The sequence below is a fragment of the Vanessa cardui genome, chromosome W (assembly GCF_905220365.1).
Source record: "Vanessa cardui chromosome W, ilVanCard2.1, whole genome shotgun sequence".
In the NCBI taxonomy this organism is placed as follows: domain Eukaryota; kingdom Metazoa; phylum Arthropoda; class Insecta; order Lepidoptera; family Nymphalidae; genus Vanessa; species Vanessa cardui.
Window position 1 is genome coordinate 11,696,621 of NC_061153.1, and position 72,089 is coordinate 11,768,709.

Sequence of the window (72,089 nt, forward strand, 5' to 3'; positions counted from 1 at the left end):
CTGTAAATCTTTATTTAACCTAGATCTGTATTTGTAACAAGAAATAAAAGGCTTTTTATTTTATTTATTTATTATTATTATAGACTAATAAATAATTATAACTAAACTAATAAATAAGCACTAATATAAATCGTCTCTATGCAGATTCAAGATAAAACTTCTTTAGGGAATTTTTGAAAATTAATAGTGTTTTGGATTTTTTTTTTATTTAATGGTAAATTATTACACAACGGTAAAAGAGTCACTGTAGAATTTTGTTTTATGTACCGGTATTTTGAGTGTAAGACTCCGGGAAGATCTCAAAAGAGATCGCCTAGAAATTCAAATTTCTCCTTTAAATAAGAAGGAGCCCTTAGATTAAATAACCCACAGTACAGAAGAGACAAAATATGCAAGTTCCGGCGAAAACGAATAGGGAGCCACTTGAGCTTCGAACGAAATACAGAAATGAGGTCATATTTGCGAAGGCAGAATATGAACCGGATGGCGAGATTTTGAAGTCGCTCAAGCCTATTGAGTTGGTCCTCGGTCAGATTCGTATAGCTTGCATCGGCATAATCAAGAATAGGTAGAAGGAGAGAATTTGCTAACATAATTTTGGTAGGAATTGGTAGAAGGGATCTAAGCCGTCGTAGCGAGTTCAGTGAATATCATCTGCATACATATGGTAGGAGTAAGAAATATATTGAGAAATGGAATTAATGAAAATAGCAAAAAGCAAGGGAGATAAGACGCCACCTTGAGGTACCCCTGCCTGGACATTACACCATGAGGAAAACGTCTCATTAAGGCGTATACGTTGTCGACGGCCTTTGAGGTAACTCAGAAACCACTCAATCACTGATGGAGATATGTTAAAGGAGCTTAACAAACTCAGTAAAACATCGTGATCAACGCAGTTGAACGCGTTGCTAAAATCTAAAAGTGTTAAAATAGTGAGTTGTTTGTTGTCCATGGCTAACCGAATATCGTCAGTAACTTTAATGAGAGCAGAGACCGTACTATGACCTGCACGGAAGCCGGATTGTAAAGGATTAAGAAGTGAGTGTTGGTTAAGGAAGAGGTTTAATTGGTGGAATACTTTTCAAGGACTTTAGATAGGAATGGTAGGATGGAAATCGGTCGGAAATCACAATAGTTAGTTGCATTCGACTTCTTCGGCATTAGGATGATAAGAGCATTTTTCCATGTGTCCGGGAATTTATTACAGATGATGGAATAATTAAGTATATGGACTAAGATATGGATTATAATATCTAGGATGGGTATGATCATGTTACGGCTTATGCAGTCAGTACCAACGGCATTCGAGGACACAGACAGTATGTTCCTTTTAACATCACATTCAGTGAAAGAGGAGAAGGTAAACGGAGGGAAGTTAGAAGTTGGTAATGATGAAAGAAAATTCAGCGTCGAATCTTTATCAAAATTTGCTGTTGTAGAAGAGGAAGAGAAATGTTTAATCAAGAGTTCAGTATCTATATTTATCGGGGTATTACGAGATTTACCTTTAATTGTTAATTGACGATTCAAAAGTGCTTGAATAAAGTTTATTTCGATTTTGATTTTGTTATGGGGTGCAGCAGATATTGAAGTTATTTTTGTTCTACAGAAAAGAGCTATCCGATCTATTTACAATATTAGCTCTAGAAAATCATTACGCGAGAAATTTAAAGAAATAGGTATATTAATGGCTGCTTCACAATATATTTATGATAATATAATGTTTATACAAAGGAATATAAAAAAATATTTTATTAATGCTGATAAAATGCACTAAATTTCAACATTTAAAGGAATTCTGAATTGTATAAATTGAATTAAATTTTATATTTGATCACCTGTGTTTCGGTTTCGGCCGAAACTGAAGCTACGCCCGAACATTCGGTTTCGGAAAACCAGTTTCGGTCGGACTCTAATTTATACCCATGATCTCGAATTATCTGTGTATAACTTCTGTAACATAGTCCAACATGCTGTTGACACTGTTTTATATTTTAAATCTTCATCTGTTCAAAATTTAACTTTGCGATTAAACTCTGCTTTACATTATCTTGACCTATGGCTCTCTGACCATGGCCTGTCTTTGTCTATTGATAAGACTCAGGCAGTTGTTTTCACTAGAAAAAGACAATTTCCTGTCTTCGACTTGTTTTGTGAGGATCAACGCATTAACTTTGCCAACAAAACAAAATTTCTAGGCATTATAGGATTTTAAATTAACATGGTTATTTTTATTATTAAAGTTATTAATTTCGGGATATTTACCATGTTTTTTATTTTTGTTCGGTGGAGCTCGATATTTCGACATTGTCTACGAATGTCTTCTTCACGAGACTGAAGTGTGCGGGTAGATGCTGATAATGTTAGAGGTGTCCGTATCGAACTACCTCCTTTCTTGTACGTTTGCTACGTAAACACCGGTCACCACTACTATTGTCACCCCTACCATTGTCACTAGTTGAATTTATTTTATGTACACTCGACACTCGATCCCGTGTTTTGCAGACGAAACTCACCGTATCAATTCGCGAATTTTTTATTTTATTTTTATTTTGCGGGGGTTTGCATAATTTTATTATTGGATTCCATACTCTCGACAGTTGAAACCCATCCTCTCTATTGAAATTACTAAATTTAGTTATTTCAATGGCTTCTCGTACCAGTCGGGGTATGTAGTGGCGTTCTGTCGAGAGTATCTGAGTATTATGAAACTCGATCCAATGGTTCGACCCGGCTTCCAGGAGATGTTTCGCGATGGCTGATTTCTTGGTATCGTTGTTTTTTACCACCTTGATGTGTTCGTTAATGCGACAAGATACCGTACGCTTCGTCTGTCCAACATAGGATTTACCACAACTACAGTCGATTTTATAAACTCCGGGTTTTTCCAGGGGAAAGCTATCTTTAGGCGAACGCAACATTTGCCCTATCTTCTTGAAAGGAGTGAAGATAGTCTTCACCGCATATCTACTCAGGGTTCTAGCTATCTTATCTGTCACTCCTTTAACATATGGCATAAACGCTGGTTGTCTTTCAACCCTGTACTGTCGCAGTAGCTTATTATTCCGTGCAGCTGTGTTTCTCGTTTTATATCCATTCCGCTGTAGGACCTCTTTAACGTGTGCTAGCTCAGATTGTATATGGTCTTTATCACAAAGGTCGTATGCGCGATTGGTCAATGATGTTACTACAGCGTTTAAGTGTCGAGGATGGTGGTGTGAAGTAGCATGGAGATATCGGTCGGTATGCGTTGCTTTCCTGTAGACAGTATGGCTCAACGACCCATCCGTACGTACTCCAATTTTAACATCAAGGAATGCTATTGATCTATTCTTCTCCATTTCACAGGTGAATTTAATTTTGCTGTGGATGCTATTTAAATGATTTAAGCAATTCATTACACTATCGTTGTCTCCCTTTATGATAGCAAATACATCATCTACATACCTCTTCCACAGTTTAATTGTAGTTACAGCCTTCGCCGTTGACATGGCTATCTCCTCGAAATGTTCCATCCAGATGTTTGCGACTAGAGGAGCGACTGGACTACCCATTGCCACACCATCTATCTGCAAGTAGTACTCGCCTTGGTAAATAAAGTAACTCGTCTCTAGACAATGATGTAGCAATTTCATATATTCAGTCGGTATGTTATTTTGCTGTAATTTCACCTTTATGACATCCATACACTCAACGATAGGCACATTCGTGAACAATGACTCGACGTCAAAACTGACCATCAAGTCATCAGGCTCAACCGTAGTCGAACGCAAGATGTCAACAAATTGTCTGGAGTCCTTGACATGAGATTTTGTCTGGCCTGCTAACGGTTGTAGTACTTTACATACATGTTTTGCCAATTCATAGGTGGGCGAGCCAATCTGACTTACTATCGGCCTCAGCGGGACATTTGGCTTATGTATTTTCGGTAGTCCGTATAATTTAGGCGGTTGTATGTTTCTCGGCCGGAGTAAATATTTTGATGTCTCATGTCCAATAGCATCCCTACAGGTTTCAATTAGAGTGGTCGTAGCTCGGTTTGTTCTTGCCGTAGGGTTATAGGTGACTTTTCGATAAGTATTTTCATCACTCAGTAGGTGTTGTATTTTTCTGTCATAGTCTGTGACATCCATAACCACAGTAGCATTCCCTTTATCCGCTCTAAGTACGATAAGGTCTTCGTCTTTCCGTAGTTCTCGTAAAGCGAATAATCCAATAATAAAATTATGCAAACCCCCGCAAAATAAAAATAAAATAAAAAATTCGCGAATTGATACGGTGAGTTTCGTCTGCAAAACACGGGATCGAGTGTCGAGTGTACATAAAATAAATTCAACTAGTGACAATGGTAGGGGTGACAATAGTAGTGGTGACCGGTGTTTACGTAGCAAACGTACAAGAAAGGAGGTAGTTCGATACGGACACCTCTAACATTATCAGCATCTACCCGCACACTTCAGTCTCGTGAACAAGACATTCGTAGACAATGTCGAAATATCGAGCTCCACCGAACAAAAATAAAAAACATGGTAAATATCCCGAAATTAATAACTTTAATAAATTCTAGGCATTATTCTCGATAACAAACTGAATGGAATTTGTCACTCTGATGCATGTTTTTTTTTATGGTATAGGTTGGCGGACGAGCATATGGGCCACCTGATGGTAAGTGGTCACCATCGCTCATAGACAATGACTACAGCGTCATAAGTATAACTATTCCCCACATCGTCAATGTGCCACCAACCTTGGGAACCAAGATGTTATGTCCCTTGTGCCCGCGGTTATACTGACTAACTCGCCCTTCAGACTGGAACACAACAATACTGAGTACTGTTATTTAGCGGTAGAATAATTGATGAGTGGGTGGTACCTACCCAGACGGGCTTGCATAGCCCTACCACCAAGTATAAAAAAATGTGAAAAGGGTATTAACGTCCTTAGAGCAGTCTCAGGAGTCTGGTGGGAAGCTCACCCCTATTCTCTTAAACCACTGTACAATGCAATAGTTTGTAGTCATTTAGACTGTTTGTCTTAGAACCACTTAGTAAATCCGTCTCTGAAAAACTCAATACAATCCAATACAAATACCTCAGAATAATCATAGAAGCTATGAAAACTACTCCCATTAACGCTCTCCAAGTTGAATGTGTTGATCCTCCGCTTAAACTGAGAAATTTTATGCGACCGTTTTGTAGTAAAGTTTTTACAGTTATCTTTTCATCCTCTTTGGTCCCGTCTAAGCAAACTGTCCAAACTCTGCGTTCGCTCTAGAAGTCCATCCTTATTATTAGACAGTTTTTTAAAATTTACAACACTCCCACACCCTATCTTAAGGTTCTAGTCAAATCCTCTTTTTTCCACTCCATTTAGATCTCTAGTCTATAATCCACCAATTATTACAGATCTTGGTCTTATTAAAGGGGCCCCTGATACAAACTCTAATGTTCAAAGATTTCTTCATCAATGGGTCATATCATTTACTTATATTTACTAATGCCTCGAAACTATCCCCTGACAGCTGCGTCGGCTCAGCCTGTTGGATCCCCAAATTCAAAATTGTCCTTCAATTTAAATCGCCTCCTGAATCATCCATCTTTACTGGTGAAGCGATTGCAATTTTAGAAGCCATCCTTTTTCCACTCCCATTACCTCAGACACTCGATAATTTCGACAGACTCTTTGAGTTGTCTGTTGGCAATTAAGGAAAATCCGTTTCGTAGTAGAAGAAAGTTTTTCATCGTCCTTAAGATCAGGGAAGCATTGTTTTCCTGTCATCAAAAAGGGTTGGATTTATCGCTTGTCTGGATACCAAGACATTCTGGTATTTCCGACAACGATGCAGCAGATTCGTTTGCTAAAGCTGCTATATTAACTGGCTCTCTTAATCATTTTAAAAACTCAATTCAGGACTTGTGTGCTCTACCGAAAACTCATCTTGTTAAATCCTGGAACTCTGTTTTGGGAAATTTCATCAAAATGTAAAGGTAGATTTTACGCAACTCTACAACCAGTTATTCCAAGGCGACCTTGGTTTTCTCATCGCAGGCAAGCTAACGTTGGGTCACCACAATTATCTGCCGTTTACGCCTTGGACATGCATGTACGCCCGTTCTTTTTTGTAAAATTAGAGTTAGAGTTATCACTTTTTGTGTGAATGTGGCCTTGACGAAGGTTCCTTATCCCATATACTGTTTCTTGCCCCAAACTCCTCTATCCCCTATACGACGTTCTCCCTCCCAAAATTCCTCGCCCTATTAATGTTGAATGTTTGTTAATGTGTGTGTTTAGTCCACTCTGTAAATTTTTATGTAAATATATTGAGCGTAATAAAATTAAGTTGTAAATATTTTTGTGATCGTTCTTATTTGTTGTCTTATTAATAATGTTATATGTTTATCTTATTATTTATGTATTATCGTATTGTCTTAGGTTATGGGTTAACAGTTAAAGAGTCTACTATTATTGTGCCCTTAAAATTAAATTAAGCCTGCAATCTCGACTTCACCGTTCAATCTCCATCGTGTCTTCTCCATCGCACGTGACATTGACGAAATAATCTGTGCCCTCTTGGCACAAATAAAAGCCATATATATATATATATATATATAAAACAATAACATATCAAGTAAATCTAGTAAATTGCTATTAAACAAAAAGTTCCTAGTTATGAAGTAGTACAATACAATCCCGATATTCCGAAGATCCGATTATCCGGACTCATTCTCTCGGTCTCGGCTCTAATTATTAATTAAAAATGTTTTGACGGCGCAACGAGACATGTTTACAACAAGTTTATTCCCGCCTCCGACGGTGTACTCCTGCTCTCATTTCTTTGCGTTAAAGTGTTTGTTATTGTTTCATTTTCTTTGATAGCGTTCAACGGAAAGGTTGTCTTTTATTTTTGTTTACGTTTTGTGTTGAAAATTTAAAATGTCCATTCGAAAAAGAGTAGCGTTGTCTCTTAAAGACAAAATTAAGATAATTGAGAGTATAAAAAATGGTGAATCTGGCTCTAAGTTGGCACAAACTCGGAACTTCTACGATGTCAGACATTAAGAATAATTCTGATTCCATAATGAAGTTCACCTGCGCGCTTGAGCAAGAAGATGGAAGTTCGCAACGGAGAATGCAGTTTTTACTTGGTTCTTACAAAAGAGAGCATGCGGTCAGCCCATATCACCTCTGTTATGTGAAAAAGCATTAGATTTTAATCAAAAACTTGGTGGTGATACTTCTTTCAAGGCGAGCTGTGGATGGCTAGCAAGATTCAAATCCAGACATGGAATTCGAGAACTGGAGATTCAAGGAGATAAACTGTCTGCTTACGTTGCATCAGCCGACTCTTTTGTAGACGTGTTAAAAGAACTTCTAGATGAAAACAAAAACGATTTAGATTTTGTATACAATGCGGACGAAAAGGTCTTAATTGGAAAGCTCTACCAAGCAGATCATTAGCATCGCGACGTGAAAATGCAGCACCGGGGCACAAAGTGAGTAAGGACAGAGTTACAGTTATGGTTTGCGCAAACGCTAAAGGAACACATCGATTGCCACTGCTACTTATTGGTAAATCAAAAGATGCGCACTGTTTCAAAAATGTTAAAATACTCTTAATTTACGCTAACCAACAAAAAGAGTTGAACACACGTTTTTTTTCTTACTTGGTAAGAAAATACGTTTATTCCTGAGGTGAGGAAATTTCAATAGGACGTAGGAAAGGAGGGCGATGTATTGTTGTTATTAGATAATGCGCCAACGCACCCTTCCGCTGAAATACTAAATCGAGAAAATGGGAAGTTCACGGTTAACTTTTTGCCCCATATCGTAACATCGATATTGCAAACTATGGACCAAAGTGTCATTGAAACTTTAAAAAGTTTATAATACAGAAAGCAGCTACTACATCTTTTATCAGCAGACGACAGTGAAATAGAAACGTTTTTAAAGTTTTTTAAGGAAAGTAATTTAAAAGATTGTTGTTTTATGCTGATAGAAGCGTGGAATTCTGTGGAATTGCAAACATTAAAAAGGGCATGGAATAAATTATTAAAATGAACTCTATCTGATCCTTCAATTAAACCGCACGACTATTTTAAAGAAATAACCGTTGCAATGAAAATTCTTAGCATTGGTGAAGGGTGCAATAAAGAGAATATTATGGAGTGGCTGAGCTGCGATAGTGAAAACCCTGGATTCCAAATATTAACTGATGAGGAAATCATTGAGGATTTAAACAGTAACGAGAGAGAAGATAAAGAAGAGACTGAAACTGGGGATGTATGTCAAGTACCATCTCACGCAGAAGCTTTTGAACCTCTAGATGTTGCTGTAGATAAGTGGTTTGAAAGACAGGACGAATCGGATCGCATACAGTTGTTACAACTAAAGCGCATTAGGGACTTGGATGCGAAAAAAAGATGTGATTCATTACGTCAAAAATCTATAACAAGTTATTTCCAACCAAAATTGTAAATTACTTAGGTATTATGTAATTCATTATCTATCGTTATAGCTCGTTTTTTATATATCGTATTATCTATGTAAAACCCATTACATAATAAAAAAATATTAAAACTTAAATATTATTTGATTTGCTTTGAAATCGGTTAACCGGATTTTCGATTATACGGAATACCCCTGGTTTTAATTGATCCGGATAATCGAGATTCTACTGTATATACAAGCACCTACATACCTATTTTTTTATATTTATTTTTTATGCTCGGAATTCAATAATTCCAAAAATATAATTTTGTAATTTTTACGTTATATACGCTGGTTATTAAATAAATGCCTATGTAAATATATTAACTGTATTATTAAATTCTCAACTTATTTAGAAAGTATCCTGAAGGTGCTACTCTTACAAGTTGTACTATATAATATACAAACAATATAACATACAACTACTAATTTGAGTTATTATTCAATTCTAAATTGGTTGATTCAGATCAACGTTCAGGCATTCAGTATATAATGTATATAGTAATAGTAGTATGTAATACAATTCACATATGTGTGTTATTTTTCTGCTTCTTTTATAATATGGTTAATGTGTATTTAATTTATTTTAGTGATATAATTGATGCTCACAGTATACCAGCGCGGCAGAAAAATATGTGATAATACAGGAACGGCATCTATATATTCTAATATTTTTAAACAAAATGGTCTATATTTCAACGAGGGAGGAAAACATATTTGGGACTTGAATATGAAACATTAAAAAAATATACACATTTTGTTGTTTTATTATTTATGCAATACAGTTTTTGTACATATAGATATACAAATTATTATCATTAAAGTATCTGTTTATTACATTGGTCTTCAAAGAAACAATATATTACAATTAGATTAGTAAAGTAACTGATTTAATCATTCAAAATCAAATCAAATCAAAATACTCTTTATTGTACACCAGTAAATAAATCACATATACACGGTTAGATGAAAGATGTACAAGAGGCGGCCTTATCGCTAACACAGCGATCTCTTCCAGGCAACCTTAAGGTAGAGGAAAACATATATAGAAAAAGATAGGTGTGTACAGAGCAGAAATAAACATAATGAATAAATACAGTGTAATATTAATATGGCCCATGGAGCATGGAGCAGAGATGGCCCAGTGGTTAGAACGCGTGCATCTTAACCGATGATTGCGGGTTCAAACCCAGGCAAGCACCGCTGATTCATGTGCTTAATTTGTCTTTATAATTCATCTCGTGCTCAGCGGTGAAGGAAAACATCGTGAGGAAACCTGCATGTGACAAATTTCATAGAAATTCTGCCACATGTGTATTCCACCAACCCGCATTGGAACAGCGTGGTGGAATATGTTCCAAACCTTCTCCTTAAAGGGAGAGGAGGCCTTTAGCCCAGCAGTGGGAATTTACAGGCTGTTACTTTTAATATTAATATATTCAAAATAAATAAATAAAGAAAATAATGTACAGTACCTGATATCTAAAATGCATACATATATGTATGTATCTATCAAATTAAATTCAAATTATAATATACAAAAATTAAATTAATGTCTCGCGAAAAAAAAAAAACAATAAAATAAGTAAATAATTCTATTAAATACAGCAATTAAAGTGCAAGATAGTATTGTCTTAAGGAATTTTTAAATGAAGCAAGTGATTGTGCACGTCTTACTTCAACAGGAAGAGAGTTCTGCAGACGAATAGCCTGAACAGTAAAGGAGTTTGTATAGAATGAGGTCGAATGAGGAGGGATCTTTAAAAGTAAATTATCTTCTGAACGAAGAGAACGATTGTGACTTGAACCTAAAAATTTGAAATTCTCTTTTAAATAGAGCGGAGTTGAAGGATGAAAGAGTATTGAGAAAAGTAGATGGAGTATACGAGTATTCCTGCGATAGCGAATTGGGACCCACTTGAGCTTTTTGCGAAAGTCGGAGATGTGATCATATTTACGGAGATCAAATATGAAACGAATGCAAAGATTTTGAAGGTGTTCAAGCTTGTTAAGTTGCTCCTCTTTTAAGTCTACAAAGCATGTGTCAGCATAATCGAGAATTGGTAATAGGAGGCTCTGTGCAAGCGAAATTTTGGTGGGAATAGGTAGAAAGTTACGCAACCTTCGGAGCGACCCTTCAGTTGAAAACATTTTTCTGCTTATGTTACTCACCTGTGGTTGCCACGATAAATGTTGATCAAAAATAACCCCTAAATTTTTGCATTCGGTACTAAACGGTAAATCAACACCATCCAAGCGCACAGTAGGTGAGTTCGAAAAAGAAATGCGCGATATTAATTTGGAACTTCCGATGATAACAACTTGACTTTTTGTAGGGTTTACCTTCAATCCAAAAGATTTTGACCATTTAGTAATTTTAACTAAATTTTCATTTACTGTTACTGAATAGTTTTAGTTAGATCGGTAACTTTACTCAGTGAGTATATTTGAAGATCGTCTGCATACAAATGGTAGAGAGATGTAATATGAGAGGAGATAGAATTAATAAATATTGAAAACAAGAGAGGAGATAACACGTCACCCTGCGGCACGCCAGCAGTAATAGGAGACCAGTTGGAGAAATAACCGTTAACTCCTACACGCTGCCGACGCACACGCAGGTAAGAATGAATCCAATCAATTACTTGTGGAGGTATGTTAAGAGAACCGAGAATAGCAGGAAGGATATCAAAGTCCACGGTGTTGAAGACATTACTAAAATCTAGTAATGTCAGCACCGTAACTTGTTGATTATCCATTCCTAGCCTAATATCATCAGAAACCTTGATCAAAGCAGTAGTCGTACTGTGACCAGGTCGGAAGCTAGATTGTAAAGGATTCAGAAGGATATTTTTCAGAATCAGAAGGAAATAATTTAATTGAGTATGGATGAGACGTTCAAGGACTTTCGAGAGAAAGGGAAGGATAGAAATGGTAATCAGAAAAAGAAGAAGGATTTGCTTTTTTTGGAAGTGATATAATTTGCGCGTCCTTCCAGGAATCAGGATATTCACCAGTATTAACGGAAAGGTTAATTTTAAATAATTGATTAAAGACAAAAGCAGGAAAGTCGGGAGTAGATTTAGCTGAAAATTCTTTTAAAGTGTTACATTTAATAGTAACATCGAAAGTTTCGGAATGAGAGAAATGTTCATTAAACTTATTTAAATTGAAATTGGAATAATTTACACTTTGAGTAACTTTTCCAACTCCTAAAGACTTGAGAAATTTCCAGACTTTAACTGGTTCTTCCTCTTGGGAAACAGATTTATGAATGTGGCGTCGTTGATTGTCTCTACACATCATGTTGCATCGATTTCTCACCTTTATATATTTTAAACGGTAGTATTCAGTAGGATTAGATTTATATTTTAATTTGGCCCGATTTTTTTTTCTTGTATTTGCCTTATTTCTTGGGTGAGCCAAGGCGCTGGAAGGTGTTTTATTCGAACTGGTCGAATTGGTGCGTGGACATCATACAAGTTTGATAGAAAGGAATTAAAAATCGTAACCTGATCGTTGACGGATTTGTAACTTGCAACTTCAGCCCAGTCAAGCTTAAGAGCATCTTTCCGTAGAGCATTCAAGTCCATTCCATCAAAATTACGCTGCAGAAGAATTCTCGATTTAGCTTTGGGTGGCTGTGATTTATAGGATAGATAGAGTAAATCGTGATAGGAAAAAGCAAGAGAAGAGCACTGACCATATTTTATAACATGGTCAATAGAAGAGACAATAATAAGGTCAAGTAAAGAAGGAGTGCAGTAAGAAAAGTGTGAGTAGCATCCAATGGTAAAATTTGCAAATCAGCTCCATTTACGAGAGACTTCAAACGTGAGGCACGATGATCATCCTTTATCAGACAAGTATTGAAATCACCCATAATAAGAGTATGATTATACAAAGGCTAAATAAGGGAAAGTAGTCAACGTTGAGGCAGGGGCTTTAAAAAACTCCCAATAAGGAGATCGACGGTAAACAAGGCTTTAGCCATGCCTCAGATACAAGGATAGCATGTAAATTTTTACAGTCAAAGGAAGACAACATATCAGGATAATGTGCAGGAATACTCTGTGCGTTAATATGAATTACATTAAAGTTTTAATCATCGGGTAGGAGTAAAAAAACAAGCAACACCACTTTTAAAAGCTCTTAAAGATTTTTTTATTTTTATAGTATAAATATTTATTTAAAACAAGTTAATTTATGATATATTATGTGTATGTGACCTACTCTACCCACCAGATAGTGAATCCTCTTTAAAATTACTTATCACTTGAACTATTTATCACTTTAAAACTACACAACAACAATGGAATCTATCAAGGAGTCTCTGGCTGCAATGACCGACTTATTCAACAGCCGTATGAATGAATTCCAGCAAGACTTGCAGAGGACAACAACACTTGTGACTGTGCCTTCTCTTTCATCGGAGTTCAATTCTTTTAAGTCTTTTGTTCTCACTGCACTAAGTGGACTTCAGCGACAAATTAAGTTTCTCGCCAGGGAAATGGATTGGACTGAAATGCAGAGACGTCGAAAAGTGCTTCTTTTCCATGGTGTTAGCGAAGAAAGATCCGAGGATGTCACCCACAGCAGGCCTAGCGACAGTGGAGGCGATCCGTCCCCACTTGAGTCGCTGGGTTGAAAGGAAGCACGGCACACTGTCGTACAGAATGACGCAGGTACTTACCGGGCACGGATGCTTCGGTAAGTACCTGCACGCGATAGCGCGGCGGGAGGAAACACCCTCCTGCCACGAGTGTGGTGCGCCAGTGGACACGGCGTACCACACCCTGTACGAGTGTGCTGCGTGGGGACCCCAGAGGCACATCCTTGCGGCGACTATGGGTGGAGACCTCTCGCTACCGGGCGTTATCAACGCCATGCTCAGTAGCGAGATGTGCTGGTCAGAGATGCGCTCCTTCTGCGAAAGTGTCATGTCGCAGAAGGAAGCCGCGGAGCGGGAGCGGGAAAATAATGCCGCCGCCGACTCGCTCCGCAGGAGACGACAAGGGAGGAGGAAAAGGCGCTACGCGCACCTTCTCCCACCGCCTCAATAGGCGCCGCAGGGACTAGGGTCCCAGTACCCCGGGAATTCCCCGTAGGAGTTGGAGGCCCGCATAGGCGGGCCGACCGTCAGGGCGTCACGGTAGCATGCGTAAGCGATCCCGTGGCGTCCGCCGAAAGACGGAGAGGGTACCGCGGGTTTTTTAGTGGGTAAACCCGGCGTACTTGGGCGCACGAGGCGTCCAGGGCTCCGGGGAGTCCCACACACCCCCCCACTTTCCATCACGTGGGGGAAGCGCGTAAAGCGTTTTTCCAGCGAGAAAAAAAAAAAAAAAAAAAGATATTTAACATCTTCTATTTGGTACAGGGTGTTAGCTAATTGCAAAAGGGTTGAAAACATTTTGGCTTATAATTTCTAAGACAAAAAATACAATTTTTTGTGCGTGCTGCAACATTTTCCAGTAATCGTCTTCTACCGCCACATCTGCGTTGCGTCCTACAAGGTTCATTAATTTGAAAAAACTTTCAGAGAGATTAACCGAACACGAGGCAACTCAAATGCACAAAGAGTGTATGATCAAGTGGAAAACACGGGTACAACAAATTAAATAATGCCAGGGTATTGATCGAGACATTGAGAGAGTAGTAATTCACTCAGAGAAAGCAAAATGGAGACAGATCCTGCGTATTGTTGGTATGCGTATGGATGCTGTATCGTATCTATCCACAAACCGCCTTTCTTTTTGTGGATATCACGAAACTCCTAGCAATCTCATCACACTATCCTCAGACTAGTCAAGCTAAATTCCTGAACTTAATTTCCCTGCTCGCCAAACATAATTCAACTCTTTAAGTTTCAATTAGAACACTTAATAAAGGGACAAGTATCATATTTATAAAAGACAATTCGGAATGAAATAAATGACATAATTATATTATTTATTTTTGCTTTATTAAGGCACAAACAGTTCACAATACACTTAAATTATAAATAAAATTACAAAAACATACACCAATGAAGCTGCCACAAATAAAAACAAAAAAACAAACAAATACAATAGTTATAAAAATCAACGAACGTCGCATTGTTATGTTACTTACGAAAAAGAAATACATATTAAGTAATGAACTAGGAATATTTATTTTTGGGTTTTAAACAACATTTTTTTTAATAACTGTAAGAAAAAATTAAAAATATCAATATGACTAAAACTTTCATTATATTTTACGCAAACTCTATTGATAAATGAGTTTTGAGCGTAATATGTTTTAACGTTAGGAATATAAAATAATGGAGCAATTCTTCGGGTGGCTATTTTTCGTTGATATTAATTTTGCTTGTAAGGTAAATTGTGTTAATTCTATTGTTTAAAATCTTAAATAAAAATATTTGGTCACGGAAATCACGTCGACTTTGTAGAGTATTTTATAAGTTAATATTACATTGAGGAAACCGGCTTTTTATATAATTGTTTCACTTGTTTTGTAACTTTTCTAAACTGTCTATACGAATTTGGTGATATGGATTCCACACAGTAGATGAGTATTCCAGAAAAAGTCGAATCAAAGAGTGAAACAATAATAAAATTGTTTTAGGTTTTTTAAATTCTTTACTTGCTCTAAGAATAAATCCCAATAAATGACAAGACCTAGAAACAATATCATCCATGTGTTTATTGAATAGTAATTTAGAGTCAATAGTAATTCCCAAATCTCGTATATCCAAAACTCTGTTAATCGGGGTTTTATTTAACTGATAATTATAAATGATGGGGTTTATTTTGCGTGAAAACGTTATAATGTTACATTTCTTTATGTTATATATATATATATATATATATATATATATATATATTAAAGCATATAAAAGGATGTTTGAATTCTTGAAATTATTAATAAGATCGTTTATAAAAATATTAAAAAAGAGAGGTACAAACGATGAACAGAAACCTTTAATCGTTACTGCTTGACTTCTTTCACGCAAATAATATTCAACCCATCTAAGAAGGCTACCATGTACACCGAATCTTGCTAATTTACTCAACAATATTTTATGATTTATTTTATCAAATGCCTTCGAAAAGTCTTTGTACACTGCATCTACCTGAAACCCTGGTTCCATTGCCCTAATAATTTTATCAGTAAATTCGTTTAAATTAGTTTTCGTCGACTTTTTATTCATAAAACCATGTTCTTTTGTAACTATATGATGACAATTTTTTTCATAACAGAAATCTTATATATTTTTTTGAAATAGCTTAGGAATCGTTGATAGTTTAGAAATGGGCCTGTAATTTTTAATGTCGTACTTATCTCCAGATTTCAGTATAGGTACAATAAAAGATTGTTTCCATATTTTAGGCATAGTTCCTGACGAAAAAGACAATTTGAATAAAACAGAAAGCCCTGTACTAATATCAATGCAGCATTTCTTTAGAAAAATGGGTGGTATCCCGTCAGGCCCGGTTCCCTTAGTTATATTCAAATTCTTAAAATAGAGAAATATCTACAGAATTAATGCTAAATACATTTTCATCGTAACCATCTAGTTCAGGTGAGCGATTATTTAAATTTGATTCATAAGCCGAATGAAAATATAAATTGAACAAATCACATATTTTATAACCAACTGAAGTTGAGGTACCATTAAGAAACATGGTACTTGGAATTATATAATTATATTATATTTCTTTTAGAATTTACATATTTCCAAAAATACCTATTACTTTACGTATATTTTATATTACGTAGATAAACACTCATCTTGGATACGTTTTTGTTTTTTTCTTAGTAAGGAAAATGTATCGTAATCAGAAGTGGCACCATATTTCTTCCATTTCTTGTGGTATTTTAATTTCTCATTAACAATTTTAATTAGGGGCTTAGAGTATCCCTAGTGCATTTACGTCAGCTATTTCGCTCTTTGGAGCGCGCAATGAGTAGACGCGTCGAAGTTTTTAAATTAAATAAATAATTTAGTTACAAGTGAAATTGAATCCTCAAAGTACGAACATAAATTTCATTCTTATTTGTCGCAAATTGTGAGTCTTTACGTCATTTCTTTATCGCACTGTGCTAGACATTCAACGCAAGCGCAAGAAACAAATGCCCCTGCCCCTTCATACTCGTGGTGTGAAAGAGACAGGCTCCAATAATTCATCCTGCTCAGCGCCAACCGTTCGCAAAGATAAGGCGAGTACCAGATTTTTAACGACGTCACATCTATTAAGGCGGGCTTACATAGCGGTAAAATACATGTTTATTTTTTTTTCTGCCAAACATTATTTTGAACACACGAAATGAGTTTTTTACAATCATCTGCTGAATTAACAATACGAAGTGGATCCCAACCCGATCTCTCCAAAACACGTATGGATGAACCTGAGTTATCTCGAGTCACACTTCGGAAGAGAAAAGAACCTGATTCAAATCATGAAGGCTTAAAAACTGATTTTACAAATTTCCGCAAAGAACTTATACACTTACACTTAATAGTTTTGTTCAGAAACAAACAACAATCATGAATAAAATTTCGGAAGATGTATCAAGTATAAGGGACGAAATAGAAAAATTGCAAAAAACTACCAACGAACTTCTTTCGGAACAAACAATAATAAAATCAGATATTGCTGACCTTAAACATGCGAACAACGCAACGAATACGAAGCTCATATACTTAGAAACTGATATCAACAATCTTAAGATTAACCCATCGGATCAGAAATCAGCAATAAATCTTAACTATGAAGATGTTGTTTCTGAGCTCCATGAAAGAGAAATAAGGAGTAAAAATATTATTAGGAGGATTATACTGGTAACACTGCTCTGGGTGACATGTCAAATTTGAATTTCTTTTAAATATTTTAAATTATTTAGTTTTAAGTGTTTTAATTCAAATTAATAGTAGTAATTCTGTATTACAATTCTTTAAAAAAGTGTCAATAGTGTTTGTGACGCATATACGCAACTAAATCGGAACAAAAGAAGAATCGAGTCGACTGTCATACTCTAACGGCCGCTTAACTTGAAATCTACGTAAACCCGGGGAGTATTTTGTTTTAAACTTTTATTTACTCTTTTTTACACGTTCTAAACCTAATTCGAACAAGGCTTACATGTTGTGGACAGCATCTGCCTTCTCCTTTGGCGTGATTACTGTCTCACTTTACTTGACAATTAGTTGGAAGCAAGGTTGAAGATTTTAACATAGCCCTCAGATAGTTCTTCACAATATCTGTGCTGTGCATAGGACCCCAGCTTATTTTGTAAGCTGTAATCCTTGTGTTCAGTACATACTAAGCTTATAATATTGTTTGAAGTAGTTGACAAGTGAATAACTAAATACCTACATATTTACAAAAGTAAAATAATTAAAAATATTATATGTGATTAACCTAGTGTACCTTTTGTAACTGGAATATCATAGTATAAAATATTATATTATATTACTTAACTTTGGACAAATTCATTGCTATTACCTTAATTGTATCACATATAATAAGTAATCACATTTTGTTATATCACCTATTATTAAAATAATCAATCAGACATAGATTTGTACAATCCTGATTATATTAAATCTCTCTGCAATAGCATTTAAAAATACATATTTAAATTATTTTACAGTTAAACAACATGGAGTATACTATTATGACCCGGAAAACTTCAATAAAAGATATGGAAGCCAAATTCCAACTCACCCTTAAAGAATTAAAATCCTCTAAAGAGTTAAGCAGACAACTTCTTCAAGAGCGTGAGGACAGTGAAGAAGAGATCAAAAAATTGTTAATAAAAACACAGAACTCAAAAGTGAGCTAGCCAAGTTGAATGAACATTGCTTAGATGTTGTTAGCGAGCGGGACAATCTCCATAAAATTGTGACCTCATTTAAAGAGTGTAGCGATGAACATGAAAGAGCTTTGAGTCGCATTTCAGAACTGGAAGTTAGTCTTTTAAATGCTCAAAAATCAGAGAAAGAATTAGAACAAATTAAAACAAGCCAGAAATGTTATGCGACTGAGAGTTTGTATAATGAATTAGTTACACATGACTCTGACTGTAACACCTCCTTGCAGGAGTCTAAAATTAATCATAAATATATGAACACACATAACAAATTAAAAAAATACATAAAATTAAATAAATTTATTAATAAAACAAAAAAAATGATTAATAATACTCATAAATATCAATATACAAAATGAGAAACACATTTGATTAATAAAATAAAATCATGTAATAATAAATTGCAAAATAAAAAAATAATGTATGACACTAATATTGAACAAATGAAACTAGAAATTTTTAGCCTACAGAAAACTTCAGATTTTTGTTAATAAAAAATATGACTTGGCTCAAAAACAGATAGAGGAACATATACATGCAGCCAATAATCTTCTTGAGCTATGTACATCCAACTTGAAAAAATTTAAATCCCTATCAAATAAATGCATATGTAACTGCTTGCATACTCAAGAAAATGAGTTGGCTGCTACTAGTACTAATAATACCACAGTGCCTCAACCTATCAAGTTGAGTCAATGTTCACCAAAAATCCACAACCACAATAGACTGGGGTTAGGAATTAATAAAAATGTTAAAAATGTTATAGTAGTATCTGATAAGTTAGGTTAGGTCAGGGCTTTGGCTCAATACTAAAAAGTGAGGTAGAAAATGTATTCAATACAAGTACACCCGGGGCAAGCTATCAGTACCAAATAAATAAGATAAGTTCTATGCATCTGGATTCCACTAATATAGTTGTTTTAATGCATGGTGACAGCTTGTCTCTGAATAAAAAGAATTTAATTAAGGATACAAAATTGTTACTTGAAATTCAAAATCAAAAGAAATGTAAATTTATAATTAGTACATTTCCATATTTGCACACCTTGACAGATGCACAGAACTTACATATTTATGATTTAAATGTATGTTTATACAATGTGACTCGATATTGTAGTAATGATGTCATGTTATTTGATATTAATAAATTCATTTATAGGTTTAAGTTGACAGAGGGTACTATGTATCTACCAATTAAATCCAGAAGACAACTTGGTAACCTAATTACTTACAATATTAATAATTATTTTATGTGTAATGTTCCAAGGATCATATATATAATAAAAATAATAACCTAATTTACATTAACACAGACAAAACTAAGGATATTAAAATTCATAGTTTAATCTGAATAAAATGACAAAACCTATGCCCTCTTACTTAAATATTATACATCAAAATATACAGGGCATAGGTGGCAAAGATCATGAAATAGAATTATTTTCAGAAAATTACAAAACTCATGTATTTTGTTTCACATGGCATTGGATTAAAAGTTTTGACATATTTAATATCCCAAACTTTAAATTGTCAAGTACATTCGTAAGAGGGAATTCTATTCGCGGTGGCTCATTAATATTAGTACGGAATTATATCATTTGTGAATCTCGAAAAGATATTGTGGCTCTGTCTGTCGAACGTACTATCGAATTATCCTGCGTGGAATTTCCGCAGTACATTATAGTATGCGTGTACCGGCCCCCATCGGGAGATTTTTGCTTATTTGAGACCACTATGGAGGATGTTCTTAAAAAGATAAGCGAAAGTAATAAATATATAATTGTATGTGGCGACTTTAACGTAGACTTATTAAAAGCTACTTCGCTGAGTGTTCGATTAGTCACATTGTTTAGGTCATTTAATTTAACGCACCGAGTTAATGAACCAACACGAATAATCAACGATACTTCTACGTGTATTGACAATGTGTTTTGTGACTGTGAAATATATGAATTTTCAATTATAAATAATTTAACTTCTGATCACTGTGGTCAGAAGTTTTCTTTAGAACACAGAGAAATTATTCATTCAAAAAAAATAATGTACAGGCCAATAACGGCTCATAAAGTAAATTGTTTTAAAGATATTGTGGCGTGTAAATTAGCTTATTTAGATCTAACGACACAAGATCCAAATGAACTTTATAATTCATTTTTTGAATTAATATTAATAGAATTTAATAAAATATTCAAAATGAAATCATTTTATAATAATACAAAATTGAAGTTTAGTGACTGGGCTACTATTGTATATATATATTATATATATACTTTTATATATAATATATATATATTATATATATTATATATAAAAGTAGAAATAAATTATACGACCTATATGGTATGAAGCAGTGGAATCAAAACGAAGCCTTTCTAGGATATGTCAATAAATATTCCAAAATATTAAAAACAGTATGTATTTATGCTAAGTATTTATACATAAAGAACAAAATTTTGACTTCCGATAATAGAATAAAGGCCACTTGGGACATTATTGGAAGTGTTAGTGGAAAATCTAAAAAGGAAAGTATACCTATCAAATTAAACACAGGCAGTAAATACACAAATTCTGATTTGGAAGTTGCAAATTTATTTGAAATATTTTTTGATAACATACCTAATAAAATAACATCTCATTTAAAATCATCTACATTAGATGCAGCTAGATTATTAAATAAACATGTTTCTAAATGCGTTATTGATTTTTCATTTGAAACGGTTTCTGCAATAGATGTCATAAAAGTATTTAAAACTGTAAATATTAAAAAAACTAACGACATATGGGGCACTTCGGTAAAATTTTTTAATAACATCATATACGATATTGCTCCGATGTTGGACACGGGTTCATTTCCTAACTTGTTAAAATGTAGTAAAGTTTTACCACTTTTTAAAACTGGAAACAGAAGCAATCCCGGTAATTACAGGCCTATTTCAATACTCCCATCCTTAAGTAAAATTTTCGAAAAAAATATTTTAAATCAACTTCTCGTCCATTTCGGTACAAATACTATTTTTCATGGTGAGCAATTCGGTTTTAGAAGAGGTCGCTCGACAACTGATGCGAGGATTGCGCTTCTGAAACATATTTACGATGCTTGGGAGAAATCACAGAACGCTATTGGAGTATTCTGTGATTTATCTAAAGCATTCGATTGCGTAGAACACGAAACCTTTTTTTATAAGCTCAAATATTACGGTGTTAAAGGTAAAGCTCTTGATCTCATTCATATTTAAGTCAAAGAATCCAGAAAGTTTTCATTAATGGAATAAAGTCTTCTGGATCTACGTTAAAAATGGGAGTTCCACAAGGTTCAATTTTGGGTCCCTTTCTATTCCTAGTATATATAAATGATCTTCCTTTCTATGTTAAGGGTATTTGTGATATAGTGTTGTTTGCTGATTTTTAAGGTTGACAGGAAAAAAAATTACTATGACGATGTGAACGGTGCATTATCACAGATACACAATTGGTTTACAGTAAATAATTTAGTTTTGAATGCTCAAAAAACAAAATGTGTAGTTTTTACCCTACTTAATGTTAGCAAGCAAAATTATAATATATCTTTAAATGGTGACCGTCTTGAAGTAGCTGATACTACGGTGTTTTTAGGAATAGAATTGGATTCCAGACTTCAGTGGACTTCTCATTTATCATCCCTAACAGGAAGACTCAGCTCCGCAACATACGCGGTTAGAAAAGTTAGACAACTAACTGATATTGATACCGCTCGTTTAGTTTATTTTGGTTATTTTCACAGTATTATGTCATATGGCATATTACTTTGGGGTAACGCTGCAGATATTGAATCTGTCTTTATTTTACAAAAGAGAGCAATTCGGTTTATTTATAATCTTGGAGCTAGAGACTCTCTTCGGGATGTTTTTAACAGAGTAGGAATACTTACTGTTGCGTCGCAACATATTTACAACAATATCATGTATATTCACAGTAACATTGACCACTTTGATAAAATCAGTGATAATCATTGTATATGCACTAGAAGTAAGGATAAACTTATAACGCCAAGTTTTCGATTCCGCAAAGTCAATAAATCCTTCTTGGGGCAAGGTATTCGTTTCTATAATAAAATTCCGCAGAAATTTTTAACTTTGCCGTTTAGTAAATTCAAATCGTTTGTAAAAAATACATTGGTAGAAAAAGCATATTATTCGATACAAGATTTTGTAGATGATAAAAAAGCGTGGAGTTAATACCTGTTGACTTCCAAGCAGGATACATTAATTGAAATAATTGTATTTAATTAACATGACGTTGTATTTTTTAAATGTTAAAAAAGAGTAACTACTGAGTTTTTTGCCGGTTCTTCTTGGTAGAATCTACTTTCCCAACCGGTGGTAGCTTTACTTAATTGTTAAATGACGATTCAAAAGTGCTTATAAAAGCCTACTTGAATAAAGTTTATTTTGATTTTGATTTTTGATTTTGTTTCGATATAGATAGATAATAGATAAATATAGATATAATATAATAATACTCCTTCTTAGTAAAAATTGTTGTTATGGCTGCCTGATAAATATATGATTTTTTTTGTTAATGTTAGTTTTTAATGTTATTATTGTTTCTATTTTGTTATGTTTGTGTTTAAGTGATTATTCCTAGGAAACTGGCGGGTGAGTGTTCATAAGAAATTAATTAACGTATAGTTATTCATTTTTATTTTGTAATTATAAAATTAATATATATTATTATTATTTTACATATATATTTTATATATTTATCTTTATATTTTTACTTATTTTATTTGCTGAATATTGAATTTAAAAATGTCTAGAAACAATGACGATTTGGACGAAACTTTTCTTTCTCTTTCTTCTGATGGATTGAGCAGTAATGACAGCTTTCATAGTATCCCTTCGCTCGGTGAAACTATAAATTCTTTATTCTCAGACTGTCTGAAATATTTTAATGTTATTCATATTAATGCTCAGAGTATTCCTGCACACTATCCTGATATGTTATCATCATTCGATTGCAATAAAATACATGCTATCCTCGTATCTGAGTCCTGCCTTAAACCCTGCTGACCTTCTACTTCCTACTCTCTTCCTGGATTTCATTTGATCCGTAACGACCGTGTAGGTCGGGCAGGTGGTGGAGTGGCGATCTATCTCTGTTCTCACATTCCATTTTCAATTATAAGTCAATCGACACCTCTGTCCGTTGAAGGAGCTGAACACCTTTTTATTGAGGTTATCTTTGGTCATATTAAGATGTTATTAGGTGTTTACTATAGTCCTAACCTCACGGTTGATTACTTTTCATCATTTGAAATCCTTCTAGAGCGATTTAACTTAATTTTGGTCTCTTCCGTTGATCATGTTGAAAAGCATGGGCAGTGCTCCGCCATTGCTTTTTCATATCATGATCTTCTTTATCTCTCCTATAAAATCAAACCACCCAAAGCAAAATCGAGAATTCTTCTGCAGCGTAATTTTGGTGGAATGGATTTGAATAGTCTGCGGGAGGATGCTGCCAACATTGATTGGAGTGTTATTTTAAATGTTCATACAGTTAATGAGCAAGTTACAGTTTTTAATTCCTTATTAACTCAACTGTATGATTTACATGCACCAATTCGTCCTGTCCGGCTAAAACACCTTCCTGCACCTTGGCTCACCCCAGAAATAAAGAAGCTCCAAGTAAGAAAGAATGTTGCCAAGGCTAAGTATAGATGTAATCCAACTGACACAAATCGCGACAAGTATCTGAAGGTTCGCAATCGCTGCAACAGGCTATGTAGAGATAGTCAACGACGCCATATCCATAAATCTATAGCTGAGGAAGAGGAATCAGCTAGAGTCTGGAAATTTCTCAAGTCCTTAGGAGTTGGAAAATCGTCTAAAACAATAAATACTCATAATATTAATTTAAAAGAATTAAATAATCATTTTTCGTCCTCTCAAACTTTCGACACTGCTGTGAAGTTTAAGAGTCGAGATGGCCCAGTGGTTAGAACGCGTGCATCTTAACCGATGATTGCGGGTTCAAACCCAGGCAAGCACCGCTGTTTCATGTGCTTAATTTGTCTTTATAATTCATCTCGTGCTCAGCGGTGAAGGAAAACATCGTGAGAAAACCCGCATGTGACAAATTTCATAGAAATTCTGCCACATGTGCATTCCACCAACCCGCATTAGAACAGCGTGGTGGAATATGTTCCAAACCTTCTGCTCAAAGGGAGAAGAGGCCTTTAGCCCAGCAGTGGGAATTTACAGGCTGTTGTTGTTGTTGTGAAGTTTAATACTTTAAAAGAAATTTCTGCTAAATCAACTCCTGAAATTTCTCCTTTTTTCTTTAGTCAATTTACTGATAGTGATGTTACGAAGAACATTTTAGCAATAAATTCTGGCGCTATTGGTTCGGATTGCATTAGTCGTAAGATGATCCTCCCAATCCTAGATATCATAATTCCTGCAGTCACACATATTTTAAACCAATCCATTATCCTTTGTGAATTCCCTGAATCCTGGAAAGACGCACAAGTCATCCCCCTCCCCAAAAAACAAATCTTTCATCTTACACTGATTATCGTCCTATATCCATTCTCCCTTTCCTGTCTAAAGTACTTGATCGCCTTATTCACAATCAATTAAACCAATACCTTTCAAAAAATGTCCTACTGAATCCTTTACAATCCGGCTTTCGTCCTAGTCATAGTACGACTACGGCTCTGATCAAAATAACTGATGCCATTAGATTAGGAATGGATAATCAACAGGTTACTGTGTTGACATTATTAGATTTTAGTAATGCTTTCAACACTGTAGACTTAGATATTCTTCTTGCTATTTTGTGTTCTCTTAACATATCTCCTAAAGTAATTGACTGGTTTCATTCTTACTTGTATGGGCGCCGGCAACGGATAAGAGTTCAAGATTCTTTCTCAGAATGGGCTCCTATAACTGCTGGCGTTCCACAAGGTGGCGTGTTGTCTCCCCTCTTGTTTTCGGTCTTTATAAGTACCATCACTTCTCATATATCTTCTCTCTATCACCTGTATGCAGATGATCTTCAGATTTATTCACAAAGTAAAATTGCGAACCTTCATGAAACTATACACTTAGTTAATAATGATTTATTAAATATTTCTAAGTGGTCTACTGCATTTGAATTACGAGTAAACCCAAATAAAACACAGGTGCTGATTATTGGTAGTTCAAAATTAATTTCTCGTACCTATATCTTTTTCGGATCTCCCGGTTGTACACTTTAATGGTGTTAATATACCATTCAGTGTTACAGCTAGGAATTTGGGAATTACCTTTGACCAGCACCTGTCTTGGGAACCACAGATAAGTGAAGTAAGTAAAAAAATTTTTGCAGCCTTTGGCTCCCTTCGAAGATTACGCAACTTTCTACCTATCCCTACCAAAATTATGTTAGCACAGTCACTCCTACTACCAATTCTCGATTATGCTGACGCATGTTATCTTGATCTCAAAGAGGAGCAACTTAACAAACTTGAGCGTCTCCAAAATCTTTGCATCCGATGCATATTTGGTGTTCGTAAATATGATCACGTTTCTGAATTTCGTAAAAAGCTCAAGTGGCTCCCAATCCGGCTTCGCAGGAATACTCACATCCTTCAACTTCTGTACTGTATTCTGTTCAATCCGTCTTCTCCTTCATATCTAAAAGAACGTTTTCAATTTCTCAGTTCTTCACATAGCCATAATCTTCGTTCTGAAGAGAATTTGGTTTTAAAAATACCACCCCATACAACATCTTTTTATAGTAACTCATTTACAGTCCATTCAATTCGTCTTTGGAAATCTCTTCCACTAGAAGCAAGACGTGCACCAAACATTACTTCTTTTAAAAAAATGATAAAAGAGCACTATCTTGCTTCATGAAGGAATACTGTAATTAAATATTGTATTTATTATGTAAGTATCTATAGTATGTAAATGTATATATTTATAATGTGTATGTATATTATATTATTATATAATTATATATTTATGGAATATTTATTTATGTATCGTATATATATATAAATATATAAAGCTATCAGCGAAATTAGGATTAAGATTTTCACTAAGTGAGTGAGTTTCAAAATATAGTAATGATAAAAAAATAATTAAATATTATAATATAAATATAAATTATAATATAATACAAATAATTCAATAAATAAATAAAGACAACAAAATCTTTAAGAGAAGTTGAAACACACTTAGAACTATTTTTTCAATACGCGCTTAGATTTAGGTATTTTTTTTATTTTTATTATAATTGGGAAACATACAGTATACACCACATACATTATAAAGCAATTAATTCGTTCACACACCAATCAAGTTTCCACATAAAACTAATTCATGCATTAATCAAGCAATTAAGTAAATTATAAATATTAACTATTCATACACTGCATACTAGTGAAATATATATATATATATATATATAATTAAAAAAAAATTTATAAAAAAAAACAATGACTAAATTGACAAATGCTCACAAACTTTTTTTTTAAATGTATTGAGCGTACAAGAAAACATGTCCACGTCATTAAATTTCATATTGTAGCTCTTACAGGAGCGATATATAAATTCGTTTTGTGCATAATTGTTTCGAGTGGAGGGTAAGTGGAATAAAGCACTATTACGTGTATTCACTTTTTTACACCTAAAGTAAATTTTGCTTAAAAGATATGGACTATCATTCAAGTTATGCATTAGTTTAAATAAAAAACTTTGATCTCGCAGTGTACGACGATCCAATAGGGACATAATTTCAGGCGGATTTTGATTTAGAGTGAAACATTTGGAATTAAGATATTTAATGAATTTATGTTGAATTTTTTCTATTGTATCAATATAAATTTTATATCGTGGATTCCAGACTACAGAACCATATTCTAGCAATGAACGGACAAAGCAATTATATAACAGGATAAAAGTGGTATCATTTTTAAAATCTTTACTTACTCTGAGTATAAAGCCAAGCATTCGAAATGCCTTGGTCACTATATAATCTATATGGAATTTGAATGTTAATTTGTAGTCAAGGTATATCCCCAAGTCCCTCACCTCAGTTACTCGGGTAATATTATCACTATTCAATTTTTAATTAAAAATTATTGGATTTGGCTTTCGTGTAAAAGAAATAATGCAACATTTATTAATATTCAAATTCAGTGAGTTTTCCTTACAATAATTACACAACTTGTATAGATCATTTTGCAGAAGGCTGCAATCCGAAGGCCTAGCAATAACTTTAAATATTTTCATGTCATCGGCATACAACAGTATGGATGCATGATCAAAATTTTATGAATGTCATTTACAAAAATATTAAATAATAACGGGCCGAGGTGAGAGCCCTGAGATACACCAGAAGAAACTGGAACAAAAGACAAACAGAAGCCCTTGATCGTCACCGCTTGACTTCTGTTACGAAGGTATAAGGACAACCAACGAAGCAGGTCGCCATGTATACCAACTTGCTCTAGTTTATGCAATAAGATTGTATGAGATATTTTGTCAAAAGCCTTAGAGTAGTCAGTATACACAACGTCAACCTGATAGCCCCTATCCATGGCCATGGCTACATGATGAGTTAGCTCACATACATTTGTCTCAGTAGATCTTTTATTCACAAAACCATGTTGTTCATTAATCAATGTTCCCCTTACGAGGGGAAAGATGCTGTCATAAATATTTTTTTCAAACAATTTTGCAATTGTGCATAATTTGGATATTGGCCTATAGTTCTGAACGTTATGTTTATCTCCACATTTTTAGACGGGAACAACGTAAGATCTCTTCCATATGTCCGGAATTTCACCACTACGTAGTGATTTTTTAAACAGAATGAAAATTGGATAAGAAAGTGATCTGTACCAAAGTTTTAAGAATATAGGGGGGATTTCGTCAGGGCCATATCTTTTATTAATATCCAACCTTTGCAGATACTTTTCAACAGACAGTTCTATATGGCCAATATCCAAATTATTGTTACTACCAGAAGAACATTTAGGTGTTGAAGAGGCGACTGGTTTTTCATAAACGGATTGAAAATAATCATTAAAAAGTGAGCATACATCCTTCCCCTCGCAAGCAGTACGATCCATTAAATATAGATTATTGGGTAGACCATAAGATGATTTCTTAGATTTTACAAATGACCAAAAATATTTACTACTGCTTCGTATTTTTAACTCAGCTTTATAAATATAATAATCATAACATCTGATTTGCTCTAATTTTTGGCGGTCTCTTAAAATACTAAATGAGTCGTAGTCAGCTAACCTGTTATATATCTTCCATTTTCGATGATATTTTAATTTTTCTGTAATGATTTTTATCAAGGCCTTCGAGTACCAACACGGATAGTTTTCGACATACTTTATAACTTTGATGCCGACATGATTAGAAATTATCGAATTAATGATATTATAGAATGTGTCAACTGCATGAGAAATTTCACATTCATGAAGGATATCATACCAATCCACTTGAGACAAAGCGTCATTAATAGCGTCGTAGTTAGCATGTCGAAACAAACGTATTGTACGTTGTGATGACTTTAAAGGAATAAGAGATGTCTCCGTGATGACCTGAATCTGCAATGCAGAGTGATGGTCGTCTTCTACTACCAAAGGAAAGAGACATCGATTGACTATACAATCAGAGTTGCCTATTATTAAGTCAAGAAACCTACCATTACAATTTGGAATTGAATTATATTGCTTAAATTCAGTGAAATTTAGAAAATTATAGAAGGAATATATTAAACTATTATCACTTTGCCAATTTGCAATATTCATATGATTTCCGTTACTTGTCCAAACAGCCGCAGAAATGTTAAAATCGCCCAGCACCAAAAACCTGTCATCAGGACAACACATATGTTCATGAGAAACTATCTCATATAACTCACAAAGTGCTTCAAATTGGAGGTTACAATGAGGAAAATAGCAACAATAGATATGTAATTAAGTGGGAGGAACTGATCCTAATACCACAGAAACCTTGATTACCTCAGCTACATTGTTATTAATTAGTATAGGGGAAGAAGAAAAAATGAATAAGTTCGATTTGATAGCAATTAACACACCGCCGCCCATTTTATCTCCTCGAGACTTGTAATTTCTATCGCTTCTATATACAGAATATCGCAAATCAAAAAATTCGAAATCAAAAATACCCTCATGCAGCCAAGTCTCGGACAAACATATTATGTCACTATCCATCTGAATCATTTTTTTGTAAAATAAATTTGATTTTGTTCTTAGTCCACGTACATTTTGGTAAATAATATTAAGTTTTGAATTCATGATCACTGATATTAATAAATAAACGAATAAGTTTCACATATACCTCGAAAAACATACTTTTTTGGAAAAAGAAAAAGATAAAACCCAACTTCATAACGTTTATAAGATCTTAATATAGTGCCTATCGAATACCCCACTCCTAAATCGAACTTTAATAATATGCTACAATATAAAGGATCGTGTAAATGTACGCTCATTACATCAAAAAAGTTGAAAAGATTCATTAGACATAAATGAAATATTAATTGATTCAAAGTATTGATAAAAATTAAAAATTGATTGATAACAATATGAAAAATAAAAATAGTCCTTAAACAATCTTTTTTAAATCATTAGGAGTAATTATATGCAAAACTGGACTAATATTTGTACGCCGAATCATTATGCAACATTTTTTAACCCACACATACTCATACCGTTTTTTTTAGCCATTTTTTTAACCGTATGTAACAGTGCTTTATTAGCACTAGTGAGATGGTCATTGAAATAAATAGGATTATTATTACCGGTAAAGCCTAAATCACTGCATTTGAGTTTAAGTTTTCTAACTTGTGATAAAAAATCATCCTTATTCCACCTGCATAAAAATCGTACTATAATTGGCTTCGATTTCTTATGTTCATTGTTTTTAGAGGCTACTCTGGTAATAAAATCAATATCTGTACTTAGATTTAATTTCGAAACCACTGTCTTAGCCACTGATTGCAATATGGTGAGCAAATTTTCGTTTTTCTTCTCTGGGATCCCATATATTTCGATGTTTGATCTACGGGCCCATTGATCCCGGTTATTGTTCTCTACCTCTATGGATTCCAAGCCTGATTTCAGAGTGCCGACGTCTGACAATTTACTTGATAGTTGTTTAACTTCAGTTTCGCACCGTACGATTCTTGAATTAAAGTCTTCGAATTTTGAGTTAAAGAAATCGAGACTTTCCTTGACACTTAAAAATTCTTGTCTTAAAGCTTTTAACTCGTTTTCGAGGGGAATCATTGAAGACTTGAATTCTTGTTTTAAGCTTGAGATTTCTGAAGTAATTAAGGCTTTAATAGAAAAGATGAGGAACACATGCTATTGTCAATATTATTTTCATCATCAGGAGAACGGTTAATTGTGGCAGAGGCACCTCTACTCGAGTTTATATTATCACTAACATTACATTGCAAATCGGATATATTACCACGCACAGGTGTACTATCTTTGTGTAGACGGCGCGGCTGAGACAGTATGCACTCCGGACAGTTCCATTTCTTTTTGTAATCATGTGACAAATCTTTTTTAGCTTCGGACGGATGCAAGCATTGATAGTGATAGTTATTGTGACACTTATTACAAGTAATACTATCCGTGGCTCCACCTCTCGTCGATTTGCAACATGAGAATTTCATTATATTTCGTATTTTAAAAGTCTCAGAAAAATATAATAATAAATTGTGTCTCGTATGCTACTTGGGTTTGAACCTAGTAACAGATCAGTTGAGATGGTGCAGTAAAAAGCGTGTAACCACTACGCCAATCGATTACTTTATCTATTGTGTGAAAATTGCGAACAGGTCAATAGATGGCAGATAAATATTGTAAAGGATCTTGGAGACCTTTTGTTTAATAGCAACTGAGCCACTAACACAAGGTCAACACAATGTCACTTAGAAACAGTTACAAGAATAATCTTCATAAAAAGCATTTAAAATGCATGTGTTTCTTCGAACGAATGCACAAAAATGTTTAGTTACATACGAATAATACGACACAGTAAGTTTTAAGTACAAAATACGACATTAAGCACTGATTTATAATTATTAAATACGGTACAAAGTATAACGCGCCTGTTTCATGCTATCGTCCTTTCGTAATTCAATGCGATGTTTTGAACCATCTGGAGCTATAATGTGTATCCATCCGTCGCGACTCCAGCATTTATTAATACCAAAGCGTTTTCTTGCCTCAAGGAATACCGCATGCCGAGATTTAGTCAAGAATTCAAACTCAGTTATACCCGTACCTTTGAGTTTAGTCTTAGCAAACCAAACCTTATCTCTCGTTATAGCATCGGAGAATTTTACCACAATAGGTCTGGATTTATTCTGGGAATGCTTACCTAAGCAATGACAACTTTTTATACAAGCAGAGGAAAAATTTGACAAATTTAATCGCTGTGTAACAAGGCCTGTAACGCGAGCTGTAGTGTCTTCTGTTCCTTCTTCCGCAACTGCATGAAACAAGAGTACTTTACGACGTCTGTGCATTTCTGTGCGATCTAATTCCCTTGCAAGGTATTCAATCTGCCTTTGTAAGCCACTTAAAACAGTTACAATGAATGTCTTGAAATTGTTGAATTCAGATGCAAGAGAGGTTGTAGTCACTGGTGATGATGTTCTGTGCAAGTCTTGCTGGAATTCATTCATCCTGTCATTAAACATATTGGCCATCACAGCAAGAGATTCTTTTAAGGACTTCATATTGTCCCTAATTGTTAATGACTAGTTATAAGTAACGGAGACTTGTGTTTTGAAGTAACAGGTGAATTTTAAAAGGAATAAGCTTCACGGTGGGTGTGGTGGTTAATCACATGTACATATTTTATCAACACAAACTATTTAAAGTCAATATTAACTATTAAAAATAAAATAATTTGAGAGAGATACACAAAATTGACGTTGCTTATTTTTTCACTCCTATCCGAAAAAAAAAAAATTCATTACACTTAAATAAATAATTGAAATACAAACATATCTAATTGGTATATATTCATTTAATAAGTTATTTTTACATTAAATAACATTAATATAATAGTGTACAGTAACTAACATTTAACAATTTATAACACTTCATTTTATTAAATAGTTAAAATATTTGCTAATTTATTTTTTTCAATTAACTAGGCACATATTCATGTTTATATTAGTTGCATTTTATCAGTATTTCTTATTTTGTCTTTTCCTTTAAGATTTAATATATTCTACTGACTTGAAATACATGTAATATTTTTTTTTGATTATTTTTATTAAATATCCTAGTATAAATTAGACATGACAGTATGCAGGAATCCACCTCCTTTAATTTGAAAAGAAATTGAAATTCAATTCAAGTATCTACTTATTGTTCTTAAATATTTACCATGTAGCATCTATTCGTCTGTGTAGTTTGTTATGGTATCTGGTTGTAGTAAATTATATCTGTTTAAGTATAATTTATATATGTATATATTCTAGTAAGATATTATGGAATAAGCTGCCTTATATAAATGTATGCAATCCATCTGAAATAGAATGGGAATAAATTGATATGTTAATTAGAAGGAACTAATACTTTTAATATAAGAATCAGCAATATTATACGTTAATTTTCTTCTATTTCTAGTATATATAAATGATCTTCCTTTCTATGTTGAAGGTATTTGTGATATAGTATTGTTTGCTGACGATACTTCACTGATTTTTAAGTTCGACAGGAAAAAAAACTGACTATGACGATGTGAACGGTGCATTATCACAGATAAACGATTGGTTTTAAGTAAATAATTTGGTTTTGAATGCTCAAAAAACAAAATGTGTAGTTTTTACCCTACCCAATGTTAGAAAGCAAAATTATAATATATCTTTAAGCGGTGGCCGGCTTGATGTAGCCGATACTACGGTGTTCTTGGGAATAGAATTGGATTCCAGACTTCAGTGGAGTCCCCATTTGTCGTCCCTAACAGGAAGACTCAGCTCCGCAGCATACGCGGTTAGAAAAGTTAGACTACTAACGGATATTGATACCGCTCGTTTAGTTTATTTTGGTTATTTTCACAGTATTATGTCATATGGCATATTATTTTGGGGTAACGCTGCAGATATTGAATCTATCTTTATTTTACAAAAGAGAGCAATCCGCAATTTATAATCTTGGAGTTAGAGACTCTCTTCGGTGTGTTTTTAACAGAGTATGACTACTCACTGTTGCGTCGCAATATATTTACAACAATATCATGTATATTTACAGTAACATTGATCACTTTGATAAAATCAGTGATAATCATTATATATGCACTAGAAGTAAGGATAAGCTTATAACGCCAAGTTTCCGACTCCGCAAAGTCGAAAAAAATAAATAAAAATAATAATAATAATAACAATAATAATAATAATAACCCCCCAGGGAATGAACCTTGTCGTGGTGGGGGGGCTTAAAGATAGCAGGAACAAAAAACAGGTCTAAACATCTTGACCAAAATACCCCTTTAATGGGAGAATCTATGAAGCCCAAATAACCCAGGCTACTCTATCTAAACTAATCATTCCCAACCCCCGTGGAGCATGATGGATAAAACTAATAGATAAAATTTACGGTCACTTCCCGGGGGTCGCCGGGGCGCATCTGGAGCCGGTGCCGGATGCTACAGCATGCGGTCCACCGGTGACGAGGCGTTAAGTAGGCGGGCCCTCGTCGCGCAACAAGCTACAGCCGATCATCGGGTATTGAACAGGCGGGCTTCCGATGTCGAAGTTACAGCTGAATATATTATATATTCTCATAACCCAGCATAAAACCCTGCATCCTCTCCAAAATCTTCATTTTCATCAATATCCTCTTGTACACCCTCTTACATAAACCATCCTAATTCTTCCACAAATACCTCTTTTCGCAGTCATTCTCCGTTATTAGTTGAAAACGTTGTGCAGTCGACAAATGTTGATGACTCTGCACCCGTTAAGACTATTAAGCGTGCGCGTAAAAAATGGACTAGAGAAATGAACATGTTCATCCAGCTCACATATTGTATTTTAACCTCATTAGAAGAAGATACAACGTCCTACTTAACCGACTTGCATACAACATACAAAATTCTTAGAGCAATTCCCGGACATGGAAGTTAGTAGACAACGCGTAGGCGATCAACGCAGAGCAATAGAACGTTATAAATTATTAACGCTTGAAGATAAAAACAAAGCACGCAATGAAGCCAAAGCATATTTACATAGCTTAGGAGTCAATATATCAAGTGCCAATAAAGTTAATACACTACTACACGCAAATCATAAAACAGAATTATCATCACATTCACCCACTCAAACGCATTCCACTCAGGGTCGGACTAATCAAAGAATTCGGTGGAGTACCGAAATTAACGAAGAAATAATAAGGTTGTATTACAAGATTACACACATGAATACTAATAGGACATCATATAGGAAAATACTACACCAAAAGTTTATTGAAAAATATCCACATCTCGTCCATATAAGCGAACAAAGAGTAGCCGACCAAAGAAGAATAATAATAAACAATAAACTTATACCCAGTATTCCATTAGAAGAACTAAAACAAGAGGTCACTAATGAGATTGGCATTACAGACATAGCGACTCATAAAAGCGCAAGTACACAACATGTAATGAAGATAATGAGGATAATCAATGGAAGATAATAAATGACTTAAACAGAATACAAATAGATGATCATATACAAGATAAAAACAATAAAGAAGAAACTCCTCAGTATATAGATTCAGAAATAGACGATACTTTTCAGCAAGCATTAGAATATTTAACTACTGATCGAAACTGTCGCCCCTATATACTGAAACAAAATACCTCAAAAAAATAAGCAAAAATAATAACATATATTAATACATCAATCTTACCCAAATACATAGACGCAAATACAACAGTTGAAAGTGAACAAACAATCATATACTCCGCAGCATGGACTTCAGCTAAAATTAATGGAACAAAATTAAGTCTCCCTTTCCATAATAAAACACTCCCTCAGACCAAGACTCAGAAGCCAAATTGGCAAAAACGATTAGAGCGTAGGATACTGAAGTTAAGAAAATATATAGGTAAACTGACACAAGTTATAAATGGTAACAACAATTGCGCTCTTAAACTAGAGGTAGATTCAATATTAGAACATTATAAAGTACACACACAACATGAGGAACATAACGTACAATTCACACAGTTCTTAGACACTCTCAAACAAAAATTGTCAGTCTTTAGTTGCCGTCTTAAAAGATACTTAGCATGCACAGCTCGAAAAACCGAAAACGCTCAATTCAAAAGTAATGAAAGAAAATTTTACCAAAATATTCGAAGTCAAAGCACTAATCTCATGGTCAGTGGCGTTAAACGGAAATACTGTTAATGAACAGGTTGGTGTATTCAATTCGCTTTTAACTAAGCTTTATGATACACATGCACCTGTTCGGCATATTCGTATCAAACATTTACCGGCACCATGGCTTACCTCAGATATAAAACGTCTACAAGAAAAGAAAAATTTGGCTAAAGCCAAATATAAATCTTATCCATCTGACACAAATAAAGAAAAATATATAAAGTATCGAAATCGTTGCAACAGGCTGTGTAGAGACACACATCGACGGCATATTCACAAAGCTGTAGTTGAGGAGGGCGATACCTCTAAAGTTTGGAAATTTCTGAAATCTCTTGGAGTTGGGAAAGCTCAGTCGGATACAAACTTTAATAATGTCGAACTTAATCAGCTCAATAGTCATTTCGCGTCAGCAGTTGCTATCGATGGCACTGACAAATCAAAAACAATAAATAATCTTTCTGCTTCATCCACTTCAGCATTCCCATCTTTTAGTTTTAGTCAGTTAACTGAGGGTAATATTAAGAAGAATATTTTAGCTATAAATTCTGATGCTGTCGGCTCTGACTGCATTAGCCGTAAAATGATAATTCCTATCATTGATTACCTTATTCCTGTCATCACATGTATCCTTAATAATTCCATTAATACTGGTATTTATCCTTCCTCCTGGAAAGACGCTAAAATTGTCCCATTACCGAAAAAAGTTAATCCATCGTCCTATAGTGATTTCCGCCCTATATCCATACTTCCTTTTCTTTCAAAAGTCCTGGAGCGCCTTGTTTACCAACAACTTAATTTATTCCTAACCAAAACTAACCTATTTAACCCTCTTCAGTCGGGATTCCGATCTTGTCATAGTACGGCTACTGCTTTAGTTAAGATCACCGATGACATCAGATTAGCTATGGATAACCAGGAAGTTACAGTTTTGACATTACTGGATTTCAGTAATGGCTTCAATACTGTTGATTTCGACATATTACTGGCTATTTTAAGTTCTCTTAATATGTCTCCTACTGTGATTGACTAGTTTCGTTGTTATCTACATGGCCGCAGACAAAAAATCCGAGTTCAGGACTCTTATTCTGATTGGTCAATTTTAAATGCCGGTATGCCCCAAAGCGGAGTGCTTTCACCTCTGCTATTTTCGATTTTTATTAATTCCGTAACTCACAATATATCTTCTCTCTACCACCTGTATGCGGACGATTTTCAGATTTACTGTCACTCTAAGTTAATAGATTTACCACTAACAATACAGACAATTAACTCAGACTTAAAAAATATCTTAAGTTAGAGCAATTCATTCGGTCTCAAAATAAATCCACTTAAGTATCAATCTATTATTATTGGCAGTCCAATATTAATGTCACGAATAGATTTTTCTCTTTTATCCCCTATATTATTTGACAATGCCATAATTCCATACAGTGATAAAATCAAAAATCTGGGTATAATATTAGATAAAACCCTTTATTTTATTTTTATTTTATTTTTATTTATTTAATAACACCAACAAGATATACATTAACAAAAGCAAGTAGAACATAATATAAATAAAATTTTAACAAAAAGAAAAACCGACTTCAAACAAAACACTATTTTAAAACAAATGAATATGCACGAAAAAGTAATAAAAATAATTGCGTATTCAGCATATTTTTTAGAGTCTTCCTAAGTTAAATGAAATGAAAAATATTAGACTACTTAAAAGTCGATTAACGATTATATCATGTAGTTATAGTTATTGGTATATTTGGAGCCGGTGTCAGCCACGGTGCCCTTGCCCCAACAATCAAAAGAAAAAAGCGATACGAGCCCCTTGATTGATCCAGTATATTATTGTGTAAAAGGTAATTTGTAAAAAACATATTTGTTAAAGTATTTTCGTATTGTTTTTTGATAGATATACTGTAGGGTTTTATTGGCTGACACCGACTCCAAATATAACAATAATTATAACTACATGATATAATCGTTAATCGACTTTTAAGTAGTCTAATATTTTTCATTTCATTTAACTTAGGAAGACTCTAAAAAATATGCTGAATACGCAATTATTTTTATTGGACCCCACGGGAAGCACTACCTTTCAAACAAAAAAAAAATTATCAAAATCGGTCCACCCAGTAAAAAGTTATGAGGTAACAAACATAAAAAAAAAAAAAAAAAAAAAAAAAAAAAAAAAAAAAAAAAAAATACAGACGAATTGTTAACCTCCTCCTTTTGGAAGTCGGTTGAAAACAACTAATATTAAAATCTAAATGTTATCTTAATTATAGGTGTTACACACATTTCAAAGCAAAATAGACACAACATGCAGGTAAAATTACAAATTGAAAGAAATAAAATTAGGAAAGAAAATCATCAACATAAACATTAAAATAATAAATAATAACATATCCTAACAAATTAGATAAAATTGAGCATATTTATAAATTTGTACTTTAATATCATTAATAAATATTAAAATAAAGAATTACAATGTCCAATTAAATAAAATATAAAACAAATCAATTGAAGAATAATTGAGTAACAAGGTTTTCCGATATTAGGCAATAACAAATTAATAAGTTAATGCATCACAACCATCATTATTATTAGATTACTCTAAATTAGAATTATATGATGAATAAAAATTTAAAAAATTACATTTAAATTTCACAAGGTTATCACAAAATATGTCAATATCCATCTTTCTATCTAAATTCTTTTTATCTATAGTGGGTGACGTAGTAGAAAGAGTACAATTATTTTTTGTTAATTTATAGATGGCATTGTAACTCAACATTAATCTATTAATTGGAGAGTAGCGTCTTTGACGTGAGCGTGTAGGTTTTTCAACAAATGGAGTATAAGACGACGGTCTTAGTGTCCTCACCGGTGCACGAATATTTAATTGTTTCAATAAACAGGGACTGTCAATGACACCATTCACCAATTTATACAGGAAAGTGAGATCATGGAGCCGTCTTCGATCCGAAAGTGAATGAAGTTTAAAGAACTTAAGCCTGTCTTTCTTGGAATCCACAAATGAGTGAGGTAAGCAGAAAAATGTTTGTTGCTGTTGGTTCCTTACGTAGACTACGTAACCTTTTACCGATTCCCACCAAAATTGCGTTAGCACAATCTATCCTTTTACCAATTCTTGATTATGCAGACTGCTGTTATCTTGATCTAAGAGAAGATCAATTGAACAAACTTGAGCGCATTCAAAATCTTTGCATCAGGTTCATATTTGGGCTTCGCAAGTATGACCACATTTCCGAATTTCGCAAAAAGCTCGAGTGGCTCCCGATCCGCCTTCGCAGGAATACACACATTCTCTCTCTTCTCTACTGTATACTTTTCAACCCCAATGCCCCTATTTATCTAAAACAGTCCTTCCAATTCCTTAGTGATTCCCATTTCCGCAGTCTTCGCTCCGAACAAAACCTTACTCTTAAAACTCCTTCCCATACTTCTTCCTTTTTTACTAAATCCTTCTCTGTCCAAGCAGTACGCTTGTGGAACTCCTTGCCCATAAATATAAGACATGCACAATCCGTTGCTGCTTTTAAGAGGCTTCTAAAACACTATTATTTGTCATCGTAAATCATTGTAATTTTATTTATGAAAAATAATAATACTTTATATATAAGTATGTATTTTTATGTATTTTAATTTATTTATAAAACATATGTATTATTTTGTTTATACACGTATTTATATGTTATTTATAACATGTATTAATCGTATGTATGTATGTTATGTAGATATATTATGTTTGTGTATATGTGATTTACCTAAAAGGTGTACACCTCCGAACCCCTTTCTTAGAGTATTGAATGTCCTCTATCCAAAGGTTGTCTGGAAGAGATCGCTCTTTTAGCGATAAGACCGCCTTTTGTACCGTGTTTGATATTTTGTTGTGTTGCTTCTTGTATTTTTTCTGTTTCGGTGTACAATAAAGTATATTTATCTTATCTTATCTCAATCTCACTAATTATAGTAAAAACTCAACCATGCACGATACAAATCTGCCACCCAAAGACGAACTAAGAAAATTCTGGATTAACATATGGGAAGCCCCAATCAACCACAACCATGAAGCTAACTGGATCAAAGAAGAAATACACAGACATGAAACTACTGAACCGAAGGAATTGAGACAAATCCCGATAGAAACATTTAATATTGTATTAAAACAATTACATAATTGGAAAGCACCCGGTCCTGGCCGAATTCATAACTACTTGTATAAGAAGTTCACATATATACACCCCTATTTGTACACTCATATTAATAACTTTATTTCAAACCCAAGCTCAATGCCACAATACATAGCAAAAGGTATTATTTACATGCTTCCCAAGGACCCTAATGATACCGCAAATCCCTCTAAATATAGACCAATTACCTGTCTTCAAACAATTTACAAAATCATTACCGCATGTCTTACACACTCTATTTACAATCATTTAGAAAAAAACGCAATTTTAGAAGAACAACAAAAAGGATGTAGAAAAAATAGTCAGGGATGTAAAGAACAACTAACCATCGACACAGTTATCTTAAAACAAGTGCAAAAAATGAAAAAAGATCTGTATACTGACTATATTGACTACAAAAAGGCATTTACATATCTATAAAATACACCCACAAATCATAAATTTTTTACAGCGCGCTATATCTTTTTGGACTACTAAACTTTCAATTAGTTTACAAAATAAAACTATTGAAACCGATGAAATCAAAATACAACGGGGTATTTTCCAAGACGATACTTTAAGTCCTTTATGGTGCTGTCTGGCTTTGAACCCCCTTTCTACTATTTTAAACTCTACATGCAATGCATACACATTACAATACACAAACAGTCTAACAAATAACATTGAGCTTATAAATATTAATCACTGACTTTATATGGATGATATAAAAATATTCTCATCTACAGAAAAGGGTCTTGAAAACTTAATTAAATTAGCTGAAAATTTCTCTCAGGATAATAAAATGGAGTTCAGCATTGACAAATGTAAAATGAATTCAATTAAAGCAGGTCATAATCATCTAATGCATTATCAACTACAAACCGAAGAAACAATAGATCCTTAGAAGAAAACGATACGTATAAATATTTAGGTTACAATCAGGCAAAACAGATATTAGAAAAAGAAACCAAAATAAAAATTAAACAACAATTTAATTATAGACTGAATAGGATACTGAAAACATATCACATCACACACATCAACACTATCCCCATTTTAATATATTCTTTCGGTATACTTAAATGGTCAAAAAACGACTTAAAACAATTGCAGCGAAATATTAATACCACCATGAAAAAAAACAGAAAACACCATCCAAGAGCTTGCGTACAAAGACAGACTCTGCCAAGAAGTGAGGGGGGGAGAGGTATTATAGATATAATAAACATGCACAATAACCAAATTACAAACCTACGAAAATACTTTTACACTAAATCTAACACATCAAAACTACACACTGCAATAGTTGAAACCGATAAAAAACATACAGGATAAAAACACGCAAACTCACACCGCTAAACTTACAGGATAAAAACACGCAAAACAATGAAGAACAAATAGATCTCAATGTTAAAATAAGCGAATGGGCCCGTAAGTCACAACACGGAAGACATCGTCAAGACCTATGCCGTAGTAACGTCGACATAAATGCGTCGAACGCGTGGCTGAGTCGAGGCGAGCTTTTTCCTCAGACTGAGGGGTTTATGATTGCAATACAGGACCAAGTTATTGAGACTTGTAATTACCAGAAATACATAATGAGAATACCTAACTTAAGCACTGATTTATGTAGACGCTGCAATAGTGTTTCGGAGTCCATACAGCATATAACTGGCGCATGCAGAGCAATAGCACAAACAGATTATAAATACAGACACGATCAGGTAGCAAATATAGTCCACCAAGAACTGGCTCTAAAGTCCAAATTAATATCTAACAAAATAGCATACTATAAATATACACCCGAAACGGTACTAGAAAACACCACTCACAAATTATACTACGACAGAGCAATACTTAAAGATCGAACAGTTCACTACAACAGACCTGACATAACAACAGTCGACAAAGTACAAAAATCTGCCTTTTTAATTGACATTGCCATACCTAACACAAAATACACGGAACTAAAAGAAGAAATAGGACGTATGTGGCACTTGCAGAGAGTTATAATAGTCCCAATAGTTCCGTCTACTACTGGCATCATACCCAAACAAATGCACATATCTGTAAAAACTTTAAATCTTCCAAATTTTCTATATGTAAATATGCAGAAGGCCGTGATACTAAACACTTGCAGAATTGTACGCAAATTTGCAACTGATTGGGAACGGGAATTGCTTTACAGCTTTCAATTTTTAAGACGTGTCTGACCAATGGCTACGGCCCGTGAGAATGACGTAAATACCGGCTCAAAGCCGAGTTGTTAAGAATAACGAGTAGAAATAATAATAATACCTCCTCCTCCCAAAATTCAACCTTACGTCCGAGTCGAACACCAGACCACGTAGGGGGCGGACACGCATACATCTGAAACTTATGCGGCATACAAGGCTAATATATAAGTCGTCTCCAATTTAATTATGTAAACACAAAAATTTAAATAAATCACAAAACTATACAAGACCATATAGTGACTAAGTTTCCATAGCCAGATAGTGCTCTTTTACCAACCTCTTAAAAGACAATAGCGTTTGCGCTTGCTTAATGTTAATGGGTAAAGCATTCCACAGTTGGATAGCCTGTTCGGTAAAGGATATTTTGAAAAATTTTGTGTTATGCACAGGTATCCTCAATGTCAGATTTTCAGCCGATCTTAACCCTTTATTATGTAGTCCTAGGATCTCAAATTTTTCCTTTAAATAAGTCGGAGCATTAACATTAAACAAGACGCAATAGAGACGAGAGAACATACAGATTCCGGCGAAAGCGAATAGATAACCACTTAAGTTTAGATCGAAAGTTGGAAACATAGTCATATTTGCGCAAGCCAAATATGAAACGAATAGCAATATTTTGGAGTCGCTCAAGTTTGTTTGGTTGGTCCTCGGTTAAATTAAGATAGTTTGCGTCAGCGTAATCGAGAATAGATAGGAGTAAAGATTGTGCTAACATAATTTTGGTTGGAATAGGAAGGAAATAACGCAGACGCTGTAGAGATTTAATGGAGCCAATAGTTTTCCAACTTAGTTCTTTAATATGGCAGTTCCACGATAGAGTATTATCTAAATGTATACCTAGATTTTTAACATTTGGACTATAAGGTATTACGGCATTATTAAATTTTATGTTAGGTAAATCAGACCAAACCACTCTCGAAACCAAACTCTGGCTGCCAATAATAATGGCCTGAGACTTAGAGGGGTTCACCTTGAGACTTACTCCAATGGCAGATCTCTTCCAAGTCATTATTATTAATGGCCGAAATAGCAAGAGGTAGGTTCTCTAGGGTGGAATGGCGATAAATCTGTATATCGTCTGCATACATGTGAAAGAGAGAAGTGATTTTAGATGTTATAGAATTAATAAATAGTGAAAAGAGTAACGGAGACAAGACGCCGCCTTGTGGTACACCGGATTTTACAACACTCCAAGACGAGACAGTCTCATCAATATTATCATACCTGGACATTACACCATGAGGAAAACGTCTCATTAAGGCGTGTTCGTTGCCGGCGCCCTCGTAGGTAACTGCGAAACCAATCAATTACTGACGGAGATATGTTAACAGAACGTAGCCGACCTAACAGTATATCAAAGTCGACAGTGTTAAAAGCATTGCTAAAGTCCAGTAAAGTCATAACTGTTAGGTGCTTATTGTCCATTCCCCATCGAATGTCGTCGGTAACTTTCACCAGCGCAGTAACCGTACTATGACCAGGACGGAAACCGGATTGTAAGGGATTTAGGATATGGAATTGATTAAGGAATAGACTAAGCTGGTGATGGACTAGCTTCTCTAGAACTTTTGAAAGGAAAGGTAGAATGGAGATTGGGCGAAAGTCGGAACAAGTGCTGGGGTTAGCCTTTTTTGGTAATGGAATAATTTGAGCATTTTTCTATGCATCAGGGAATTCGCAGGTATTAACGGAATGGTTTAGGATGTGAGTTAAAACAGGGATAATGATGTCAATGATAGGTAATATCATACTACGGCTAATACTATCGGTGCCGACAGCATTGGACGTGATAGACAATATGTTCTTTTTAACATCACATTCAGTAAATTGATTTTATGTAAACGGTGGATAATTTGGAGTTGACATTAAAGAAAGAGTATCAAGCGTAGATTTTTTATCAGCGCTATCCATTACGTTAGCAGCAGAAAAATGATTATTAAGATTTTCAATATCCATATTAGAAGAAAGTGAAATTTGAGAATTTTTACCAACTCCAAGTGACTTTAAAAATTTCCATGTTCTGGTTGTGTCGCCGTTTTCGACAGATTTGTGAATGTGACGTCGTTGTGCATCTCTACACAATGTATTGCAGCGATTACGTAATTTATTGTACTTTGTGCGATTGGCCTCTGATTGATCTGACTTCAATCGCGCTTTATAAAGTGCTTTTTTGGCAATCATAGCTTTTAAATCATCACAAAGCCATGGTGCAGGAAGATGTTTAATTTTAACAGGTCTAACAGGGGCATGCGTGTCGTACAGCTGTATTAAAAACGAGTTAAAAATGTTTACTTTTTCATCTATCGTGGATGCATCAATTACTAGTGACCAATCGAATGTCAATATCCATTCCACCACGCTGCAGAAGTACTCTCGGCTTCGCTTTTGGAGGACGTATTTTATAAGAAAGATAGATGAGATCATGGTATGAAAATGCATCAGCTGAGCACTGACCATACTTAAACACATGATCTAAGGAAGAAACCAAAATTAAATCAAGTAGGGACGGAGTAGAATTTGGAAAATTATGGGTGGCGGATAGGGGCATAATATGCATATTGCAAGCTTCTGCTACCGACTGAAATCTTTTAGCACGAGCATCGTTTTTTAGTAAGCAGGTGTTAAAGTCACCCATAATTATGGTATGATCATAAACAGGCATAAAATTTTCCAAAGTAGTTTCAAATGAGTCAAAATAATCGTTAAGGAGAGATGGGCTATAAAAGACACCAAGAAGGATTTTTGTACGGGACAAGATAACTTCAATAAGTATGTGCTCTGCCGCATCCGCAGAGGGGGGTTGGCTTGGCGTGCTAATTATAGTAAAAGGAATGTGGGACCTAAGATAAATAGCTACGCCACCACCACCTTTGTTGATGCGGTCATTGCGAATGAGATGAAAGCCTGGAAGGGAGAAAGAATTAGAAGGAAGCGATGGTTTAAGCCAGGATTCAGATACTAGAATGGCATGAATGTTTTTGGAATCGAAAGACGCAAGCATGTCGGGATAATGGGCCGGAATACTTTGTGCATTTATGTGAATGACGTTAAAATGCTTATGTAGGTCTAAGAAGTAGGTGTAGGTAGAAACGAGACAAAATCTATAAAAAAACTAAATATCCCGAGAAAAGGTAGACCTTATTGTCTACGAAGTTAAATCTTCTATTTTCGATTTATAAGGTCATCAAACTGTCTTGTAAGGTTACCATGGACGTAATAAGTACTAGCTCAGACGTACACATTGGCGAGTATTCGAAATTATGTCTGTAGTATTTTTATTTATAATTTCATTACCCGACTTCAAAAAAAAGGAAATAATTAGTTGGACATGTATGTATGTGACATTGTTAGAATAGAATTATATTTGAGAATGGTGATCCATGTAGGCTTCCGAGGACATGTCCCGAAATTCGTAAGTACATATATGTTTGTATATTTGTCAACGTATTTTTCGAAAAATAAAAGTCGTACTAAGGTGATTATTTTTAATTTAAGTGAACTAACACTTAAACTTAGGGAACAGCGTAAGTTTTATTAAAACCGGTCAAATTATAGATATATATATATATTTTTTATTTTTAGCTAGTGAACTAGCTGTTTCTAAATTTGAAATCGGTTAAATTTTTTATAAATCGTTTTCATCACTAAAACAGAACTTAATTGTTGTTGTCAAAATAGTTGGCTTAGTGGGCAGAAGTCCCAAGTTCAAACAGTTTATGATCCGGGATGGGAAAGTCAGCCATTAGTCAACAATCGATGAGAGCAGCACTATCGTCATTGGACAGCGGTTGGGTGAGAGGCTTATCGTTTGTGGTTGAGGCCAAGAGGGATTGTATCACATTTCAAACTAATTAATTTAAAACTAAAAGAAAATTAAAAAGAATTTACGGACGTTTGTGTAATTGATTTGTTCGTATTAAATCAAATAATATATGCAATAATGTTGGTTTAATTAGTGTGCTTTCATAATAAAAAAGGGCTTTAATATTGACTTTCCTATATTTTAATAGGAATACAAATCTCTAGTAATATTATAAATGTAACAGTGACTCTGTCTTTCTGTATTTCACAACCAAAACACTGAACCGAATTTAATGAAATTAAATCCAAGGACATCGGCTACTTTTTCAACCGACTTCAATAAAAGGAAGAGGTTCTCAATTCGCCCCTTTGGCTTTTTTCTATGTTTGTTGCGCGATAACTCCGCCAATTATGAACCGATTTGAACAAATCTTTTTTCGGCGTATAGGTAATACCTCAAGGGTGGTCCCATTTAAATTTAATAATAATAAAAACAACCCTCAAGGGTGGAAAATTGGTGATGAACTTTTTTATACGCAATATCTCCGCCGATTATAAACCAATTTGAACGATTATTTTTTTGTTGAATAGGTATTATCAAAAGGGTGGTTACATGCGATTTTGAAGAAAATATTTCACCCCCAACGCATTTGAATTAGTTTTAATTAGTTTTTGAATTAGTTCGTCGACTGAGACCAGTCCATTCTCGTCCTAGTTTCACCGTCTCTAACTAGACTGTCACGGTCTCACAGAGATTACGGCCTTCCACATGGATCCCTTAGGGAGCATCGCCGACCTCGTGGACAAAGATATTCCTCTCAGTATTGATGGGAATCTTAACTTAAGGGCTTAACGATAGCAGTCAAATATTTTCAGTCTGAACAGTAGTGTTTATGTTGTGCTTTGACCTCGATCTCGTTTTATAATTATTTAATAGATACATTTATTTGCTGATGATTTCACCAATATTGAATTTGTTTTCATTGACAGTTTACAATCTCTTCATCGAAACCAATTAACATTGTTTTGGTAGCTAGCTAGTAGCTAGCTAGTGATACTATCTTAATAATGCAATGAAATTCTGAAAAATGTCACTATATTTGCTTCAGTAGTAATAAAAAAATGGAACTACTCTTACAGTATGAGAAACCGCTCGCTAAAGGAAGTTGATAATGGCCGGAGTAATTATTGACTTAACGTTCTGTTTTAATCTTAATACAGACCACATATAGGCAGAAAGAGCTTTCAAATTCCTGGCTATATGTGGTGTAATGTAAATTTCACAATATACCTACTTGGCTAAAATTACTTTTTACAAGATATTTGGAGATCAGAGTTGCGCGCCCGACGTTAATTCGAGCGCACGCTTGTGTTCGAGACGGCTATTTATTAACGCATCGGACATTTTTCACAACTACCCACATAAATATAATGTTAAGATGAACACGAACGTTAGTAATAACGCGTTTTGTGATTCTAGTGGAAGTGATATTATGGAAGACGATGATATTTTAGAGAATCAGCATAGAGATGTGACACGACAAGAGGAGGCTGAAACTATTATGGAAAATGAAAAAAGAATTTGTGAGAAGAGGATGCGGCCTAATTCAGAAGACACAGGAGAAGACGATGAGTTTATTACGGTTGGGCGAAAGCGAATAGCAAGAAGTTTTTCAAAAAAACAAAATAGTCCTGGTCCAGATGAGTGTGGAAATGAAATTTTGACGCAATTTGAAGATAAGATAGTGGTTTGTGTAACAGGTAAAGAAATGTTGCCGAAACAATTTAAAATGGCTAAACTTTTGCGAGCAGAAAATATCGTTAATATTACTAATATACAATGTAAAAGTCCGTTTAAGTAGTCCGTTTAAGTAAGTCCGTTTACTAATACATTTTGAAGATAAAAATAGCGCAAAAAAGTTAATAGATTGCAAAAAATTTATGGATCTTGGATTAAGATGTCAATTTACTAATGATTGATAATGATGATGTCTCTTCAATGAGTTGAATTTGTCCTATGGAATTATCAAAAATATTGATTTAGGTGTTGAAGAAGAAGAAATTAAAGACAATTTAGTAAGCGAATCTGAAATTGTATCAATTCGAAGACTGAAACGCATGAATTATTCAGGAAAATGGATAAACAGTGAGACCATCCGAATATGTTTCAAAGAGTCAACTTTGCCTGATTATGTTAATAGTTATGGGTGCAGATTTAAAGTCGACCCTTACATGTTTCCAGTAACGCAGTGTTCTGGGTGTTAAAAGTATGGACATGTTGTTCGATACTGTCCATCTAGAAAAATAATTTGTCCTAAATGTTGAGAAAATCATACATGATACATTTATAACTTGTTGTCTCACAATTCAAACAGTTCAAACTGTGAGACAACAAGTTATAAATGTATCAATTGTAAAGGACAACACATGGCTTTAAATAGATCTTGTCCAGTATTTATAAAAGAAAAGATGATTAGAACCATAATGCGAGATTTAAATTGTACATATGGAAAAGCCTTGGCGACATATCTTAGCAAAGAGAAGTCAGAAGAAATCCGTAGAGAACAAACACAAACAAACTTACCTAGCCAACAATCTGTTGTGAAAAATCAAGGAACTGAAAAATCTTACAGAGATGTTTTGATAGCTTCCAGTGTAGTTAATGCAGAAAACAAAGAATCCACAGAAGAAGAAGAGCATCAATATAAAGAAATTACAAATAATCAGAGCAATGCAGCAGAACATAAGAAGAGTAAACAAAAACGTAAAACCACAAAGGCACGTCAATATATTCAAAATTCGATAGATAATTCCGATGGTAACACTTTTTGCGATGATGGAAGAGAAGAAAAATTTAACCAGAAGAAAAATACTTCAAAAGAAAGAGACAGATTAAACACTTTTATGAGGTTTGTTCAAAAAATAAAAAATATTTATGATTGCGATTCAAACCTTGAAGTTAAGATTAAACTATTTCTAACTCTTATATTTGAGGAATTTATGAGATATGTATGTACATTTTTTAAAGATAGTAACTTCTGCTCCGTACTTCTACCAATGTTTAAAAATGGATAGTCAAGAGAAAGACTGTGTGTTAAATATATTACAGTGGAATGCACAGAGTTTAAAACCTAAAATAAAAGAATTTGAATTGTTGTTAATGCGGAAAAATTCATGTAGCATTGATTTTGGAAACTTGGCTTGAAAAGAATTCCTTTTTGAATGTTTATAGTGTAACCCTAAAAATTTTATTTTTTCTATAATTTATTTCTACTAAAATTATAGTATTTATTTTTATAAACATTTATCGGTTTTATAACAAAACTTCGATTTTTGAACCGTAACCGTCGTTGTTTTATTATCTGTCAATTTCGTGGAACGGCAACACTGCGTTTTCTGCGTCGTCATTCTATCGTTGTGCAGGCGCCGGTCGCATACCGACACTTGTGTATTTTGAAACGATATAATCATTTTTACTCGTGAGTATGTTCAGTGAATATTCTGGAATATTGAAATTTAATATATTGTTTCTATATTTCGTATATTGCTTTTGCATTCGTTTCAGATTATACACGTATTATATACATACCTAAACGGAGGGTTACCTACGTCTTCAACCTATTATTTCATATATTTGAGAGGTTTAGGCTACTAAACCGTAAGTAAAACAATTTATATTTGCTTGATCGAGGCACATTAGTGGTTTTTAGAATGATATTTAATCATATTTTTCGTTAAATTCCAGTCGTCGTATAATACCGGCCACGTGCATTATTTGACAGGCGTTGCCGAATATTCATTTATTTAAACACTCCTGAGGTGAGTTCATGCATTAATTACCTTTGTTAATCAATATCCTACATGGCTCAGTAATTATTTCTATTAATTTCTTCATATTTTACTCAAAAACTGAACATAGACCTTGTCCGTGTATTGGATGACCTAAGTCGAATCCTATAGTGTTTTAAATCACTTAGAGGCACTATTTCGTTAAAATAAATATAGTTCTTGCTTTTCCGTTTTGTGTTATTGCAAATTAAGCAATAATTACCTCATTTTTGACACTTTAAATGTCCAATTGAATAACTATAATCTTATTAGTTATTATTGAATTTTAATAGCTTATTCTTGCTTGTACCTGTGTCTAGGGCATTCTTAGGACCTTCTTAGTGCTTATGCAAGATAGGTAATAAGTTGTTTTGTTCACAGGGAGTGTTTTTTTTTATATGTATTTATATACATATATACTTTTAAATAAAGTATATTCTGAAGTACTACGGTGTTGCTGGGCGGACTCAGCTGAGGATTGTTGCTGAGTTCGAGCATCTGCTTCGTCGGAGAAATTGCTGCATGTCCAGTGCTGCTGCTGCTGCTTCTGATGCTGCCGCTTTTTTGGTTGCACGGCTTTTATTGATGCGTTTCATTTCTGGTTTGAGCTATCCTGCTTGCTTTATCCGTTCTTAATTTAAAGATGCCAACTCATTAATATTAGCTTTAAATTGTTGATATACATACATACATTATGTATTGATGCATAACAATATCGTTCATGACCAGATATCGTCAACGACCTCACCCCTGATGATTATTTTTTATTATTATTCATAAGTCGATATTGGTTCAAGAGTGTCAGCTAAATCTTCATAATGTTGGTATAGAAACGGTATGCCTAAAAATTCTAAATTGTAAAGATGTTAAATATATAATATCCCTGTATTGCCCGTCATCAATTCGTACAGAACCATCCGATTGGGATACTGTGTTTTCGACATTTAAGAATAATTCGATAATATGTGGTGATTTCAATGCCCATCACTTTAGTTGGTCACAAAAAACAGATAATCGAGGTACACAAATTTATGACGCTGCCTTAGAATGGGGTTTTATATCGCTTAATAGTCTAGAATATACAAGAATCAAATTAGTAAATAATCATCTTCAAAAGAGCTCACCTGACATTTCATTTGCGTCTTCTGATATTGCAGTCAAAATTGATTGGATGGTGCTTAACGAAAATTTGGGTAGTGATCATCTATGTATTAAAATGCGTATTAATTACCGTGATACTATAAAATTCACTCAAAAGCGCAATATTAAGCGAGCAAATTGGCCAAAGTATGTTGAGTTTATTAAAAATCATATTCCATATCTTGAGGACTGCGAAGATCCACAGACTCTATACGACAATTTGCTTGATTTAATTTATAAAGCAGCAAATGTAAGTATTCCGATGATTATATTACCACTTAATCCAGTCAAAAATTTTGTTCCAAGATCTTATTGGGACTCATCTTTGTCACATCTTGTTGCTAAGCGTAGATTAGCATTAAGTTTTTTTAGGAAAAATCCTATACCAAGTAATTTAAATATCCTACAAAATCAAACCCGAATAGCAAAGTATGCTATTTCAAAGGCTAGTGTATGTGACTGGCGTGGTTATTGCGATAGTGTGGATGAATCAACTTCTTCTTCAGATATGTGGTGTCGAATGAGGTGGATGAAGGGTTTTAAAACCAAGAAAGTACAGGCTTCCGATGAACAAAAAAGTGAACTACTATGTGATCTTGCTCCTGATTTTGTGATTCCATCGGCACCAGAAGTTAAATTTACAAATTTATTATTAGATAGTAGTTTTAATTTATCGGAGATTAATAGTTGTATAAAAAGTAAAGATTCGGCCCCGGGCGGCGATGGTATCACATATTCAATGATTTAGAATTTACCCACGTGCGCGAAGTTGTACATTCTAAAGATGTACAACTGTATATTCAAAACAGGAATAGTTCCGAAACAATGGCGAAATATAAATATAGTAGCTATTTCTAAGGCAAATATTGAATCAGATTTACCAGTGAAGTTTCGACCTATATCATTAATTTCATGTCTTTGTAAAATATTTCATAGTATGATTGCTAAGCGTTTAGAGTGGTATATAGAGAAAAATAACATTTTATCGACATATCGTCGCAATATATTTACAACAATATCATGTATATTCACAGTAACATTGATCACTTTGATAAAATCAGTGATAATCATTGTATATGCACTAGAAGTAAGGATAAACTTATAACGCCAAGTTTCCGACTCCGCAAAGTCAATGGATCCTTCTTGGGGCAAGGTATCCGTTTCTATAATAAAATTCCGCAGAAATTTTTAACTTTGCCGTTTAGTAAATTCAAATCGTTTGTTAAAAATACATTGGTAGAAAAAGCATACTATTCGATACAAGATTTTGTAGATGATAAAAAAGCGTGGAGTTAATACCTGTTGACTTCCAAGCAGGATACATTAATTGAAATAATTGTATTTAATTGACATGACGTTGTATTTTTTAAATGTTAAAAAAAAGAGTAACTACTGAGTTTCTTGCCGGTTCTTCTCGGTAGAATCTACTTTCCGAACCGGTGGTAGCTTCACTTAATTGTAAAATGACGATTCAAAAGTGCTTATAAAAGCCTACTTGAATAAAGTTTATTTTGATTTTGATTTTGATTTTTGCTGCTATCTTACCCACATATAATATTACCAGAATGGGTCTAATAAAAGGCATCCCGGTAGACTGGTCTATGGAGGATCTAATGGAATCAATTGAGCTTCCTCATGGATGTGGGGAAGTAATAAAATTGAGGCGTCTTAACCGGAAGACTATTAACGAAGGAGTTGTGTCTTGGGTCCCAACTCAATAGTATATAAGTAGTTATAACTTTTAAAGGTCAAATCCTTCCTAGCAAAATTTATTCATTTCATACATCCCTTCCCGTTGAAATATACAATCTCCCCACGATAATATGCTTAAACTGTTGTCGTTACGGCCACGTTCGGACTCAGTGTAGATCTACTCCCAGGTGCTTTAAATGTTCTCAATCTAATACGGGTGATTCGTGTGAGGTTATTAAAGACAATTCTACATGTTTACATTGCTCTGTCAAACGCTTTGCCACAGATAAGGATTGCCCTGAGTATTCTCGTCAGCAATCAATTAAAATTGTAATGGCACAAGATAATGTTTCATACATGGAAGCTGCCTCTCGCTTCCCTAATGTCCGCAGATCCTATGCTGAGGTAGCAAAAGAGTTGTTCTCTGCTCCTGCATACGTCTCACCCATCCCTGGTCCTTCGAAATCTACCCCTAGTCCTACTAAATCTTACAGACAAACCATTGTCCGCTCTCCCTCCCCTAGACTTCCTCAAGGAAAGGGGTATGATAAACATGCCCATCAGGCTATAGTTGGCAATTGCCCCTCCTCCTCTCCTAATGGTTGCGCTCTAAACGTTCCTCAGCCCTCCCCACCTAATAATAATCCTAATTTATTGGAATTACTCACCAAAATCCTCCTAAATAGCCTCAGTACATGCAATGATGTCCCATTACCGTCCAACGTTGCCAATGATTTATCCTAGTTATTTACAATCCTTAATAATGGCCCCAATCAGATTCCTTCAATGGAACTGTCAAAGCGTCCATCGTAAGAAACCTGAATTCCTCTCACTTATTAATTCATTTAAACCTATCATTATTGCCATCTCTGAGACATGGCTGATTCCCGACTCTCGTTTTCGGGTACCGGGTTTCTACTGTTTGAGGGATGACAGAAATGATGGGTATGCAGGTTGTGCCATCTTGATCAGGCACTTCATTCTCTTCTCCCAAATTCCCTTACCTCCTTTTAGCCAGCACATCAATGCTGTAGCTATCAAAGCCTTCAAGATCTCCTTTTTATCTATCTACATTCCTCATCCTAGCCCTTCACTTGTTCCTGAATTACACTCCATTTTTTTTTCCCTCCCAAGCCCTGTTCTTGTTATGGGGGATTTTAATGCCCACCATACATTATGGGGTTCTTATTTCGGTGATGGATTTGCCCCCTTGTTGGTGAACATTGTTGATGATGTAAACTTTTGGATTCTCAATGATGGTTCAGCGACTCGTAGGGTTTATCCTAATCAGAATCCTAATTCTGCTATTGTTTATCCATAGCATCCCCATCCCTTTCCTCGCAAATATCTTGGAATATCCTTCCATCTACGTTTGAAAGTGACCATTTCCCTATCCTTCTTTCATTAAACAACAGATCCATTGCTCCATCCAAATCCTCCCCTCTCCTTAAATATAGACTTAAAAATGCTAACTGGGTAGCATACTCTAACTCTGTTGATGTCATGTTAAGCTCTCTCCCTGATTATGTGAATGGTGAAAATGCTCTCTCTTACTACGAGCTTTTTCTTAATATTATCAAATCCTCCGCTGATTGCCATTTCCCACAAAAAAATGTTAATAGAAAAATTTGCATCTCTCCGCCTTGGTGGGATGATGAGTGTAATTCCTTGGTCCAACAGAGATCTGAAGCCGAAGAGTCATATAATGCATGTATGACTACACAAAATTTCATCAAATATCAGCATATTGATGCCAAAATTAAAAAACAATTTTCTAGAAAGAAAAGCAGGGATGGACCAATTTCTGTGATTTCCTTAGTCCTCGGTCTCCCCCTCAAACAGTTTGGAGAAATCTTAAAAGATTTCGTCGCTCCCTCGATTCGGATAATCCAAACGCCTATAATCCGTCCGTTTGGCTTAATGATTTTACTGCCAAACTTGCACCCCCCTTTGTACCATGCCAGGATAGTTTTATTAAATTTTCCCAATCATCTGTCTCAGATGATATGGATAAGCCGTTTACTATCTCAGAGCTTCACACAGCTCTGAACGGACTGAAGGACTCGTCACCAGGGGAAGATGGCGTGCCCTACTCCTTTATAATAAACCTCAGTGATAAAGCTAAATGCGTCTATCTGAATATAATTAATGCTTTTTTCTCAACAGGAATCGTCCCGGAATCTTGGAAGTCCCAAATTATTATTCCCATACTAAAACCAGGAAAAAGCCCTTTGGACCCCAATTCTTATAGACGATGGGTCTATAAGAATTGCTTTATCGTCTACACTAGTGAAAGTTACTAAACATCTCCTAAAAAATCGCTTTTTTTTTGGCGGTAGGCAAAGAAAACTATAACATTGTTCTGGGATTATAAGTTTCGATTTTATTATCTATTTTTAATCTAAGTCAACAATATTCATCAGTTTATTAAAGTTTAAGTTCTATTATATACTTACAAGTGTTATCTCAGCTTAATACATGCATATAGTGCTTATTTAAACATATCACCTGCACTGTCCTGCCGGCACAACAAACTTCATCTTTATAAACACTGAGTTTTTACAATTTACATCAAACATGGCAAACTATTACACTGTAATGGAAACACAAAAGGCATTAGAAGCTTCCTTGCTGGAGAAGATGTCGGAATTTGAGAAGCAGCTGAAGGCAAGTACCCCAGGGAGTAACATCAATCTCGCAGCTCTGGCTGTTGAATTTAATTGCTTTAAAGATCACGTCTGGTCAATTCTAAGCCTCCTCAGACAGCAAATAATGGAAGTCAGTCGAGTTGTTGATAATGTGGAGATGAGACATCGCAGGAAATATTTGCTTTTTAATGGTGTGCCTGAAGAGGCAAATGAGGATCTCACAAACACTATTTCTGGGATCTGTACAAACAAGCTTGATGTTCCTGATGCAACTAAGGATAAAATTATTGCCTGTCATCGCCTCGGCAAACACTCTGAGGGTAAGCATCGTCCCGTGCTTGTAAGGTTTGTTGACCTTAATTTAAAAAGTGCCATCTGGAAGAAAAAGGCAAGTCTTAAGGGCTCCCCTTTTGTGCTATAAGAGTTCTTAACTCACCAACGCCAGTCTCTATTTCTACTTGCTCGTAATAAACTGGGTATGAGGAATTGTTGGAGTTTAGATGGCAATATATTTGTCAAGATGCCTGATGGTTCCAGACATCGTATTGACTCAGAAGAAAGTATTTCTAAGCTGACTGGGAAAATCGATGTTGCTGGTGAGGCATCTTCATCAGGTACCCAGGATAACTCATCAACCGGTCTCAGTTCCAAGCCCAAACGTGCAGTGAGAGCTAAGAAATAGTGTTCATTATTTTATCTTATTTTTATTATTATTTTTTTTATAATTGTTAACCTCAATATTATTGCCTTCTTATACTTATAGTATCATATTTTTGTCTTCTTGTTATAAAATTCTCGAGCCATTGCATATCTTATAAATAAGGGTATTCTTTTGTCATTTTTAAGCGTATCACGTTATTTCTTTGTACTTTTGTTGCTTTCCGTGATAATATGTTGTAATTCAATTCAATTCTAATTTCACTTGGTGACTAATTTTCAATGTGTTGTTTACAAATAAGAACTCCGGTATTTCAATAATTGAGTTGACGTTGACATTTGACACAACTACTTGTTGACTTTGGTCATGTCGGAAAAGCAAAGGTATTATACCGTACAGCCTAGCAGCATAAGCATTAGATATTTTTGCTTTCTTAATTTTATTTGAAATATCTAGATACTTTTAAATAGCATGTCTTTCGTTTATCAACATTATAATTATTATTGTGTTGAGGTGTTCTTTGAATATAAGTCGAAATCAATGTCTGATAATATGGATGATTATAAATGTAACGTCTATATTTTACCGTCTATAATATGTAACATGTATTCATTTCTATTATTAATTTTAGTACATATGATATTTTTGATAACAAAATAAGAATACCCTTGTACCTTTTGTTATTAATTAATGTTACTATGTCTTTGTTCCTATTGCCTTGGCCATTTAAATTTTTGTATTTTCTTTTCCATATTGTTTGTTTTTTTTTTCTCTGTTTTTATTTAGTGTTTATTATTTTGTTATTGTGTTAATGTAACCGTCAACCGGCGGGATGTGCAGAAATAATGATTAGTAGATATAGTATTAATATTTATTGAAAGAGTATATACATATTTATCTTATTTTTATTAAATCATTCAGCATATCTTATTCATAATATAAATTTATATTTTATATTTTGTATTCAATTTATCGAAACGTACTATTAAAATTGTAAAATTATGTCCACTACAGATGATGATATATTTTTATCAGCATGTAGTAGTAGTTGTTCCTCTGACGTAGACGATGATTCTTTCCATGTTCCGGAAACGCTAGGGTCCTTGCTTAGTAGTTCTTTTCTCAATTCTCCTCACTTTTTTAATGTATGTCATATTAACGCTCAAAGCTTACCTTCTCATTTTACTGATTTTCTTGAAGCTTTTTCCAATGCCCCTGTAGACGCCATTTTAATATCCGAAAGTTGGTTAAAACCTTCTCTTAGTTCCTGCTTATACAGTCTTCCTGGATTTGTGCTAATTCGGAACGACCGTATAGGCAAAGGTGGCGGAGGTGTGGCTATTTACCTACGCTCTGAGATTCCCTATAATATTCTTTTTTCATCTCCTTCTTCATTCTCGTTCTCTGCTGAATTTTTATTCATTGAAATCCGTCTCAGGGGTGTGAAAGTGGTTCTTGGAGTTATTTATTGTCCTCCTGCTGTTGACTATTTATCTTCACTTGAATCTGTCCTTGAGTCCCTTTCATCGGATTACACACATCATGTAATCATGGGTGATCTGAATACAGATATGTTAAAAATGACACCACGTTCTTTAAAACTTTCTAGCCTCTTAAATTCTATTAATTTCAACATTCTCCCTTCTGGAGCTACACATCATAACTTTGACTCGCCTGATACTTGGTTGGATGTTATTATAGTCTCCTCAACAGATGATGTCATTAAATATGGTCAATTATCAGCTCCCGGATTCTCTCGTCACGATCTTTTATATGTGTCCTACAAGCTTAAGCCTCCTGAAATTAAACCTCCTACAGTGTGGATGCGCAATCTTGCTAAAATTAACTTAGAAAACTTAGTAAAGTATCGCTTGACATGACTTTGGTGTATAACTCATCAACAATTAATGATAAAGTTTCTCACTTTAATACATCCATTTCATCACTTTTTGATAAACATGCACCAATGAGTCCTGTCAAGATAAGAAGACCGCCCGCTCCTTGGATTACTAAAGGGGTGCGTATGGCTATGTCTCGTCGTGATCGTGCTTTCCGCAAATATAAACATGACAGGTGCAAAGAAAATTGGGAATTATATAAGGCTGCTCGCAACCGATGTAACTTAATGGTAAGAACAGCCAAACGCCACTATTGTCATATTAACGTAAGTAACTCGTCTCCGGCCTCAATATGGAAATTTCTACAAAAATTAGGCTTAAATAAGCGTAACAATAACTTTTTCTTTGCCTTCATTGTCTCCTGATAGTTTAAACTCACATTTTTCTTCTTCTACTCTATTATGTCTTAATATTAAATTACGTACTATTTCAGAAATTGAATCCATGGCCTCTCCTTCTTTTAACGACTTCGTTCTTTCTCCAGTGTCTGATGAAGAAATTCGTAAAATTATACTGTCAATCACATCTAATGCTACTGGTGTTGATGGCATTAATTGATATATGATAACAACTATTCTAGACTATGTACTGCCAGCTATAACTCACATTGTAAATTTTTCTATTTTATCAGGAGAGTTCCCTGTACTATGGCGTAGAGCTTATGTTATTCCTCTTCCTAAAATAACCAACCCCTCCCAGTTAAATCACTACAGACCCATTTCCATTCTTCCTTTCTTGTCAAAAGTCTTAGAATTAAGTATTTACCAACAAGTTTCTTCCTTTGTTTATAACAATAATATTCTCAGCTCATATCAGTCAGGTTTTCGACCAGGCCATAGTACAGCTACTGCTCTTCTCAAAGTAACTGAGGATATTCGGATTGGTATGGAGAATAGATTGATCACCATACTGGTCCTTATTGATTTTTCTAACGCGTTTAACTTGGTTGATCATGATATTGTTCTTGCCATTTTTAGGCATTTAAACTTTTCTTCATCAGCTCTGGACTGGTTCTCCTCATATCTTCGCGGCCGCCAGCAGGCGGTCAGGCTGGATCAATCTCTTTCCGGGTGGCTTGATCTATCTGCTGGTGTGCCGCAGGGTGGCATCCTTTCTCCTATTATTTTTTCTATATTTATAAATTTTCTTACTTATAACATCGACTGTTCTTACCATTTCTACGCCGATGATCTGCAACTCTATATTCATACTAAGTTGGAGGATATCGATTCAGCTGTAAATAAAATTAATCGAAACCTTACTTATATATATAACTGGTCTAATAAATATGGTATCATGGTAAATCCAGCTAAGTGTCAGGCGATCATTGTTGGTAGTTCGCGTATCATTTCCAAGTGCGATGTTTCTTCTTTGCCAAATATCGTGTTTAATAACAATATCATACCTTACTCTCAAAATGTTAAAGATCTCGGACTGCACATTGATTCAACTTTGAGCTGGAAGGTGCACATTAATGAAGTTAGTCGCTCGGTCACCGCCACCTTAAGGTGTCTCAATAGATTTAGAAATTTTCTCCCTATTAAAACCAAAGTTTTGCTTGTGCAAGCCCTTATATATCCGATCATCGATTACGCTGATGTGTGTTATGTCGATCTCAATGAAATTTTTTTAAACAAACTCGATCGCCTCATAAATAATTCCCTGCGTTTCATCTTCTGCCTTCGCAAATTCGACCACATTTCCCACTGTCGAGCCGAACTCAAATGGCTCCCTATCCGCCAACGCAGGGATTTACGGCTACTGTGTTCTCTTTTTTCTATTCTTTTTGACCCTCTTTCTCCTGATTACTTAAAGGATAAATTCAAATTTCTCTCTGACAATCACGATCGATAGCTACGCTCTATTGATTCTCTCCTTCTCTCTTTTCCCTGTCACTTCTCTGGTTTCGTAACCAACGCTTTCTCTGTCCAAGCTGTCAGATTATGGAATAAACTTCCGGTAGAAATTAGAAAGGCTCCTACTAAGGCATTTTTCAAGCGTCGTTTACAGGATCATCTTATTAAAAACCTCTCTTAAGTTTCTCTTTTTTTTTTCTCACTACGCTGTGTTTTTATAATTTCTATTACCACTCTGTTATTTTATATCATATATGTATATATAATTATAAATGTGTATTCTTATGCATATATATAATATTTTATCTATGTTCTTGTTTTATTATTATTACTATCGTATTTATTATAAAATTTATTGTTACCGCCTTCATGACTTTCTGTTTGGCCTAAAGGTTGACTGGTAGAGAATGCCTTCAGGCATTAAGTCCGCCTTTTGTCACAACATATGTTGTTGGTCAATAAAATATTTAAATTAAATTAAAATGGATAATGGAAAGCAGAAATATTCTCTCGCCCTTTCAATTCGGCTTTCGAAAGGGTTTGAGCACGCTTGATAGTCTCAGCATTCTTACGACAGACATTCGAATAGCCTTCTCTAGCGGAGAGTACCTCGTGGGTGTTTTTTTAGATATTTCTTCGGCATATGATAATGTTCTTCTTCCGGTACTCAGTACTGAGTGAATGATACTGAGTGTCCCTCCGAGGATAACTCATTTCATATGTAGTCTGCTATTTTGCAGATCAGTTTCCGTTAAACATCATAATTGTATTCTTCCCCCCAGGTTTGTCTGGAAACTGCCCCCTGCTTTATAGCATTTATACCCATGATCTCGAATTGTCTGTGAATAACTTCTGTAACATACTTCAATATGCTGATGACATCGTTTTATATTTTAAATCTTCATCTGTTGAAAAGTTAACTTTGCGATTAAACATTGCTTTACATTATCTTGACCTATGGTTCTCTGACCATGGCCTGTCTTTGTCTATTGAGGATCTATGTCTATTAAGACAAATTCCTGTCTTCTTGTTTTGTGGGGACCAACGCATCAACTTTGCCAACGAGACGAAATTTCTAGGCATTATTCTCGACATCAAACTGATTGGAATTTGTCACTCTGAGCATGTTATTAAAAAATGTGAAAAGGGTATTAACGTACTTAGAGCAGTCTCAGAAGTCTAGTGGGGAGCTCACGCCTATTCTCTTAAACTACTGTACAATGCAATAGTTCGTAGTCATTTAGACTACGGACTATTTGTCTTAGAACCACTAAGTAAATCCGTTTCTTAATAAAATTTAATACAAATGCCTCAGAATAATCCTAGGAGCTATGAAAACTACTCCCACTAACGCTCTGCAGGTTGAATGTGTTGATTCTCCGCTTCAACTGAGAAGATAATTTCTATGCGACCGTTTTGTAGTAAAACCTTTACAGTTATCCTCTCATCCTCTTTGGTCCCGTCTAAGCGAACTGTCCCAACTCTGCGTTCGCTCTAGAAGTCCATCCTTATTATTAGACAGTTTTTTTAAATTTACTACACTCCCACACCCTATCTTAAGTTTCCAGAGGATTTGATCCTCTTTTTTCCACTCCAGAAATCTAAATCTAGTCTATAATCCATCAATCATTACAGATCTTGGTCTTATTAAAGGGGCCCCTGATACAAACTCTAAATTTCAAAGACTTCTTCATCAAAATTGATCAAATAATTTACTTATATTTACCGATGCCTCTAAACTATCCCCTGAAAGCTGCGTCGGCTCAGCCTGTTGGATTCCCAAATTCAAAATTGTCCTTCAATTTAAATCCCCTCCTGAATCATTCATCTTTACCGGTGAAGTGATTGCAATTTTTGACAGACTCTTTGAGTTGTCTGTTGGCAATTAAGGAAAACCCGTTTCGTAGTAAACGAAAGTTTTTCATCGTCCTTAAGATCAGGGAAGCATTGTTTTCTTGTCATCAAAAAGAGCTAGATTTATCGCTTCTCTGGATACCAAGCCATTCTGGTATTCCTGACAACGATGCAGCAGATTCGTTTGCTAAATCTGCTATATCAACTGGCTCTCTTGATCATTTTAAAAACTCAACTCAGGACTTGTGTGCTCTACCGAAAATTCATCTTGTTAAACCCTGGAACTCTGTTTGGGAAGTTTCATCAAAATCTAAAGGTAGATTTTACGCAAGTCTACAACCAGTTATTCCGAGGCGACCTTGGTTTTCTCATCACAGGCAAGCTAAACGTTGGGTCACCACAACTATCTGCCGTTTACGCCTCGTACATGCATGTACGCCCGTTCATTTTTGTAAAATTAGAGTTAGAGATCACTCTTTGTCTGAATGTGGCCTTGACGAAGGTTCCTTATCCCATATACTGTTTTCTTGCCCCAATCTCCTCCACCCCGTATATGACGTTCTCCCTCCCAAAGTTCCTCGCCCTATTAATGTTGAATGTTTGTTAATGTGTGTGTTTAGTCCACTTTGTAAATTTTTATGTAAATATATTGAGCGTAATAAAATTAAGTTGTAAATATTTTTGTGATCGTTCTTATTTGTTGTCTTAATAATATTGTAATATGTTTATCTAATTATTTATATATTATTGTATTGTTTTAGGTTATGGGTTAACAGAGAGTCTACTACTATTGTGCTCTTAAAATTAATTTAAGTCTGCAATCTCGACCGCATCGTTCAATCTCCATCGTGTATTCTCCATCGCACGTGACATTGGCGAAATAATCTGTGCTCTCTAGGCACAAATAAAAGCCATATATTAAAAAAACACTTTCCTTCGGACTTTTGAGTCGAAATGTAACGTTAATTTATTTTCGTGAAGTTTTTGTAACTTTCATTTTGTTTAAATCATAGATATTGTTGAAAATTGTTGTTTTAAAGAATGATGAGTTCTAATTTGAAGAATGGGAAGTAAATCCATATCGGATTATTAAAATTAATATTGGATCGATTGATCGATCGAATGATATTTTTCGCCTTTTGGTAAGTCTTGAATCTTTCTTCGAAATTTGAATTTTCTTTAATTGTTTTGTGTCGGAACATCTTTACGGGGAATTATTAGAATATTTCCCACGATCTAAGTACGATAAGTTGTTTGGATTGTTTAAGTTAAAAGTGTAGGTTTTCGAGATTTGTGATACATTCTATTCAGAAATATTTCTTCTTTTATTTTCAACATTTATTTTCTCAAGTTGTTTTCGTCAATAATTTTCCTTGAATTATTTTCTTTGTCATTATCTTAGATTGAACTATTTTCGATGCTTCTCGATGAACATTTCAATTTCATTTCACTGGATATTTTGAAGATTTAAGTTTTTGAAGAAGTTTACTTGGAGGAGATGGATTTTTGTAAATTTTAGAGAAAGTTGAAACTTTATTACACTAAATTAACTACTGGATTTCGGTATGTAAGTTTTACATATTTATTTTTGCTGCAACTTTTTGAATTGTGCGGGATTTAGATAGACATTTATATATAACCTTGTGAAATATTTTATAGATAACCTTATGAATAAAAATTTAACAGTAAAAAAAAGCATTATTTAACTTAAATTGAAACATTATTTAACCCTATAATGCATGATTTTTTTTAAACGTTGTCAATAAAATATATGTGGTTTTATATAGTGTCTAGAGATAATAAATGGTAACAATAACAATTAAACTTTATTAATTTTGAAGATATTTTTTTTTCAATTCTGTTTCATATGTGGTACAGTATGCATTAACATTAATATTTGGCCCTTAATTAGGAACAATTTTAAACGTTGTCAATAAAATATATGTGGTTTTATATAGTGTCTAGAGATAATAAATGGTAACAATAACAATTAAACTTTATTAATTTTGAAGATATTTTTTTTCAATTCTGTTTCATATGTTGTACAGTATGCATTAACATTAATATTTGGCCCTTAATTAGGAACAATAAAAATAATCTTATATTTAGTTTCATACTAACAATATCTCTACTTATTGATGAAATTTATAAAAACAATTGTTGTTTTATTCAAACAATAGGCTACTACGGCTATTTGACAATGCGAAAAATAAAGTGCCAATTATTGTAATCAGTGTAAATTGTGAGTTTAAAAATGGTTATTTATTAAAGAACATTGAAAATAATACTTAATTTATTCAAAATCCATAAATAAAAATGCATTTTTTCAAATATTTGTCACATGACACAAAACACTACTGATTGCCCGGGCTTATGATGAAGTCACTTACTTGTTAACCTAGCTTTCCACTATATGTAAAAAATAAAAATAAAAGAATAAAAATAAAAATAGCCTTTATTGCTGCTTCTTTTTTTACAATACTTGTTTATTGCCTTACACCTAATTTAATTTACCTTATTACATCTAATTTACACTATACCTAAACTAAAATAAGCATAACTAAATATACATTGTTACTTGTTATTTACATTGAAGTGATCGGCAACTGGTTGCTTATATTGAGCAGCTTGTCTGTCGACAAAGGCCTCCTCTAAAGATTTCCAGGTATTCCGTCTCTTGCTAATCGGCTCCATAAGGGGCCAGCTATTTTCCGCAAGTCATCTTCCATCTTTTGTTTTGTCTGCCTCTACTTCTTTTCCCATCCCTTGGATACCATTCCGTTACTAATCTACTGCATTTTTCTATGTTTTCTCTCGACATATGACCCGTCCAAAGCCATTTAAGCTGCCTGTAGGCTGTGTGTGCATTTTTGAATTTAGTCTTTTTTTATTATTTGAAATTTTACTCTATCCCTCCTTTTTATTCCCAAGATGCTTCTTTCCATTGAATTTTGACAAACTTTTAATTTATTTTCTCGTAACTCTGTTTACGCCCATGTTTGGCACCTGTATAGTAAGCATAGCATAATACACATATCGTATACTTTCTTTTTTGCTGCCATTGGCATATCTTTATTCTTAAATATTTCCTTAAGTAACCAAAACTTTTTCCAAGCATTAGTTATTCTCCGTTCTATTTCTTTATACATGTTGCCATATGTATACTTGTATATTCATATATATACTCATATATATACTTGGGCCAACTTATATCTACATATGGCAACATGTATAAAGAAATAGAACGGAGAATAACTAATGCTTGGAAAAAGTTGTTATTACATACTCTATTTGTTCGTTATTTACTCAAATTGGTTCGTTGGGTATTGCCTGTTGGGAATTCGTCATAATTTTGGTTTTCGTTAGACTCATTGTCAAAGCCAGCCCTTGCGCTTTCGTCGGATAGTTGCTGTAACATTATTTCCAGAGTTCTTGCATCCTCTGAAAATAAAACCAAATCGTCTGCGAAGCGTAGGTGGCTGAGATTTTCGCCATTTATATTAAGGCCATGTTTGGTCCAGTTCAGATTTCTGAAAATCATTTCCAGTACGGCTGAAAATATTTTAGATGATATCGGATCTCCCTGACGTACACCTCTTTTAATAGGAAAATCACTACCCATATATTCAAGTTTTACTTTTGCTGTACACGCTGTGTATACATTTTTAATTATTCGAATGTATTTTTCTTGAACCCTTGCCTGTTCAGAGCGTCCCATATATAGCCGTGTTCCAATGTATCGAACGCTTTGTTGAAGTCTACAAACCCTATGTAATATGTTTTATTATATTCACTAGATTTTTGTAGAATTTGTCTGAGAGTATGTATGTGATCTACAGTAGAGAACCCGTTTCGGAAGCCAGCCTATTCCTTAGGTTGATTCTCATCCAGTGTTTTGGTGATTCTGCTTAGTATGATTTTTGAAAATATTTTATAAATATTAGACATTAAGCTTATCGGTCTATAGTTTCCAATATCACCCTTGTCATGTATCAGTTTTATTGTTGACTTAGTCCAATCCTCCGGGATGGTCTCCGTCTCGAGGATTTCACTGAACAAATCGGCTAGTCTAGGGGCCATCACTGGTAATGAAATTCTTAAAAGTTCGTTTGTGATTAGATCTGATCCAGGTGCCTTATCTAGTTTTTGGGATTCGATGGATTTTTTTATTTCTTTTTTAGAATTGGCTCAATCTTATCTTTATTTGTTGAGTTATATTCTTCTATTACTTGTTCGCTATTACGACTTTGGTATAGTTTTTTGTAGTAATCCGTTGCAATTCTTAATATTTCTGATCGCTTGCTGGTCTTTCCCTGTCTTTATTTTCCATGTTTGTAATCCAGTCCTTTTTGTAGTTTAATTCTTTTATTGCTTTCCTTATTCCTCCAGTTTTTTCTATATGTTTTCTTAATATCGTTAATCTTTTTACTTTTTGTTCTTTCCTGAGTTGTTTACTAATTGCTTTACTAATTTCTACTATCTTTTGAGAGTTATTATTATTATTTTTTCCTTGTTGTATAAGTTCTTTCCGTTCTTGTAATAATTGCTTGCTTTTAGATGATATCTCTGTTCTACTAATAATATTTACTTTTTTGGTTTCTAACTTTAATTTTTGAATTAGATTGGTGTATTTTTCTTGGATCGATACATATACGTTTTCTTTTTCCATACTTTGTAAGGAAATGTAGAGGTTGTTCAGAAGTAAACCAGTATCACCGTTGCATTCAATGGCTTTCAAACTGTTGCGGATGTGGGCTCAGCACATATAATAAATAATTTATATGTTAACATTTTTTGTGTATTTTATTTTTAATAATATTATTTGTATGTAGTTTATTTATACACATCTAAAACACACAACACACATACACGGAATAAAGTATACTATATATATATATTTATTTACACATTATAAAATTATTTGTCACACCGTTTTATCTATCATAATTAATATTTATTTATTATATTATATTCGACGCGACGGTGTGATCGGAGGTTTCGTGTTGTGACGACACACGCGCGCCTATTGTTCTCGGTGCCTGCGTCCGCGTCGAGGAACGCTTCGTCTCTGCATTCAGTCGACTCGCATTGCTTAGACGTGATACCCGTATCGCTTGATCTCTGCCTCTAGCCTTTCGATATTACGCGTAGTTTATGCCTATCTATTATGGAGGAACAAGTGCTGCCACCGCAGCGTAAACAACTTTAGAGTTTGCTCCTTTAATAAAATAATAAGTTAGTGGATTTTGTGAACTGTTTTAGTAGATAAATAAAATTTTAACAAAAAGAAAAACCGACTTCAAACAATACACTATTTTAAAACAAATGAATATGCACGAAAAAGTAATAAAAATAATTGCGTATTCAACATATTTTTTAGAGTCTTCCTAAGTTAAATGAAATGAAAAATATTAGACTACTTAAAAGTCGATTAACGATTATATCATGTAGTTATAGTTATTGGTATATTTGGAGCCGGTGTCAGCCACGGTGCCCTTGCCCCAACAATCAAAAGAAAGAAGCGATACGAGCCCCTTGATTGATCCAGTATATTATTGTGTAAAAGGTAATTTGTAAAAAACATATTTGTTAAAGTATTCTCGTATTGTTTTTTGATAGATATACTGTAGGGTTTTATTGGCTGACACCGAATCCAAATATAACAATAATTATAACTACATGATATAATCGTTAATCGACTTTTAAGTAGTCTAATATTTTTCATTTCATTTAACTTAGGAAGACTCTAAAAAATATGTTGAATACGCAATTATTTTTATTACTTTTTCGTGCATATTCATTTGTTTTAAAATAGTGTATTGTTTGAAGTCGGTTTTTCTTTTTGTTAAAATTTTATTTATTTTTTGATTTTAAGTGAAGCTGATGTTGACTAACTATTTTTTTTAATACGGATAGATTAAGCGTTCCGTTCATATGAGTCAGAAACTACTTCGAGGACAATTTCAAAGGAAACTTGCGAATAAAGCAAAAATAGACTTTCGAAAATGCGGATTTAATACGTCACGCGGCGTAAACTACAAGGATCCCTAGAAAGAGCTGTAATCGAACTCAGCAAAAAAACTTTGAAAAAGACCAACTATATTTCGTACATCATATGACATCACATCACATACACAAAATTTGATTAAAGATAGTAAGAAATTCTGCCCCATATCGCACCCTAACTGCGAGCCGTATAGGAGTTCCATCACTACATAGTATAAAACAAAGTCGCTTTCTCTGTCCCTATATCTTTAAATCTACGCAACGGATTTTGATGCGGTTTTTTTTAAAAGATAGTGTGATTCAAGGGGAAGGTTTGTGTATATAATACATGAACAATATAGTAGAGAAACACTGATGATTTTAGAAGTTTGCGATGTGATGTCGTATATAAACAAATTCTGTAGTATATTTAGTATCAGTATTGCACCCGTGCGAAGTCGGGGTGGGTAGCTAGTTGATTATAATATTCGACTATGATAATTACATAAACATAACCACATTACGGAAGGTGACTCAATATCCAAATAACCTATAAATAAAAGATTCGACCGAGTATCGCTAACGTGCTCCTCAGAATTGTTCCGTTCCCTTCCGTTCCGTTACTTTGTCATGGATCTTGTGCTCAGAACCTTACCAAACTTTCACCAAGTTACCCTTGAAGTATATATTTTATAATAAAAAAAGAATTATCAAAATTGGTTAACGTGCTTTTCTGTTATTCACCTATTTGTCGCGCATATACATAATGCAAATTTAAGACTTATGTCGTTTTCACATGGATACCATCATCGGAAAAAAAAATAAAAAAAATGGGACCCCACGGGAAGCACTACCTTTCAAACAAAAAAAAATTTATCAAAATCGGTCCACCCAGTGAAAAGTTATGAGGTAACAAACATAAAAAAAAAAAAAAAAAAAAAAAAAAAAAAAAAAAAAAAAAAAAAAAATACAGACGAATTGATAACCTCCTCCTTTTGGAAGTCGGTTGAAAAGTATGTGCCCCTGTAATTAATTAGTCAAAGAACTGTTTCTAATATGAAAATATGAATATCTCTCGAAATCTATAGTATAAAACAGTTTTGCAGTGCAAAGTGAAACAAGCTTTTAAGTGATATTGTGTCTTTAATTTCTGCTTCTACCTTGTTTTAATATTATAATACATAACTCATATTTATTTTGGTATAACTTGGTCAATAAATTCACATAAGCTCGTAACGAATACGGTGGCGCAGCGGTGTGAGACTCAAGATCTGCCGCCTCAGTCGAAGGTTCAAACCCACGGCCAATGCCCATGATAAGATATTTATTTTTAAAATAATTTATCTAATAAAGTAAAATATAAAACATGGTTGTTGTTTGTGAAACTTGCCATACAAATATCGGGGCCAATCAGAAAAGTATTAAATGTATAAACTGTACAAACATGTTTCATTCTGATTGCGTTAACTTTACTAATGAATCTTCTACCGCAAGAGCAGCATGGAAGTGTTCGCCGTGCTTATCGGTATCTAAAAAAGGAAAAAATAATACAAATTTGAGCACAAACCGGGGTGTCACTGATACAGACACAAATGACATTGTTTTATCTGAGATAAGAGCATTTCGTGCTGAAGTTTAATTAGGCTAATGAGCAGTTTAGTAGTAGGTCGTATCACTACTGAGGAGGAGTAACGCAGGATATGTAAATCACGGTAATTGCGAATATTGTTTTTATTGGATTCACCAACTATTATACTTGTTACACTAATTAATTTAAGTCCTTAAGTAAACGATGAGACACTTTGAATTACGTATGTAGCTAGCGAGCATGCGAGCGACGTGCAGATCGACCCGGAAGTTTTAGCGAACTAAAAAGAATTAATTTTACATTTTACAATTAACAATAATTTTACTTGTGAAGCGCCTGCGACGGCCGGCCGGCCGCAGGGCCCGCGGGTGGACGTCGCCCCGCAATGGGGCGGAGACTGACCGCGTCGCTCGCGCGCTTACGTATATAAAAAGACTTGTCGTATTTATTCTGTCCGTTGAAATTAATAAAATAATAAAATTTATAAAAAATAATTAAAACATAAAATACACACTTATAATTTAACAAAAGTAAAAAAAAAGAAATAAAAATTATAATAGAAAAATAGGCTACGCCACATCACCCCCCTCCAGAGACCGTCCTACGGGCGATAATAGTCCGGTAATCGAACTTTACGACCTGAACGTGTCCTTCTCTCATTAACACCTTCGGCATCAGGCTGAGTGGGTTCCTGTAGTGGTGGTGTTAAGTGTTTATGTTTCGTGTTGTATTGTGGGGAGTGTGTGTTTGTTTGTGTGTTTGTGTTATGTGTGTCGTGAAGTATGTAGGCTGGTTTGACACGATCTGCGGATACTGTGACAGCTTTACCGTGAAAAAGAATGGTAAGCACTTTGACGTTGTTTTTGAGTACCTCGTGAGGGCCAGTATAGGCCGGCTTAAGGGATCCACGGTTAATCTCCTCTCTGAGATAGACGTGAGAAGCTGTTTTTAAGTCTTTGAAAACAAAGAAGGACCTAGTGCCATGACGCGACGCTGGTATTGGTCTGAGCTTCCGTGCAAATGTCCGAATTCGTGTCAAGTAATCTGCCACGTCGGTTGAGTCGTCAGCTTGAGGATGAAGAATTTCCCCAGGCAACCTAAGTGTTTCGCCGTAGACGAGCTCAGCTGAGGAGGCGCGTAAGTCTTCCTTATAAGCGCTCCGGATGCCTAAAAGTACTATCGGAAGAGACTCGACCCAGTTTTGGTTTCCGTGGCAAGTAATTGCGGCTTTAAGTTGCCTATGAAATCTTTCCACCATCCCGTTACATGCTGGGTGATACGCGGTCGTTCTTTTGTGCTTGAAGCCGATGAGGTCTGACAAACGCTTAAATAGGGCAGATTCAAATTGTGCGTCACGATCGGTGACTATGTCGATGGGACAACCGAAGCGTGATATCCATCCGAATAGTAATGCGTTGGCCACGGACTCAGCGGTTATGTCGCGTAAGGGTATGGCCTCAGGCCAACGGGTGAAACGGTCGACGGCGGTGAGGCAATATCTATAACCGTGTGAATATGGCAATGGACCAACGAGATCGATATGGATATGAGCAAACCGTGATCGTGGTAATTTGAAAGTTCCAACAGATGGCGAGCAATGGCGAGAGATTTTTGACCGTTGGCATGCTGGGCAGGCTCGTGTCCATTCTCTGCAATCTTTTCTAATACCTGGCCAAACATACCTCTCTGAGACTATCCTGGTTGTTGATTTGGCACCTGGATGGCTAAGACAGTGCAAACTTTCAAAAACTCTCCGGCGAAAGTCTTGAGGAACGTATGGGCGTATGCTATTGCTACTCTCATCGCAATACAGTTCAGAGTGTGTTCCTGGCAGTTTCATCTTTTTCAAGGATAAAGAGGTGTCGCTGTTAAGGAGCTTCTGCAACTCGGCGTCCGTGGATTGAGATTGTGCTAGCTGCTCAGAGTCGACTGGTTTAGCAACTTCCTCAATCCGTGAGAGAGTGTCTGCGACAACGTTGTTCCTTCCTGATATGTGTCTTATATCCGTTGTAAACTGCGATATAAAATCTAAGTGTCTGAACTGTCTTGGTGAGCAATTTTCTTTACGCGAACTGAATGCGAAGCACAAAGGTTTATGGTCTGTATATACCACGAAATCTTTTGCTTCGACCATATGCCTGAAATATTTGATCGCTTCATATATTGCTAGCAGCTCTCTATCATACGAAGAATATTTTTGCTGGGCAGGACTGAGTTTATGTGAGTAGAACGCGAGTGGCTGCCAACCCTCATGCGTCAACTGCTGTAAAGCGGCTCCAATGGCCACATCAGATGCGTCTGTTACTATGGCTAATTTAGCTTGGCTATCTGGGTGAGCCAATAGTGTTGCGTCACATAAACTTTGCTTACAGGCGTTAAAAGCTTCCTGTTCTACTGCTGTGAAGGTTATGGGGTGGGATCCTTTTACAGAACCAACAAGAAGTGCATTCAACGGAGATTGGTGTTGAGCTGCGTTCGGTATAAACCTTCTATAAAAGTTCAGCATGCCCAGAAATCTTCTCAGTTCTTTGACGTTCTTTGGCACTGGGAAGTTTTGAACTGCCTGGACTTTGGCAGGTAAAGGCTTGGTACCGCTAGTGGATATGTGGTATCCTAGAAACGTCACCTCTGGTACTCCAAAGATACATTTGGAAGTGTTGATTACCATGCCATATTCTTGGAGCCTAGCGAAGAGTTGCCTCAAGTGACCTTTATGGGTTTCTTCATCTTCAGAGAAAACTAGGAAATCGTCCAGGTAGGCGTAACAGAAGTCCAATCCTCGTAGCATTTCATCCACGAAACGTTGAAAGGTTTGTCCGGCATTACGTAGTCCAAACGTCATGAATGGGAACTCGTACATGCCAAAAGGTGTGGTAATAGCAGTTTTTGGTACGTCTTCTGAGGCAACCGGTATCTGGTGGTACGCCTTTACGAGGTCGATAGTGCTGTAAACCTTGCAA

At 34.6% G+C, this 72,089-nt stretch overlaps 2 protein-coding genes across 2 annotated transcripts; one reads left to right on the top strand and one right to left on the bottom strand.

The window, feature by feature from the left end:
• Nucleotides 1-2,059: 2,059 nt before the first annotated feature.
• On the bottom strand, nt 2,060-3,557 carry LOC124542617. The gene is made up of 2 exons (XM_047120543.1): nt 2,664-3,557; nt 2,060-2,197 (listed from the first exon to the last, which is right to left on the bottom strand). Exons 1-2 carry the CDS (start codon nt 3,555-3,557, stop codon nt 2,060-2,062), a joined length of 1,032 nt encoding a protein of 343 aa, XP_046976499.1.
• Nucleotides 3,558-8,163: 4,606 nt separating this feature from the next.
• On the top strand, nt 8,164-48,247 carry LOC124542618. Its single transcript, XM_047120544.1, has 3 exons — nt 8,164-8,345; nt 47,463-47,743; nt 48,027-48,247. Exons 1-3 carry the CDS (start codon nt 8,164-8,166, stop codon nt 48,245-48,247), a joined length of 684 nt encoding a protein of 227 aa, XP_046976500.1.
• Nucleotides 48,248-72,089: the final 23,842 nt, after the last annotated feature.

What these genes read in the sequence shown, in the direction of transcription:
- LOC124542617 (XM_047120543.1), bottom strand. Translation starts at nt 3,557, where the DNA reads ATGGGTAGTCCAGTCGCTCCTCTAGTCGCAAACATCTGGATGGAACAT. An exon ending in GCCACTACATACCCCGACTG is followed by an intron (nt 2,198 to 2,663) that starts GTACGAGAAGCC and finishes TATAATGCCTAG; the next exon opens with AAATTTTGTTTTGTTGGCAA.
- LOC124542618 (XM_047120544.1), top strand. Translation starts at nt 8,164, where the DNA reads ATGGAGTGGCTGAGCTGCGATAGTGAAAACCCTGGATTCCAAATATTA. An exon ending in GATGTTGCTGTAGATAAGTG is followed by an intron (nt 8,346 to 47,462) that starts GTTTGAAAGACA and finishes TTGTGATTCTAG; the next exon opens with TGGAAGTGATATTATGGAAG. An exon ending in GATAGTGGTTTGTGTAACAG is followed by an intron (nt 47,744 to 48,026) that starts GTAAAGAAATGT and finishes ATATTGATTTAG; the next exon opens with GTGTTGAAGAAGAAGAAATT.